Source organism: Benincasa hispida, chromosome 5, assembly GCF_027475165.1.
Source record: "Benincasa hispida cultivar pf3 chromosome 5, pf3_genome.v1.1, whole genome shotgun sequence".
Lineage (NCBI taxonomy): Eukaryota > Viridiplantae > Streptophyta > Magnoliopsida > Cucurbitales > Cucurbitaceae > Benincasa > Benincasa hispida.
The window spans coordinates 7017364-7089282 of NC_143482.1; the positions used below are offsets into that span (position 1 = coordinate 7017364).

Below are 71919 nucleotides of genomic sequence, written 5' to 3' on the forward strand. Positions count from 1 at the left end.
ATTCATGATCAAGACCGTTTAGAGATCCATTTGTTGGATCCTTAGAGAGGCTTATTCGTGACATTAGGGAATCTACAAAGGTAAGAATCGTTCTAATTTTTTCCATAATGTATGCTAATTTACATGTTTATACATTTTGTTTAGTATAATGATTTTATTTATTGTAAAAATTGAATTGTGGGATGCAAGGCGTTCTCACAAGACGCTTCCGTTGGGAGATTTAATCCCATCAATTGGTATTAGAGCCAATTTCTTACATCTTCATTTCATATTTTTCGAAACAAAATCGATTAGAGGTGGGTTTTCATATTATGCATTATGAATGTTTGCATGTTGGTTTGCAAAATTGGATGTTTTCGATTTTGGCTCTAGGTTACTTTTTAGATTGATTAAATTGTAAGAGCTCGTTGTATTTTTTAGCATTTTATTTCTTGCTTCGAGTCTGTAAGTCTGTGTCAATCGATAGAGTAATGATTGCTGAAGAGATTGGGAAGAAATGGAAGTGTTCGAGGCAAGTTCAGAGCCAAAAATATGGAGGATAGCAGCAATCTGCCGCTCAGCGTTGCAGCGCTGCTATCTCAGCAGTGCTATGTTGCAAGGCAGAGGCAAAGCACTACAGTCACAGCGTTGCAATGCTGCCCACAGCGTTACAATGCTCCAAGGATTGACGAAATGATGTGGTGCACGCAAGACGAGTTCAACTGTTGCTTTTAACCTAATTTCTTATGTAGTTTTTTTATATTTAATTAATTAAATTAATCATTGCAACATATTTCTTTAAAACTTAGAAGATTTCTCTCTGATTATCTAGAGATCAATGCATTGCCAATTGTAAATTTTGTTCCTCTAATTAAATTTGTAGAACCTGATATTGTACTGACATTGACTTCCAACATTGTCAATTTGGAAAAATATTTTTTATTTATAAGTAATGTGTACGTAGTTGCACTGTCTGCCAAATATATATCTTCTAATCTCAATTTTTAATCACCCAACATATGAAAATGATTCATGTTTCTTTATTAAAAGCAAATAATTACAATAAGAAAAACAACACTTGGAATATAAAAAAGTTAATATTTATTAAAAAAAAACATGAAGATAGATAAAAAAAAATTAATTAATTAAATTAAAAAGAAACAACAACAACATTAAGTCTAGATATTCTCAAAATCAAAAGAAACATTTGATGTTTCATCAACTATGCCAATCCTTTCTTCAAATTCAAATAAGTCTGTCACGTCCAAATTTGTCATATTGGATGGGTCAAATATGTCATTATCCTAGTATGCAAAATTTTCTTCCACAATTTTTCCATTTTCCTCTCGGGAGGTTTGATAGAGATCAACTAAGTGTTTTGACATACGACAGATATGTGACCAATGCCCAATCATTCTGTATCGGATGCATTTATTTTCAACACTTTTTGAACTCTTATCCTATGAAGTTTTTCCTTTATGATCATCATTCTATGTGGTTCTTTTGAAATTTGAATGATTAGAACGGCCACCACGAAAATAATAATTATTTCTTCCTCTGCCACAGTCACAACCTTGACCCTGACTACAACTTCGACCACAGTTATTAACATTTATAACATTCACTTTTAGGAATAGTGTTGTTCCGATTGGTCAAGATTCGTGGCATTTCATCAACAGGTTGTTATTTTGTTCGGTCACGGGAAGACATAAAATTAGTTCAGAATATTTCTTAAAACCTTTCTCTTGATATTGTTGCTGCAGAAGCATATTCGATACATGAAAATGAAGAATATGTCTTCTCTAACATATCAGCATCAGTAATTTTCTCTCCACATAACAACAATTTTGAATTGATTTTAAATAATGTGGAATTATAATCACTTACTGATTTGAAATCTTGTACTCTCAAATGCATCCACTCATAACAAGTTTTAAGAAGGATAACTATATTTTTATGATAATACCTATCTTTCAAATTTTTCTACAAAATACAAGGATCTTTTATTGTAAGATACTTCATTTTCAATCCCTCGTGGCATTTTCAATCCTTCATGGAGATGATGACGAAGGAAAATCATAATTTTTGCTTTATCCTAACTGGATGTTGCATTTCCTTCTTTAATTGTTTCCCCAAGGTTCATAGCATCCAAGTAGATTTCGACATCGAGTACCCATGACAAATAATTATTGTCATTAATGTCAAGGGCTACAAATTCTAACTTCGTAAGGTTTGTCATGGCAACACTATCATCAAACATTGTATTTATATTAGAAATTTAATATGTACTAAATATGAAAAATAATATTTAATGTATAATTATAATAAAGAGGAAAAAACCGACCTAACTTTAGGACCTACCTTCAGCAAGGAAAGCGACAGGAGCTCGTGTTGATAACGTATTGTGAAATTGAGGAGCATAACGGGAATACAGATATAGAGAAAATATAATATAATAATATACAAGTATAATAATAATAAATCAACAAAATATAATATGAGAAATATGAGAAAATTATGCAAATAGAAAATATGAGAATGGAATTTGGAGTGGTATTTCTCACTCATGTTGTGTGTTCTTAACCACCAAATGTCACTATTTATAGGCAATTTGACAAGTAGGATTTGGTTTAACGTAGATACCAAACATCAATGATTACAAAATACGTGGACAACACAAAGATTGATACATGGTTTTTTAGAACACTAAGCATTGGGCATCAATTTTTATAATATTTATAACATAAAATTATTTATGCCTCCCAACGTAAATCAAAACTTTTTAAACATAAAAATTGTATTCATAATGAAATTTTTATTTATACATAGAAGAAAATTAAAGCTAGGAAAATCGTCAAAAATAGAACTCAAATTTTTTTTCGCATTTTACAAATAGCACACCTTTTTTCCAATTGTTTTAATTGCTCATCTCGTGCAGCACACCCATATTAAGATCTAAACAAAAATTAAACTTAAACAATGAATTCAAACCAATTGTAATGACACAACTTCTCTAAATCGTTAACTAGGTCATTACACTATGCATGAATTTTTTTTTAAAAAAAAAAAAAAAAAAAACTAATTGATCATTTTGATGTAAAACAAGTAAAAGAACATTTAAATTTTAAATTTCAAAACTAAATAGTTCTCAATTGAAACATCCGAAACAAAATGAAAACATAAACTTAAGTGGAAGCATCATCTCCAGTCCCATGGTACTGTCAATCAATCTCCTCATCAAGCGCCTCTGACACGTTCTTTGTCTTGCCTGAAAACATAACATAAGAAAGGATGAGTATAATTCCCCAATAAGTAACCCTACTACTTAGGTCAGACTATGCATTCATGTCCAATAAACACAGTCGTACTAGTGGGACATGCATACATCAACTAATCATGACTGACAATATAGAGAACAATTTAACACATCTTAACACAAATCTGGTGGCTCAAAGGCTCACAGAATAATATGAAAGTGGATTCGTCGATGAAACTATAACATGATGATGAAATTGTCAGTTCACGAAGCTATAGTGAACTTTTCGATCCATGAAGCTATAATATATGGTCAACCTGTCGATTTGGAGTTGTAACATGGTAGTGAACTCGTCAGTCCATGAAGCTGTAAAATGGTAGTGAACTCATCAATCCATGAAGCTGTAACATGATAGTGAGCCAGTTGGTCCACAGAGTTGTAACATGGTAATGCTAGGAGAGTAAATCGTCACCTAGTTTACTTAACATATAACATTCAATCAATAACTCCCACAACATAAATCATTGTACATATCATATGAAGGAAATCTAAACATAGAGATCCAATTATCGGAAGCGGATCGTTCCAAATCCCATTGAGAAAGAACACAAACAATTACAATCTAAAGGGAAATGATTATGCATAAACAAAAAATGACAGCATGCTTCTTTAAAAGACTGAACAAGGGATAGAGTATGCAAACCTTTGAATAACCTTTCTTCAAGTATCCCTCGATCATTCAACAACACGAACTCAAATGCAACGATCAGAACTCGATCTTAACGAATATCCGAATGAACCTCGAACCCAATCGAATCCAACTCAATCCTCGAACGGAACTAGAACACCACCACAGTGGTTATCTTGGTATTCTTGATGTGAGAATCTAGGAGTTATGGGCTCTGTATGATTTTGGATTGAGGAAAGCAGGAGGTAGACGATCGAGTAAGTGGGAGATGAAGCCTATCGTATAGACTTTACTAATTGATCATGTAGCAACGAGTAAACAAGTAACACGTATAGTAAACTCGTAACTCGATCGTGTATGCTCTCTATGCTATCGTTCAGTAAAATCCTTTTACATGATAGCCTTTTGTGAGATTAATCTGAGTGAAAAAACAACTTACTCATTGGGAAAACAATTTTCCTTTTACCTCACAATTACCATAAAACTTCCAAAAACTTCCCACTCAATTTGATTATTAGAGTAAAAGAATAATTAACTATCATATAATTAATATGTTATAAAAAAATATAATAACCAATTTATCATATTATATTTATAACCTATAGTTTTAATATTTCATCATATGAAACATATAAACCATAGTTCTTTTTCTATTTTATGGTATTTAATATAGATTATAGTTATATTAATTCCTCCAATTAATGTATCTAATACGTCAAATAAAGTATATCACATATAACTGAATTTTCTCTTGTTAATTTGAACACTTCAAATTAACCTAAATTTTGATTCTCAACTTGAACCCATTGAGCTACCAAGGGGACCTCATGGACCTGTAACTTGAAGCTCCAACGGTACGTGAATAACTGATTAAACTCTTTAATCACGAGATCCACCATCTGTTAACTGTTGGTCATTCCACTAAAGACCAACAGCTACACTCTTCGCACTACAGATATATTTCTGTGTCCATATAACCAACCAACAGTGCGATGACCCTTCACAAATCGCTTGTAAGTACAACTGGGTCAATTCACTATTTTTCCCTGTGTAGTTACATCTAACTTCTTAAGTACCACTGATTTCTCTAATGAATAATAAGTCGTAGTCCTACTATGACTAAGTCTTCTCGGGCCAGGAGAGTGTATAGCCACTATGTTCAAGACCCGGAATCAGCCCTTAAGGGAGCAATTTATCTATTTACCCCTACTTTGGGGAAGGAGTGAATTCTGTCTTGTGTAGCTGAATTCCCAACTCCCCAATCAAACGAATCCCCAATATAGTAGGCTTGTTGAATTAGCAATCTAACCACTCTCACCCATACAAATCAAAGGACCACCTCATGAGCAGGAGTTCCCAATTCACTCAAGATTAAGATCATGTTACCTATGGTCATTCTAGTGAAATGTAAGTCTCAATTATCAACAGCGTTATATAAAGAGACTAATCATTTTGTGGTCCAGACTTATACAAAATCTTTGTATAGAATATCCCACTCGTATGTCTCCACCTGAATGGACAAGATCATACTATTTGTAGCACTTTACAACACTTGTAACATCTACAAAATGGGTCATATACATAGTGTCAACAGGATAAGGTATCCCTCCTTTATCCATCTATTGCAGACCATTTAGGTTATTACTTAGGCATGATCCACTTGTATGTCTCCACATACATGTTTAAATTACATGAAATAACCACGGATCTTAGTTTATTGGATTTGAGTAAATGCTTATAAAATAACATTTATTTTATTAATAACAATATGTTCTCAAAGTGTTTATAAACTACGAAACTATCAGGAGAATTAGGACACAAATTCCAACATTATATGGTACAGTCATGCTCATACATTCTCTTTAATCATGCGAAACTTTTAGGTAGTCTTAGAGAAGTCAACATTAACATTCTAATTTCATCGTCCAGCACAAAGGCATTCCAATAGAAAGATTTAAACATAACATGTCATATGCAAATATTATTATGCTCATGTAACTTTTGTAATTATATCAATCTTTCTATATCTATTAGGAAAACCAATCATGTCATACTATCTATGTCGCCTGACAAAAGGGTGATTCCAGTAGTAAAATTACTTACCACGAAATCTAACCCAATTAATTTAATCTCCTTCTTATCCTAACTGAAATCTTGAACCAATCTTTTAGTACAAACCATAACCAAATTCGAATTCAACCTTTAGAACATAATTCCAAACATAATCTCATTCTAAAAAGTCTTTAAAACACTTACCCAACTTTCCTTGCTTCAAAACTAACTTTAATCATCCAATAATTCCTTGAATCTAAGTCGACAATAAATTAAGAACTAGAAACCCAAATTCTAGCAACTTCTGAAAACTTAGAAAGGTTTTAGAACCTTAATACTTATCAAGAACGTGCCAAAATGCTTCGAATCTTGCCAGACGGTCTAGCAACCATAAACACCTTAAAATTATAATCTAACACCCAAATCATTGTGGGTAACATCAATTTCATACCAAAATTTGATGGGTATTCAAAAACTAACTAAGAAGCTCAAGAAAACTCACCAAATCTTGAAGAAGAAACCTTTACTCATAAAATCCAAATAATTCGGCAATGATGGTGCAAACCTCCAACGGCTAAGGGGAGTTGGCAGCGATCGACGATTTGACAACAAATGATGACCGATGTGAGTGAGGGATGGTCGGTGGTGGAGCTACAGTGCAAAACCCAGGTGTTAGAAAGAGATACTTAAGGGTTGATGCTGGAGTTACTGTGCAAAACCCAGGTGTTAGAAAGAGATACTTAAGGGTTGATGCTGGAGTTACTGTGCAATACCCAGGTGTTAGAGAGGGACTTAAGGGAGATGAACATTCATCGGTATTGCATGTTGACTACTAGTGAGGTTGGGCGGCACGGACGAAATCATGGCAGGAGACATGTTAATGATCAGGGGCGAACAACGGCCGGTATGTGCTACAGTGATGAACAAAAAAAGGGGGAAAACTTAGGTGCAGCTGGGTTGCACTCATCTTTTGTGCAGCCTAACTGTCATCCAATTGAAACGTACCATGTGGCACTTTTTCTTTTCTAAACATATATATATTGTATGGTAAAGAAAAGGAGCATGGTGGTTAGGACACTTAATCATTGCTCAAAAAAATCTTGAAGAGAGAGAAACTCCCGGAAAATTTGTACAAACGGGTCAAATTTTGAGGCCCACTCGAAATTTGACTCAACTTTAAAAAACACTCGAATTTTGGTCTTCTCATGACGTCAGCCACGTGTGAAATGTCCGTTTAGTCCCCAAAAGCCCGATGTCGTATACGCATCAAAGATTCTCATTCATTCATCTCGTTTTGGACTCATTCCTTCCTCTCGTTCTTCATTGGACATATCCAACATTTTAAATTTTAAATTTTAGTCGTTGGCTTCTTCTTCCTCTTCGTCTTCTTCTTTCTCTTTCTTTTACCTTTCTTTTTCTTCTTCTTTCTTCTTCTGGCTTTCTTTTCTTCTTTTTGAATTCAAATGAAGGAAAAAACTACAAAATTGATGAGGAAAAGTTAGAGGAAGAAATAAAAGGAAGAAGCGAGAAGAAGAATCAAGAGGAAGAATTTAAAAGAAGGAAAAAAATGATGGAGAACAACGTGAATTGGGGAACGAGATGAAGGAGCAAGAGGAACGAAATGAAGGAACGAGAGGAAAGAGCATGAAATCTGTGTTGTCTCTGACCCCGTCACGTTTTAGGGTTAAAACGACACTTTTGCACGCGACTGACGTCATCAGGAAGCCAATTTTCAGGCGTTTTTTAAAGATGGGTCAAATTTCGAGTCTCAAAATTTGACCCATCCATTCAAATTTTCCAAACTCCAACAGGATCGTGTGTGGCTAAAATTAAAATTGAAGACCCTTTTTTTTCCTTAACCCGTGTCTTCTTCTCTTCCTTTGCATATATGTAAATGTTATAAATAAATCTAGGCCTAAATATCCTTTACCATTTTTTTCTGGTCCAAATTCCAAATTTCCTATCTATTAATTAACTCGATGACGCTTTAAATCTTACCTCAATTTAAATTCAATTTAATTGTCTGCAACAAACTAATCTAAATAAATTCATTATCCTTTCAGATATCCTCAAATTTGGTTCCAAAGATTTCAAAATTAAAGGAAACAAATTCCAAATTATCTTTCCAAAATAACTTAATGTTAAATTGGCGGAAGATAAATCTCAAATGACTCAAAACATCCCATTATCTCAAATCTTTTAACAAATTAACTCCAAAATCTCTAAATCACTTATCAAATAAGTTTCAATTAATCAACTTCTCAAATTTCTTAATTTTGACTCCAAAAACTAAAATTAGAAGGAATATAAAATCCAAGGGGCGTAACGCATGTTTGGAAACTTAAGCTTAGGAGATTAGGCTGAGAAGTTTAGGTAGTCTGAGTTTAAGAAAACTATATTTGGAGTGCAGGTTTTGGAAATCGGTTAAAAAGCCTGTGTTTGAAGTGCAGGCTTAAGTAGTATGGGAATAAAGTGAAAATTTATAAATCTTTAGTTTGTAAAATATTTTCTTGTATTTAACCACTTGCCAGATTTTACATTAGTTTAAATTTGTCATCTTAATTATTTTAATATAGTTAAGTTTAAAATAAATTAAAAAATTTAGAATAATATTTTTTTAAAAAAATTGAAATAGAGATTTTGACTAATGTTGTAATTTTATTTAATCTATTGTTTTAATAATTTGATATTTTAATTTTACTAGATTTTGAAATAGAATTTCATAGACTTTTGTCACTTTAACTAATTTGAAAATAATCATTTTTTACCATTATACGCTAACTTAAAATTTAAATAAACTAGTATTTTAATATTAAATTTAATTAATGAAAAACTATATATTTTTTATCAAATTAAATTTGAGGAATAAAAAATTATAAATTTTGAGTTTTAGTTTTTATTTGGTCGCTAAGTTGTTTTAAACATTTTAAACCTTTAGATTTTAAGTCTTCGAGCTAGTTAAATTGACCGACGAAAAAAAAAATGAGAATGATATTAAATTAAATTAGGGTTTTCTACACATATAGCCCAAATAAATATACCTATATAATTGCAGTCTAATGACGTATTTGGAATGACTTAGAAAAAAAATATCTTTAAAAAATTCATTTTTATTCAAACACTTTAGATAAAAACTCCTTAAAATAATAAAAAAATACACATGTATTGAAATTCTTTCTTAAAAGTATTTTTATATACAAATTTATCTAGTTTGTTATATATTAAGAGTGTTTTTATTAATATTTTTTAAGATTAGTCAATGGTGGTCGGAGTCGACCAGTGGCAACCAAAGGTTGACCAATGACGGTCATCGAGGTGGCCGCCAAAGTTGGTCGACGGCGTTCGTCGGGAGTGGCGGCTAGAGTTGGCCGATGGCGGTCTCTGGAGATGGCTGCCAGAAGGTGGCGACTAGAGTTGGCCAGGGCGACCACTAGAGGGTGACAGTCGGAGTTGATCAAGTAAATAGCCAAAATGGTCTATAGTATACGAATAAGGTTGGGTACCTTATTCTGGTAACGCTATCGGATGCGGCCCAATTTGTTGTAAAGTGCTATAAACGAAGTGATCCTGATTCGTTTATGTATTGACATGAGGAATGGGGGCGTCCTATGCAATGAGTTTGTATAAGATCAGACCAAAAATTAAGTTAATCTTACTTTATAATGTTGTTTATTGTTTAAGACGGACTATTTTAAAGCGATGACCTAGGTAACTTGACAAGCTAACTATGAATTCATGTTTATTCGGGATTATCATTAGATTTGCATGAATCATGGTTGGCTCAACAGCGTCGGCTCAAGCCTCCCATTTCAGGGGTAAGACTGGGTAGATAACTGGGGACATAAGGTGCAAGACAGAATTCACTTCTACCCGTTTTTAGAGATGGTAGAAAGGTTATTCCAAGTGCTGACTTTGGGTCTTAAACAAGGGGTCCCACCCTCTTATTGGCCCGAGAGGGACTCGGTTTAGTGATTGGATCACAAACCAATTCTTCATTAGAGGATAAGTGGGACTTAAGAAGCTAGATGTAATCTCGGGGTAAAACAGCTTTTGACCCAGCCGTTATTACGAACAACCTGTGAAGGGTTAACTTACAAATCATGGTTATATCGAGTGACATAATATATCTACAGTGAGGGGAGTGAAACTACTGAGCTTTAGTGGAGTGACCCGGTAGTTAACGAATAGTGGTTAATTAGGTTAAAGAGTTTAGTTGGTTAACAAAATATACTTAAACTATATACTTTGTGTCAAAAATACCTTTGAACTTTTTTAAAAATTTCAAAAATACCTTTGAGCTTCAAAAATAGTTCAAAAGTACTCTTGTTCTTAGTTTTGGATGAAAACCATTAGTGATTAGTTTCAAAAACACACTTGAACTTTTAAAAAGTTTCAAAAATATCTTTACTGTCAGTACATGAACACAAACCGTTAATACTCTTTTAACATATAGTTTAAATCACTTTTACTTGTTAATAGTCGTTTCAAATATAGTTATCATTAACTTTTAAATGTTGCATTAAAACTCTTAAAGGCATGTGTGGGAGTGATGTAAAAATAGTTAAAATCACTTTTACATTTTTAGAATAGCTCTAAAACGTGTTTTTTAATCCTTTAAAACCAATATTGATGATATGAAAATTGTAAAAACGTATAAATTTTTGAATGACTAAAAGTGTAAATATGACAAAAATGATTTTTAACAATTTAAAAACCACTCATGAACATACACTTAGCCTTGCAAAAAAAAAAAAAAGTTTTAAAATGCACCCATACCTTTAGTATAATGATCAATTTGTTTGAAGTTTTCTTGAGTTCGAAAAGAATCGAGTTTAAAACAAATTATATAGATAAATACTTTTTTTTCTACTTTGATAATCTTATTTTGCTCTAATCTGTCTAATTCTTACACCAATTTTGTCACAATAAAATATAAACCATAACTTTAAATTAAAACATAAGATCCCACAAGACTCTAAAAACAAAAACAATCTTCCCTTATAGCAAAACACAAAAAGAACGTATTTGACTATTAACACACACTCAGGTACTAATATATAATCAAACGGTAAGAGCATTTTTAACTTTTATTTAGTTATTTTTATTTTTTAAGTAAAGGTACTAATGTAATTTTTGAAAGCTTATTGGTCTTCATACAACGAGGTATTAATGGTTTTTGTTCATATATAAATAGTAATGATATTTTTTAACTTTTCTTTAAGTTTAAGGGTATTTTTGAACTTTTATCTAAGTTTAAGGGTATTTTTGAACTTTTATTTAAGTTTAAGGGTATGTTTTAATTTTTTTTAAAAATTTAAAGATATTTTTTAAACTTTTTAAAGTTGAAGGATATTTTTTAAATAAAACACTAACGGTTTCCATCTAAAACTAACGGTAAGAATATTTTTTTAATTCTTTTTAAAAATTTAAGGATATTCTTTAAAAAAATTTAAAATTAAGGAGCATTTTTTTTTACCCAAAATGCAAAATTCAAATATATTTTGTATAATTTAGTCGATCCATATTCAACTCTTATTTTATTTCATCTTGAGAATTATTTCTAACTATTTTTCTAAAAGAGAGGGAGGTAATACATGGATTTGAATAGTGTTTACTATTCAAATCTAGACCCAAACAATTAAATACATTATTAAAATATTTTCAAATATTTAATCAATTTAAATCTACCTACAATTAATTATCTCTTAATGATTTTAAATTGACTCCAAAATTCGAAAATCAAACGACCAATAATTTAAGATAATTATTTAAAATTTATTTGACCTAGGGATATTATATTTATCCAGTTATTGATCATTATTTTACGTAATTTCAAATCTTACATAATCTTTCTCCCAAATCCTATGTAAATATTCGTTGAACTCTGCATTTAATTTAATTTTGAGTATTATTTCTAACAACTTTTCAAAAAGCTGAATATATATGTCACAGAATAATTGAAATCCAAAAACATTAGAGGTGGGAGAGAATTGGAAATTTATGGAGAGGATGTCGCTTTGTAAATAAGCACCACAGGATTTAGGTCAACAGGAGCAATAGAAGGGTCAACATAAATAGCATTGAGAAAAGATTCATCATTCTCAACAAAAGCCTTCAAAGAAGCAATCACAAGCCCACTGCAGCACTTCCTCATAAGTTCCCTTGGGCCCTTCCCATTCTAACAAGCAATGTTCGTGAAAAGGCCTGTAATCCCAGGCGGGTTGTCGTTCAGAATGTCCATGTGGCCGTAGTCCACCGTCACAAAGTGGGCGCATGTGGGCTTACACTTTTTGAAAAACGCAACGTGGTTGAAGCCCTTGGGGGCGCAGGGGCATGTGACCGGGCTCGCCGACATAGGACCCAGCCCGGTCCCAATGACTGTGATGGGTGCGGAAATGTTGAAGGGATCGGAGATGGGGTTCAGGATGTGGGGCTCGGGCTGGAAGCATTTGGTTCCGGCGACTGGGTCGATGCCGATCACGGCGGAGAAGGGGAGGGAAGGGCGGCCGTAGCCTAAGGCTAAGGAGAAAGCTGTTTTGCCACCTCGGCTGTGGCCTACTAGACTTAGCTTTGAAATATCTCCTTTCACGTTGGTTGGTAGTAATGGGTCAAGTCCCGACGGCAACCATCCTATCACTTCTGATGCTGACTTTATTTCTTGCATTTCACTTGTGGTTGGCATCACGTACAACTGAAATTACCATCCATTGTTGATTAACATATATTTACGTATATATTGCACCCAATAATTATGTATATGTCGCAAAAAAAAAAAAAAAAAAATTAAAACTTGAATTACTTTAATTTATCTTTAAGAATATGTGTGTTTAGTCAATTTTTTAGTTTAAAAATAGGTTTAAAACATATCTAAAGTAATTTTTTAAATTATTTTAAATAATTATATATCATTTTAAATTATAATATAACTTTTAAAAGTTGATAAAAAAAAAATTATTAATTTTCACTAAATTGCCAGAAGAAAAAACTCACTCAACTTTGCCCTTGTTTCAAAATAACAAAAAATATTACTCTAAACTTTGAAGTAAACAGTATTTAAAAATTTCTTTTTATGGAAACTAGGACTTGGAAACAAGTATTATGGCAACAAGAATGGCCTAGAAACTATGTGCTTTAATTTTTTTCTTGTTGTTGTTAAATTGTGTTGTGGTGATGTAAAATAATTTGTGGGTTTTACCTGTGGGAGAGCAATTACATAGCCATGGGAAGCTATAAGGTTGAGGAGATCAGAGTAGAAGGATCCCATGCAGCAGAAGCCATGAAGGAACAAGATGACAGGATACGAACCTGGGTTAGTGGGTGTGAAGATAAACAATGGCTTTGAAGCTGAAAATATGCCTGTTTTCACAGTAATGGAAGTTACTTCAAATTTTCCTGTTTCAAAAACTGTACTAGGATCCACTGCCATTGAAACTGTCTTCCTCTCTTTCACCTCTACTGTCGCCATTATTGCTCTATACCAATCTCTTAATTTAAGTTCTTGAATGCGCCTAAGTGAAGAGATCAGAGAGGGAGATTCATTTATATACGCAAAATATCTAGTACCATCCGACAATGGACTCTGGACTCCTTTGCCATATTATAATATTAATATCTATAACGAATAGACGATGATATTTAAAAATATTATCAATAATTTTATCATTTAAAATAATTACCTTTAAAAATATGTGACACGTGCTATTAATAAAAATAATATATCTCTAAAAGAACTCTATTCTGATACAATTTTAAATCACTGATTGACTCTAAAGCTTGAGTTAAATATTATATCGTCTAACACACTATTCAGATTATTCTAAGTTCTTTACCTTTTCGTTCATCAAAACTTCTAGCCAGCCCTCGACTTCTCATTATCGCTAGCTTCTGTACACTGTTGGTACACCATTCCTACTTGATGCTGTCGGCGTCATAGTAGGAAAAGAAAAAACTTTATATTTCTTGCCGTGATATTGGAGGATGTTGGAAATTCCACATTGGAAAAATTATGGGAATTCACATTTCTTATAAGATAGATAGACTATTCTTCTCATACCATTTGATTTTGAGATGGAATCTCATACTATCAAATAGAGACGTATGATCTTGTGAAAGCAAGTCGATTTCCGAATGTTGAACCTTCAAACCTCAAGTAAGAAAGGAAAAAGTGGCTTATTCCACATGTTTTTTTTTTTCAGATTTGAAAAGGTTCTGATTCTTTGTTTTCTTCTTTATTTTGATTGAGTAGGTTACGTTTGAACTCAAGAAATGATCAATAGAGATGAATTGTGAATAAAGAAGGGGCCAAATGGGAAACAATTTAATCTTGGCAAATCCGGCCAAATTTGAATGAAAAATTATTAGGATAAAAACAAAATTTGAAATCATAACTTATTTTAAATTCTTTGAATTTCTTTTGTATCTAATACATTTCAAATTAGAATCTTTCATCATTTTTTACATGGATAACTCTTCTTAATACTTTTTTGAAACAAATATTTTCTATTTTTTTTTATTTTCTTATGTGATTAAAGTGGAAGATGTAAAGATAATTGCATCTTGAAATGTATTCAAATATGACTAGTAATTATTAGGCTAAAAGAGTAAAATATCGGTTGTTACACCCCATATGATCCATCCTTCCATGGTCACCAACTATTAGTCTTGTCGTCATTATTATTATGTTGTTGCAATCAATTGTGACCAAACATACAACCTCCCCACCGTACTGACACAAGAAAAAAAATAAATAAATAAATTTATAAAACTAGACCCACGTGATCCCATACTTATGGTTAGCGATTTGGTATTGGTAATATTTTTTTAAGGAAATTGTGATATTCATCTCTTGAGATGTCTTATGAAATATCCCTACGAATGTTATACCTAACAAATTATATTTTCCTTGTCTAGAAAATTAATCTATGTGATCTTCACGTATTTATTTAGTTTTCTAGGGCTCTACATATTATGATGAGGGTTTGGCATTCTCCTTTCTGTTGTGCTATTTTTAAGAGGTTGTTATACTCTTTTTAGAGTTGGTTGTTTTGAAGTATTATCGAGTCATTGTCTTGTATTGGTGCCGCAAACATAAGTGTGTCCGTCCATGTGATTGTGAAGTTTTTTCTGTTGATCTTGAGTGATTTTCTAGATCTTAATGCATTCTACTGTATTTTGATAAAAGATTCTCATATTTGGGAGGAACCTAAATTTTCTAAGTGAAGTGATATCTTCTTTGGAAGGTGGAAAAATAAAAGTTTTTGGTGAAAGGGAGTCTTATGATTAGGGGAGACTATGTGATCGTTCATTAATGTTCTTTCACACACTTTGAGGGAGCTTAAGTTTCATTGATAGGAGGTCTCACACTTAGAAGGAGTCTAAGTGATCATTCATGAAATAAAGCTATTTGTGTGTTACTAAATTGTTGTTTATTTACAGATAAATACAGTGTTGTAATTGTTTGACTTTATATATTAGTGAAATTATCTTTCTTAGACATACTATCCCTAGACGTAGGTGGTATGATATCAAACCGGATGATTAAACTTTGTGTTATGTTCGTGTTTTAACGATGAATAACGAAGAATTTGATGATATTATATTGAACTCCCCTAATGATGAGTCCCCACACCCTCCTAAACATGGTCCTCCTAACACAGTTGGTAAATGGCATCTTCCTTCCCCAACAATTTTATTTGTTTTTAAAAACACATTTTGATTTGCAATTCCCTTCCCCAAATGTCAAGATAATGTTGTCAATGTCAGAAATTTTCGACCATACATTCTTCTTCCTTAATTCCCCCTGCTTTTTTTATTAATTATTATTATTTTTGGAAAATGTTGTAAACGTGAGAGAAATTTTCGACCTTACATTCGTTTTCCTTATCTACCCTGATTTTTATTTATTATTTTATTCTTTTGGGAAGACGTTGTAAACGTGAGAGAAATTTAATTTCTTTTCCAAAACTACCTTCAATTTATGATTATTAGTTGGAGATTATAAATAATAGAAGAAAATGGAATAAATATTTGATAAACAAACACGTAAATAACTAGTAGAGATGTAGAGATATCACTCTCTTAGATTCAAGTTTTATGTAGTGTGCATTATATTTATCTATAATTTTAGAAAAGAAAATTTAATTTCAATCATTTAAAATTATTTTGGATCAAAACGAAAATAAGAATTTGAAACATTTTCATCTTTTAAAATTTTGAAACTTAAATTCATTTCTAATCAAATTCATGCACCAAACCCCAGCAAATATAGCATTAATGTGGAGGATAAAATCTTATCAACATGGTTCTTATCTTTACAATATAGATTTTTTTTTAATTATATATATATAGAAAAATTATCTTTTTTGTCTACTTTCTATTTGATCCCTAGATTTTAAAAGAACTGGTTACAAAATTAGCGAATAACATTTCAAAAATTAGGCACCTATTCAAATGTTTTCAATTTTACAGAAATGGCAAAAAAAAAAAAAAAAAATCTAGCCCAGCCCAATAGTTAAACTTGAAAAATCCAAAAAGCCTTTAAAAGTTATTTGATGTATGATATATTTTGCCGATATACTGTTGATACATTTATAAGCTAATTAAAATGTGATATATTGTTAATATGTTATTCATGTTTATAAAAATTATTTAATATGTAGTGATAGACTGTTGATATTGTGACGGACGTGAAAGTTGTTTGATATCTAATGAATTGCTTATATATTATTAATATTCTTAAAAGTTGATCTATAAGTGATGTATTTATGATATATTATTAACATTCTTGAAAATTGTTTGGTGTGTATTGATATTATTAATATACTTAATTCAATCCATCCCCTGGCTAATATAATATTGATATTTTTTTAAAATTATTTGATGTATATTGTTGATTTACTTTTGATAGACTTAAAAGTTGTTTGATATCTGATATACTGTTAATATACGTATTGATATTCTTAAAAGTTGATTGATAAGTGATATACTCTGTTAATATACTATTGATATATTGTTGATATACCCATGTATTATCTTTAATTATTTATTGATTGATGCCTGATACACTTGTGCCTTATAATCTAATATACTACTATACATTTGAAATATCATGCTTATAATATAAAACACACATGCTTTACTGATATAACTCTCTTTTAAGTATATCAATTATGTGACCAATACACCTTGACACTTTGATATTTAAAATATATAAGGTTACTAATACACTTGGATATTATATATATTAGCTTATAGATAAACTTTGGTTATTATACATTTAAAAGTTCATTTTGGTTAGTTTAGTTAGAATATCAATGATGTGATTCATACATTTTGAATATTGAAAATTTTTGTTGAAGAACAAACCTTGAGGTTAATAGAAATTGGAGTACAAATCCGTTTTTAATTTTTCGGAAAATTGAATTTGATTCATACACTTTGAATATTGAAAAATTTGACACATTAACATGGCTTGAGTTGAGTTGGTAAAAATTAGCAACTCAATATTTGTCCCACCAACTTTAAATGTTGATGTGGAGTTGAGTTGATTTTTTTTTCCAACCCACTCCAACGCTCCCTCTAACTCGCCCCAACTCTATCCCTCCCCTCCAATGTTTTCAATAGCTCCCTTCATTGACTATCATCGGCGACTACTACTACCACACTCCGACGACCACCTTTGTCAACCAACTCGGATTCCAACAACCACTTCCAACGAGAGCTCTAATGGCTATCTTCGTACAAGTAACTCCGATGACATACTCTAACGATTACCTTCGCTTGACCATCTCTAATTACCAACTTCGAGCTCCGGCAACCACCTCCAACAACTAACTCCAACGACTAACTTCAGACTCTGGCAACCACCTTCGACAACAACTCCAACAAAGATCATCTTTGATGATTAGCACTTGTAAACATCACATCTCTCAACCAACACTAACATTCACCTCAGACAACCAACTCCAACGAAAACCACCTCTAATAAGACCTTTAATGACAACCCTATTTATTCCTAGCGTTTTGATCTAATTCATTCTGAACCTTTGAAGATATATTGTAGTATGTTTGATTTCAATTTTATTTGCATTTAGTTTTATCCTAATCTAATCATAGTTTGTTATCTTACTAGTAGAGTCAAACTAATCGCACAATTCCTCCAATAATTAGTTTGAGGTTCATTAATTTTACATTTAGAGCCTCCTTTTTATAGTCTAAATTTTGTTTCATTGTTGGGAAACAATTTGTGATGTATAGTATTATTCTTTGTTATGCATTTTTTTTTACATTACATGGACATTTGTAGATATTATTATTTCATTTGTAGCGACAAAATAGACTTAACCATAAAAAAAAAAAAAAAAAAAAAAAAAAAAAAACATTGTATTAGTGTAAAATGCAAAGAATCAAACGTTTGTTAAAAAAAAAATTAACTATAAAAATTGAAATTCATATTTTCACAAACGTACAAGAAACGAGATAAGAATTTGTTTTATTATGTTTTAATTAACAATCATGGTTGAGTTAAAATGAATGGAAGGTTAAATAATGCCCAATATCCTTGTTCTCTATCTAAAACCCTTTGGACAATCTATATGGACAAGGAATTTGCCTTCAAAAGGTTTGCATACCTTTTGCACCGATTGCATCTCAAAGCACATCACTGCATAAAGCTTGAGGATACAATGGCCATGAAGTATCTTATCAGGGAATCGAACTATTTGTTCAAACAGTGCTCGGAGATCAGGAGGCGACCACAATGGTGATGCTCTGTGCCCAGTGTATTGAGTAAATAAAAATATAAATTCAAGAAGGGTAAAATATGAAATGAATATATTAAAAACCAAAAATATAATTTGAATGTTTTGCTATATTTGCAATATCAAAATGTTCAAAGTCACCCTTGCAATTTCCCTATTTTATTTTGGTACCCACTGCAATTTTTCATTTTAAAATGTTAGGTAAGTTTTGAGTTCGGCTTGTCAATCCCAAGGTTTCAAAATACTACAAATTTATCCTTTAGAATTTTTTGTGTTAATTTAAATCAATTAAAAGAGTTACACTCCATAAATATCTCAAATTAATTAATAGACACTAATGCCAAAAATTGAAAATGAGTGTTTGGTGAAAAATAGAAATTAAAGGGGTAAATTTTGAAACTTAAAGACCAAATTGAAACAAAACTCAAATTTTAAAAGTATAATTGTAATATTTTAAAATCTAAGGACTAATTTTGAATCAAACTCCAAATTTAAGAACTAAAGTGTGTAACATTTTGAACCCTATGAATAAATTGAAGGAACTCTATTTACAGAGAACTTTTGAGTGGAAGTGGATCGTCCAAATTCCATTGTGATTGAACACATACATTTACAATCATACAGAACAGATTATGCATCGGAAACTAAATTATAGCATGCTTCTGAATTTTTTTTTTAAAAAAATTAGAGATTATACTTTTGAAGAACCATTCTTCAAGATAATCTCTCAAACGACGTTCACGAAAGCGTCGAACAACTCGAACACTCCTCGAACAAGCAGCAAGCAAAAACTCGATCCTCGAACCAACCCCGACACTACCACTTAGTGACCTTGGTTATTCTCAGTGTGAAAATCCAGGAATGGTGGCCTCTGACTAATTTTGGTTAGAGGGGAAGTTTAGATTTTGAAGGAGGAAGATGATTGTATAGGGAACAACACTATCGTGTAGACGAACTAGTCTATCGCATAGACTTCCTACTCGATCGTTTAGTCTCTCAAGAAGTGTGTAGCAACTCGATTGCAAATCGTGTCTCTCTTTGGAATTATGAAACAAATTTCATTTTATCTCAATTTTTGCCACAAAACTAAATAACTACCCACTAAGGGTAGTTATGGAGAAAAAGAGTTAATTATCAAATAATTAATAAATATAAATAAACATGATAACTAACTTATCATATTATATTTATAACCTAATTATCATATTATATTTATAACCTATAGCTTTAATATTGCATCATATACAATATATAAATCATGGTTCTTTTTCTCTATTTTATGACATTTAATATAAATCATATTTATATTAAATTTAATAACTATGAATCTTATTCATATAAAATATATTTGAATCATATTCAAATATTAGTTCCTCCAATTAAACAATAATGTATCAAATACATTATATCAATTATATCATATATAATTAAATTCCCTCTTATTAATTTAAACATTTCAAATTAATCCAAAAACTTATTCTCAACTTAAATCCATTGAGCTACCAAGGGGATCTTATGGAGCTGTAGCTTGAAGCACCAACGATACGTGAATAACTAATTAAAATCTTTAATCACATTATCCACCATTCGTTGACTGTCGGGCACTCTACTAAAGACCGACAACTACACTCTTCACACTACAGATATATTTCTGTGTCCATTGGATATAACCAATCAACAGTACGATGACCCTTCACAAATTGCTCGTAAGTATAGCTTCGCCAAATTACCATTTTGCCCTGTAGTTACATCTAACTCCTTAAGTATCATTGATCCCTCTAATGAACAATAAGTCATAGTCCCACTATGATTAAACCCCTCTCGGGCCAAGAGAGGGTGTGACGCCACATTGTTCAAGACCCGGAATTAGCCCTTAAAGGAGCAATTTATCTATTTACCCCTGCTTCGAGGAATGAGTAGATTTCATATTGTGTAGCTGAGTTCCTAGCTCCCCAATCAGACGAATCCCCAAAATGGTAAGCTTGTTGAGTCGACGATTTGACCATTCTCACCTATGCAAATCAAAAGACAGCATTCATAAGCAGGAGTTCACAACTCACTCAGGATTAAGGTCATGTTATCTATAGTCATCCTAGTGAAATAAAAGTCTCAATTATGAACGGTATTATATAATGAGACTAAACATTTCGTGGTCCAGTCTTATACAAACTCTTTTGTATAGAATATCCCCGCTCGCATGTCTAATACATGAATGATCAGAATCAAATCATTTGTAGCATTTTACAACAATTGTAACACCTATAAAGTGGGTCATACTCGTAGTGTCACCAAGATAAAGTACCCAACCTTATCCATATACTACAGACCATTTAGATTACCACTTTAAACACAATCCGCTTGTATGTCTCCACATACATGTTTAAGTTACAACGATAACCATAGATCTTAGTTTATTGATTTGTGGTTAATGCAACTAAAATATCATATATTTCATAGACAATGTGAAAATATCACATATTATAAATCACTGAAATGTTTGTTCATACAAATGTTTACAAACTATAGGACCCTACAAGATTTAGGGCATCAACCCCAACATAAATAAACATATAAACTGAGCATAGCTCAATTAGCTTACAAGTGTGTTAGTAACCAAGAGATTTGTGGTTTCAAATGTCATCTATCTTAGTGCATTTCAAATATATATGAGGTTATTTCAAACGTAATTATATATTTCACATTATATGCTATAAATTAGACCATAAACTAGGATAGATGGCATCATCAAATTATTTTAAAAACAAACCAAATTCGTAGAGTCCAAATTCTTAAACTAATGTTCTGAAATATGTTAGTAACTATATTCAATATATATTTAAACAACAAAGGTAGATGGTAATACAATCGCAAAAAACTTATATATATTTGAAATTAAAAATAAATGTACAAATACACCCAGATCCGTCATCCATCCATCTATAATGTCAGATTCATTTACCAGATCACTAGATATATATGGATTATCTGAAATGAACCCTGGTGTATATGGATTATTTGAAATAAACTCATATATATCCAGCGACTAGATCAAGATCCATCATGGACACTCATTTTAGATCCCTCGCCCCTCGCAAAGCTTTCTAACCTCAGATATGGCGTCGTCCACCATTTCTAGTATCGCCCAACCAAGATTCAGTGTCGATCAACCCATATCATCGTGGACGTCCATTCCTGGATCTTTGCAACCTGAGAACTGGGTTCGTCCGTTCGTTGCCGATTTCAACTAACTTTGCAAGCTCCTTTACTTGATGGTTTTAAAGGAGGGTGAGATGATTCTGTAATTTGAGGAAACCATGAATGAAGGAAGAAAAAAAAGAGTGGGGAAGAAGAAGGGAAAGAGAAAAGGAGGATATGTGAGAAACTAGGGAAATTTTGGGGGGAAATGAGAAAAATGGGATGTTCAAACAATTTTTCCTTTTTCAAATTTTTAAAAAAATGGGTACATGGATACACGAAATCCTATGCTATGTATAGATGGGGGAGATACACAAAACTCTAGAATTTTTTATTATATTTTATTTTATAAAATTAGTAGATGGGGCCTTAACGGTAAATACACCATAATATTAGTCAAAATTTATAATCCAATGGTCTATTTATGTAATGAATGAAGTATAAAATACAATAGTATAATATGAGTTTACAATTAAAGATTTTTACGTATAAAGCCAAAAAGAATGGAAAACTTATTCCTTCGGGGCTTTCTACACATGTAACCTAATTATATACGTCTAGTTACAGAATTGTCTTAAACTCGTTTTTTTTTTTCCTCATGAATAGCCAAATAGGATTAAATATTACAAAAATATTTAACTCAAACGTCTATATCACGATCTATGAATTTCAAACATTTTGAAAAATAATAATAATAAAAAATAGAAAAAGACACATATGGGGAAAAAATATCATATTCACACGTCTTAAATGATTTTTTCTATATTCATATGGAAAAAGAAATAGAATTTCGAATATTTTGAAAATAACAATAAGAAAATAGAAATAAGAAAAGACACATATGGAAAAAATGTCATATTCACACGTCGGACGATCATTAATAACTCGCATATAAAAGTCACGTAGGTTATAGTATATATGAAACTTATCTGTACATTATGTCTTCAATTTCAAATATATACAGATATATTTCAAATAATCGGAGGACGTCATCTATCTTAGTATAATTTACATGTGTATATATGGTAAAGTATGTGAAATATATATCTCAATAGAAACGAGATTAATATTAAAATATGAGGTATATATTATATCAAACCTTAAATTTGTATTTTTTCTAAATACATTTTGAATAAACTTCATACATATTTGAAATAAACATGGTATATATACATAAATACCATATAAGTGAAAGAATAAAATAAAATTCATTAAATAATAATCCAAAACGTGTGTAAGCTTGTTCGGAAGAAAGGAGTGGAGCTGGGCCTACGAGACTGCAAACTGAGGCTATGGGCCGCAGGCCCAGTTTTCATGAAAGTTTTGGTATGTCCCCAAATGTTGGATATCAAATCCATACAGCCCATGTTGAAATTTTCGAAATTAACCCTCCCCTTACAAAATGTAAAAATCTTTTTTTTTTCCTTACTGATGATTCAAGGTTAAAAACCAATACTAGTAAATTAATATCGATTTATATTCATAAACATGGATGGTCATATTAATTAGTATCAATTTATACTTATAAACTTTGGTTAGACCAATATTCTACGAATTAATTTGAGTCAATTAAATTCCTGAATTTTCATAAGTCAATCAATTTAACCATTTATAATCACCTTTAAAAATCATCCATACATTAATTTTCAAACATATGTGGGCTTCTTCAAATGTCTATTTTACATAATGTATGATTAGAGTAAATACATGGACGATTTTTAAAGAAAATTTTGTCTCATAGTTTAAATTGATTCATTTATAAAAATTTAGAAGTTTAATTGATACAACTACAAGTTCCACACAAGATTTTTCCAAACCAAACGTAATGAATGATGTATATTTATTATTTTACAAACATCGAAGCTTTAAATTAATATAATTATTAGTTTCATGGTTTAGATTGATATAATCCCTAAAATATAGGGGTATAAATTGATATTTTTCCAAAAAAAAATAATTATATTTAGTTTAAATTTTGGACTATTTTCAAATATAGGAAAATAAATCAAAATATTTACAAATAATAGCAAAATATCACAGTATGTCTGTGATAGATTGAGATAGACAACGATAGACTACTATCCGTATCTATTATGACACAGATAGACACAAATAGTAGTCTATCTGTGCCTATTGCCGTCTATCACAGATAAACTATGATATTTTGCTATTAATTCTAAATATTTTTAGCCGTTTTATCATTTAAAATAATTTTCCTTAAATTTTTATCTTTCCAAAGAAGATAGAGAATCTAATTGCCAAATATATACATAGTCGAGTAAGCATTTGCATATAGTATTTTCTTTTGAGATCAAAAGTTCAAATCTATAAACTACACCGCAACCTTTGTTATATTAAAAGATAAAATATTAAATATCGTTTGGTTTAAGGTTCTATAGATATCCAAGAATATGTTTGAGAATAGAATGTATAGAAATATTAATGTCTGAAAATCTAAGATAACTGCGTTTGGTTGTACATGAGAAATGTTATCAAAATTTTATAAACAAAAAAGATGTTAGTATTTAAGTTATGAAATTAAGTAGACCATCTTTTGTAGTTTTAATAAATAAATAAATTAAATATTAAATATCATTCAATATATTAATAAAAAAATATTTAATTAAGAATCGATATAAGTTTAATTATAAATATTTAAAAATGGAGTAATTTATAATTAAAATTAATCGATAAATATATTTGATGAATGTCATATTAATTATAATATAATGCTTAATCATTTTTATAATTAATTCATCTCAATATTAGTAGTTTTAATTTTAATTAAATAATATAAGAAAATATATTTATATAAAAAATGAAAAATAGATCAAATATGATAGGTTGATAACCATTGAAATAGTAAAAATTAAATCGAAATGAATATATAATGATTATAAATAGTAGAAGGACTAATCAGTTAGTTATTTCTTTCGTCAAATTAAAATTCATCTCACTAAATAATTGTTTGATTATAACAAAAATAATAAGTAATCATTGATTATTATTAAAAAATGAATTTTTGTATTAACTAAATTTATCTAGTTTACTACTAATTAAGTATATTTAACATATTGTTAGCTAACTAATTAATAATTTATGTAAGTAATTGCATTCTTTTAATAAATTTTTATTTCAAAAACAAGTTAAGTAAATATTTTATTAGATTATTATTCATTTATTAAAACAAATATTTATATTAATTTTATTAAATTAATAGTAATTAATTAATTAATTAATTAACCATATTCAAAACGAAAATTAAACAAAAGGGGAAAAGAGAAAATTGATGAGAAATTATGATATAAATTCTTTGAAAAAGTGTTAAAAACTTAAAAACAAATACGAGTTTCGGATGTCTGTAAAAATCTTAATTCAAAAAAACTTCCAATCAAATCACCCTAAAGTCATTAATCAGACTTCAAATTCTAGAAAGAAAAAAAAAAAAAAAAATCATTCAGGCAATTTTCTAATTTCAAATGGAGGTAAAGAAAGAAAATCATTCTCATATCCTTTATGATTTCTTAACCATTAAGGCAAAATAATGAATAATAATAATAATAATAATAAAACAAGGAAGAAAAATATATAAGAAAACACAAGAGGAAAAAAAAACTTTTAAACAAAAATATACTAGAGAAAAATACTTTATTAAATGGAATTTATCCTTTAATAGATAGAGATGTGGTTATACCGTAACTTTATCATCTGCTCTATATTTTTTATTTAATACAATAAAAGATAGGGACTATAAGAGATTTAAACCATAAATCTCACCTCGTACATTTGAGTTTTTTTAACCTCAATTTTTACTAAATACCTATTTTTCGTCTTCAGCATTAATCTATGTTAATAAATTTAAAATAATTAATATAATTATAATAAATTAAATTTTATTATTTTTGCTTCCGTTTAAAATTAAAATCACATTTTTTTTCATAATTATTTTAAATTAATTAAAAAATATTGACATAAATAATTGAAAGAGAGTATTTAATTAAAATTTAAAGTTAAAAAAGTAAAATTTTAAAATCTATAAACGAAATTAAAATAAAACTCGATATAAATTTTTAAAATGTATAGATTAAAAAGGTATTTTTCTCTGCTTAAATTTTTAAAAGAACATCTCCTAATGCTTAAAAGACATTTTTACTTTATTAGATATCTCTATTTTTCTTTTCTTTCATGTTAAGGAATAGGAACCTCGGTTTTAGAACTAAAAATAGATAAATAGAAGTTTAAGCAGGTTACTAAAATTTAATAAACAAATTGAAAGGAAAAAATATATATTTATAGAAAGGACTTTCTGGCTTAGACGCGATGAATCGAGAAGTCTCCGTCCATCGGAATCTCAACATTTTAAAAGCTCTGCAATAATCCAGCCGAAACTCGAATTTGAGATTCCATTGATCCTCTAAAAACTCTCTCGACCATTTTCTTGGCCGCCAAACACCTTTGATTCAAGCTTTGTTTCTTTGTTTTTCTTCCAACTTGTAATTGGGATGTGGAATCAGCAGCGGAAGTATGATGTGGAGGGCGGAACAACGCCGCTGTACCCGACGATGTTGGAGAGCCCACAGCTCCGATGGGCTTTTATTCGGAAGATTTACTCTATCATTACCATCCAACTGCTCGCCACCATTGCCGTCGCCGCTACTGTTGTTAATGTTCGACCAATCTCTACCTTCTTTAACTCTACAGGGGCAGGCCTGGCTTTATACATCATTCTCATTCTTACGCCCTTTATAAGTTAGGGTTTTTCCTTTACTACTGAAATTGATTTTGTTTTCTTAGGGTTTCACTGGTTTCTGATTTGGGTTTTGTTGTCTTTGTTTGGAATTCTCCACAGCGATGATTCCGCTCTCTTGTTACTATCAGAAGCACCCTGTCAATTTTGTTCTTTTGGGTATTTTCACGATATCTTTTGCGTTTGCGATTGGGTTGACTTGCGCGTTTACAAGCGGTGAGTAGAGTATTCTTCAATTTAACCCTCTTTTTTTAAGTTGATACCTTTTAGGTGACTTGAAATTAGAGTATAAGTTCTTGCCTTATTGGTTGAGTGACACTTTGTAAATTGCTTGTTCTTGGATAGCTTCACAAGTTATACTGTAGATATGGCAAGTACCCTTTCCCTCCGATCGTAGCATACGAATTAAAACAGTTCTAATTACAATTTGGTGTTTTTTTTTTGCTTCTATTGCCTTTTGCATTCTGCCTTTAGGGGTGAGAATATGGTATTAGATATAACATGGATTCTTGAATTGGATCCTAATTTTATTTTTGGACCCCCTTTGGATTTTATAGGTTATGATACCTATTAGATAACATGGATTTCATCCTAAAACTAATTGGTAATGAGAGGGATAACTTATCTATCTTACCAGGAGTGACACTTGATTTTTTCCATGTAGGATCTTCGACATATGGCTGTATATTTGGTGTAGGTTTTTGGTCAAGTTCTTGTTTCTCTGCAGTATTAAGTAGTGTCTTTGGGTATAAGATGTTTGTATTTGGTTTGCAAATGCGAAATAGTTCCTTGTGTCTGAGCTTTGAACGAATCATGAACAGGGAAAGTCATTCTTGAGGCTGCAGTTCTGACCGCGGTGGTTGTGGTGAGTCTAACTCTCTACACATTTTGGGCTGCCAAAAGAGGCCAGGATTTCAGCTTCCTTGGTCCATTTCTATTTGGTGCTCTGATTGTCCTCCTGATATTTGGTCTGATTCAGGTATGCTCATTAGCTGAACCCCTTGCTCAATGTTGACATGAATGTACTTCAAATTTAGTTCCTCGTAACATAATACGAACTTCATTCATGGGGTGCAGGCCTTCTTTCCATTGGGTCGGACTTCCATGATGGTTTATGGGTGTCTAGCGTCCATCATTTTCTGTGGATACATCGTTTACGACACAGACAATCTCATAAAAAGATACTCATACGACGAGTACATATGGGCGTCCATTGCCTTATATTTAGACATCATCAACCTTTTCCTCTCCCTACTGTCGATCTTCAGAGCAGCTGACAATTGAAGAGGGTTTTGGTTTGCTACGTAGTTAAATGTTCCCCGGATTTCCCCTTTGTGTGAAACAGGGTCATTGTTATTAATAAATGGTGTGTAAGCTTCATATCTCTCTTCCTCTACGGTTAATAGCACCATTATAGAACATCAAACTGTAAAGTTTCTGTTGCTGTTGACCGATGGATCTCTGGATTGAATCTCATACCAATTGTAAGTTGTAGTTAAATGGATAGTATTCCGAAATGCACATACTTCTTTCTTGCTTGCTACTTTTCTTTGCCCTTTTGTCCATGTCTCACACCATTTTAATCTTAACCGAATTAGATTTGTATCTTCTCGTATTGTTATGTTTTTTTTATTGGTATGGTGTTTTATGTCATTCTTAAAGCATTTACCATAGGAAGAATAGCTGTTAATAAAGCGACAGACGAAATTAAGAATGAAAAGTTATGGGAGATTGTCTTTCGTCGAATGATATTGTTTGTTGGTTTGAATTTACATCTTCTCAAGGGTGTTTTCAACGATAACAGGATTTCAATCAGTCTCTACATTTTACTTTTGTTTAAATTTTTTCATCTTAAATCTCTAGCATGTTGGATTCAAGCAATGTTCAACTTCACATATTTGATATCTGAGATCACAATTCCCAGCTCTCTTAAGAATTATACTAACCAAAACGATGGTTTTTATTGTGATTCAGATCTCCCCTGGCCCCTCCCCTCCTTTCCCTGTGTACATTCTTTCAAGAGCGGGTCAGAGTATTGGAACTAACCACCTTCAACTAAACTACGAACTATCTAAGTCACAAAAGAGATAATACATTAAAACATTCCTAATATCTGTTCTTTGAATCAGCTACCATTGAAAGAAGCCTTGAAACGCCTTGTGTCCACTGATCATATTCTCTTTGACTCCTGCACTCAAACTCTACTATGCCTCTCATTTCTGTCTTCAATCCGAAGTAACGCCGCTGTTCTCCTCCCTCGAACAAGTGTCGTCCTGGCCATGCCGGTACGTTCTTGCATACACCCAACACCACGTCTGCGGTGCCAAAAACAAACATTAACACTAAGGCTCAAGTTCAACACCCAAGTTGTTACTAAGATGGTAAAAAGACTCACTCTTCTTCTTTTTTGTGATTGTTCCGGCAACATGTCTGCTCTTCATCTTCAGCATCACCTGCCCAGTGCGGTGAATGTAAACAGATACTATTTTCCAGTGAAGATCCCCTGCATTATCAATCCAAATCCATCAAACAAATGCTGAAAATTTTCCCTTTGTTGTTTCCATATTGAGAGAATTAGCTACCTTTTCGGGTGCGCTTGAGGAGCTCGGTACCTCTAGCGAGGAAATCTTGAGTGTGAGCGAAGAGGAAATTCTCAGGTTGATGAAGGTCGGGTTCTTGGTTATGACCATCGTTGGAATGATGAATGTTGTTGCCTTTAACACCCATTGGTACTCCTTTCTCCACTGGTAATACTGATGAGATATTCCATACTTCCTTTAATGCTCTTGCCTTTAGTGTTGCTGCTCCTCGTAGAGCTATAAAAACGAAGATGATTTTTCAATTTTTTAACTTTTATAGTCACTTCCTCGGTTTTTCTATCTACTCTGGTTTTGTAGTTAAGATCTTTATTATTGATGGAAGTAGATTGTTAGTATCTTACCTGTGGCTGCTGCAGCAGTAAGAGTAGAGATATCATCATGAGATCTGACATTAACGGCAGAGCTAATAACCGAAGCAAGGTGGTCTCTTTCAGCCCCCATTGCCTCTGCTGCCTCAACACATTGAGCAGCCACCAAGGTGGCGGCTGAGGCCACCGCCATGTCGGTCTTTGCGGAATGTTCGTTCTTCTTTGATGAAGAAGAAGCAGCCTGGAATGCTGCAATAGCTGCCACTGCAGCAGCTACTGCAGCAACCGAAACAGCAGCGTGGAGTTGGGCATTGTGGGCTCTGTGTTCTTCTTTTTTCTTCTCTTTTCTGTCCTTCAGCCATCTCCCCACCGTCTTTGATCCACCGCCTGTAGTTCCGCCAACATTGCCGGCACTGGCACGGCCATTTGTGAAAAGGGACTGAATGCTGTGATTTGCTCTAAAGAACTGCAAATAAAGGTAGATCAAAGATAATTAGTGTTTACATTAACAAAACGATTATTTGTTCATGTAAATGTTCGTAAGATTAAAAATCACAAAATTTAGATAGTTTACCCGTCTATCTATTTAACTGTTTACTCAAATGCGGTAAAAGTTTGACCATAAGTTTCTCTATTTTTGCTGCTGCACAAGAGCCTCAGTAGTTAACCATGGCGAAGGTAACTTTATTTATATTTGTTTTTAAGAGAGGTAACTTTACCCTTCTAAGAATAACTTTTAAAAGATGGAATATTAACATTAATATTTCATAAATGTTTTAAAGCTTAGAAATTATCTAAATTTTAAGATGAAAATTAAGTCCTCAAATAATGTGGGGGTGATTTATTATGAAACTTTGGCTGAAGTAACTGCACATGGTCACTGTTATATTGTTCTCTGTCTTAATTTTTGTTGGAACCTGATATTTTGAGGACATTGATAGTGGAGTTTTGAAAGAGTTTTTTCCCCCTTAAAATCATTGGTAAAGTTTTAAGAATATTTTTTTGGATTTTTTTTTTCAAAAATAAAAAAATAAGGAAACTATTTGCACAAATAGCAAAATTTAATAACCTTTTCCCTTCTCCGTTTTACGTCTATCACTAATAGATATTGATAAAAGTCTATCAGTGTTTATCAAGAAACTAATAGAAATCTATCATTGATATAGTGACAATGTCTATGATACAAATTGATACAAGTCTATCATCTCTAAAAATCTATCCGTGTCTATTAGTGTATATATATATATTTTTGCTTTTTCTATAACTAGTTTATACCTTTTTCTCTATCTTTGAAATTTTTTCTATTTTTAGATATAATTTAGCCTAAAATAAATTGTACTCCTTTGTTTACAAATTTTACCTATAAAAGTACTTTTTAAACACTAGATTTACAAATCTCTATTAAAATTTCATAAGTCAAGTTTCTTCCAAAAGAAAATGTTTGAGTCAATTAAAGTTAAGAGCAAGATTAAACAAAAAGTACAAAAATTATGATCAATATTTACAAATTTCAAACCTGACCCAAAAAAGAAATTTTATTTTGAATGTTGTTGGGGTTTAATTTATAATTTTTTTTTTTTTTTTTTTTTTTTTTTTTTTGCATATGGAGATTGGAAGCTTCTATTCATTTTTTTTTTACCTTTGTTTAAAAATTTTTAAGTATAGGAGTAACATAAATTTCACACCTAATTAAAAAAAATAAAGGGATGAGCAAATATAGAAGCACAGAAATTTAATTAAAACATTAAAAGTATAATAGAAGAAAATGAAGTAAAATTATAAAGTTTATGGAAGTTCACACCTTAATTCTTTTTTTTTAAAAAAAAAAAAATACAAATTTCTAAAAAGATGCACAATTTTTAAAGTATTTTCTTTGAAAAATTAAAAATAATAAATAATAAATAATAATAATTAAAAGAAAAAGCTGCAGAAAAGCAAGTACGCAAGCGACTTGCCTTAGAACACACTGCAGAGTGCGAAACACAAGGCTGCTAGTAACAGAGGAACACAGAGAAAAAAACAGAGTGATTGTCTCCTACATTCGAAATTCTACAGAGATTTGTTTGCTACCTTAACGACGTCGTCGAATTCATCGGACGGCGACACCGGCGGGCTATCTGTTTCCGTCAAAGACCCACCGTTCAAAGGTCCGCTGCTATGTGAAAGCCTCCCGGACGTCAACGGCGACACTTCCTGTCAAAAAAACAGATCAAAACAAACCCAAAATTTCAGAAAGACCCAGAATCAATTCCAAACAGAAATTTGGTTATTATTATTGTGATTGAATTTTGTGACCTCTCTGACGGACTGTGACATAATGCGATCAAGCACGAGCTGAGAAGTAGCGGAAGAAGAGAAAGAGAAGTGATTTCCATTGCCGTGAAGAACAGGGAACTCTTCGAACTCGCCGGTGACGTCTTCGGGTATAGACGAAGTCGTACAGGAAGACCCACTAGCGGATTTTGGAGGCAAAGGCACGGGCATAGGCATTGAAGGAGGAGGGGCTAAAGCTTTTGAGACTTCAAGAGCAGAGGCACTCCATGAGCGAGAGAGGAACTCCATGGGAGCTCTTGGGCTTTCTGGTAAATGAGTTCTACAGGCTTTCAATGAGTAAGAATCATCCATTGAACTCTAAAAATAGTGAAGAAGTGAAGAGAGAAATTTGAATTGAAGAAAACAGAGTGTAGGAGGTTGTGGTTTATGCTCTGCCTTTGGGCTTTAACCTTATAAAAGGGATTTAATCTTTGTTCATGGTCAAATAGGGAATAGATGTGGGGTATACCCTAGTCAAATTTTGCATGTGCCTTCAAAGAAAAAGATATATAGAGGTAATTTTAACACTCAAAAGAAGAAGAAGAAAAAAGATAAAGTTTTTCACTCTCTTGATGTAAGTAAAGCAAAGCTAAGCTTTACTCTGTTTATGAGATTGAAAAGTATTGGGTTTATTCACTAATCTTCTTTTCTCAAGATGTAGGTTTTCCAAATATATATATATAATTTCAAATGATGCAATTAAAAGGTTTAAATATTATTTTGTTTCCATACTTTTTGTTTCAATTTAGTTAAGTTTGGTTCATCTTTGTCTCTCTATTTTTAAAATGTTCATTTTAGTTATTATACTTTCACTTTTTATTCTTTTTGGTTCTTAAACTTTCAAATATTGATATTTTGATCTTTAGACATGAAACAAAATTGAAAAGGAAGGAATAAAAATTTTCATTTTTTTAAAAGTATAATGACAAAAATTAAAAAATTAAAAGTACAATGACCAAAATTAACATCCGGAATCAAAATAAACCAATTTGAGAGTATATGGACCAAAATGAACACTTTGAAAGTATAAATACCAAAATGAACCAAGAAGTATAGGATCAAAGTAATATTTAAATTTAATTAAAACTACCTTTGAGTTAGAAACTTATCAGAAGGTTAATGTTAATTGATCTAAAAAAGAATGATTAGATCTAAAATAAAAATTTGGACTACAATGTTGTTTTAGATTTCAATTTCTTTACGATATTCTAATAAAGGTATCTTTGAAATGTTTATGAAATGTTAATGTAATATTGTAATTTTTGAAAGAATATAAATGTTAGGATTATTTTGTATATATAATTTAACTTCTTTTTTTTTTAACAAGATGATTGTGAAGTAAGATATTTGGCTTTTGATTTAAAGGAAGGTAATGCAAATTATTAAAAAAAACTGATTTAATTATTATAGTAAAGGAAGGTAATGTGAATTATTAAAGAAAAACTAATTTAATTATTGTAGTGATCTCATGTCCTACTAATAAAAAGGATGTTGGAGAAAGGGTAAGATATTAATCGTTGAGGGTTGCAGAATATTCAAGAAATAATTGAAGGATTGTGAAATAGAGCTTTAAATGAGATGATACTCATTAGCCTTCTTCCTTTAGAAAAAGAAAAAGAAAAAGAAAAAGAGAAGGAGAAAGAGAAGGAGAAAGAGAAGCTAATGGCCAAATGCACACATCCCCAAGAGTCTTTCACAAAATGAACTTTGGCCAAGTCAAAAAGTTGAGTGGCTCCCTCTATATATTATATATGTTATATATTATATATATACACTCACCTTAAATTACATCTCTATCATGTATCTTTCACCTTTAATCATATATTCCTTGCTTCTATGGTTTCATTTGATACCCTTTTGCATTTTTTTCACATTTATAATTATTATAATGATAGAAAATGACAATTTGGGATCATCTAACCCCACTTATAATTGCTTTTGTTGTTGAGAAAATGATACAAAATTAAAGATCAGGATAACACATATATCAATTTTTTTTTTTAGTGTTTTGCATTTATTTTGTCTTTATATGTATATTATAATGTAAAATTATGTATGATAACAACCACTAATAAAATTTTCAAAAATAGAAAATAAATAATGAAGATAGTCCCACTACTGGATTGTTAAAAAAAGTAGTTACTATGTCCTTTACATTCCCTCAAATTCATGCTACTTACAAAAGGAGGTTTGGACAAGGAATCCAATCAACTATACAATGAGAATCCTTTGAATGAATGACTAGATTTTTTTTTTTTTAATAAAATTTGAATATTTAATCTCTTGATTAAAGATATATATGTTCAATTTGGCATCAATTAGTCTCTTAATAACATAAATAAACTTAAAAAATGTATAAACAAACATTATATATACTCGAAAACATGAAAGTTTGTTACAATATCAAAGTTTTATAATAATTTTATAAATTTCCAAGTATTCTATTTTGAAAATATTTTATTTCAGTCCACAAACTTTAATTTAAGTGGTATCAGAGTTATGTCTCTTACACATAGTTGAGTCGTGCTTTGGTGATATAGTCATCGTAGTTCGTGGTTGAGCTAATCAAACAGGGAATGATCTTTCGCGAAGAGGAGTTGATCTGATTAAAAGTGATTACTTGAGAGTAAACACGAATGGATGACTGTTTGAGAGGAGACGTTGGTGCTCCTTCATTCAAGGAGAAGATTGTTGAAGTACGACCAAAATACTGCATTGGTTAAATAAGATGATCAATATAGGTATATATAAGTAATGACAACTATTTCTATCAATATGAAGCCTTTTAGGTAAAACAAAAAATAAAGTCTCATATCATTGGAGATTTATTGGAAAGTTTGGTTATTTTTTTTATAATAGGTTAGCGAATTCAAGTAGAATGTTTCAATGTTTAGGAATAGGAATCTAAATATGATTTTAAAATCAACACATGATTTAGAATGATATAATGTTGTGTATTTGTTAACTTTAATTTTTTTTCTTTTTTTCTTTTTCAGCCAGCAAAATGAATATAAAAATTATTGTAAATTTAATTGGTTTTTTTTCCAACATAATGTAATAAAGAGAGAGAAAAGATGAAAATGAAGATCAAACAAAATGGAAAGTATATTTTTCAAAGGGAATGAAAAAGAAAAAGAAAAAAAGGTGATACATTTAAGCAAAGTAATATTATTGAGATGAACCCAGATGAGAGATTTGCCAGTTTAGGGAGAAAGTAATCTACTTTAAGCAAAGTAATGCATCATTGTATTAGAAAAAGGTAGAACTCAATTACCCCATTATGGAACAAAAATTTTTTTTTGATCATATAGTGAAACCTTTGCTGTTTTTGTGATTTATGTCTCTTTGGATGGCAAGTAACCTCATTTATTCACACATCATGTGGGGAACAAACCCTTTCTTTTATATATATAGTACTCATTATTAATATTGTGAAACATTATTTTATGATGTTCAGCTAAAAGAAGTATAGTTTAAATGACATATAAATGTGTTAATACAAAAAAAAAATTGTGGTTCAAATCTCTTGTCGCTTACTCCTTTTGTACCAGAAAAGCGATATTTTTTTAATATAGATAATAATCAAATTTTAATTATAGAATTAGTTAATGATTTTTTGAGCCAATTTAACCGAGATTAACTCATATCGAACTAGCAACCACTTTTTTTAAAAAAAGAAAATTGTGAAATGAGCTGTAAAATAAAATGCAAGATGACTTTGAGATAGTTGTAAAATAAATGTCAAGAAGAGAAATGACTTTAATATAGGTCACAAGATGGAATTATTGCAAGTGTATACAATATAACCTATATGCTAGGTTGCAAGATAGATTGTAAGGTAAGAAATGGGATCCCAACAAAATTGGCCAAAAGATTCAAGTAGTGAATAATTTTCTTCTTTCTCGAAAAAAAAAAAAAACCAAATTATAAAAAATACTCCTAATCTTTCCAAAGTTGCAACATTAATCTTGATCTTTCATAAATGTTGCAGAATTATTTTTGGAGTAAATATCCATTTGAATTTTAGATAGATCAAGACTTTAAATGAGTGTAGTTGTGATCTAGAATGGTGGAGTTATGTTCGAGTTTCAGGTCGTTTTAAGTGACTGTCGCACTATTTTGAGACTCAATTTTTTTTTTTCTAATATTCAAACTAAAAACTAATTAACACTTGAGCTTAAATTGGGAATAGTGAAGATTAAAAGAGATGATGAATGATTTGTATGAACATTCTAAATCTAAAGACTTTATAGCCTCCTATCAATCACTATGAATCCTTTTAAAATAAAGAAAGAAAAGGAATAATGTTGATATAATGATAAAGTTGACCAAAGAAAGTGGATTTTCATTAAAATGAGTGAAATTCCATTGTTTTCTTTTTGGAAATGTCCCGGGATCCCAAATCAATCATTTATTTTCTTATCCTTCTCTCTTCCAATGTTTGAAATAAACCACCACAAACCCATTTCAAAGTTTCAAGTTCAACACAAACACATCCCATCAACTTCTGCTACAAATTTGGCCCACTTCTCAAATATGGATCCAAATTCTTTCGGTAAAAATTATTCAATAAAACTATCACAGTTTGTCTCTTTTGAAAATTACCACTCACATTGTTATGACAAAAATAAAATTGACAAGCAAAAAAAAAATATAAAGATATAAACAGTAAAGATCGACACACGTGGTTTAGTAACAGTGTCTTAACTATGTCTACGAGTAAAGGGAGAGTGACAAGAGGATTATAGAGTTTATATATAGCATCCCTCTAAATCGTAGGTCCAAAACTAAAAAAATAAAATATAATGCACATATAATCTAAATCTTGTGCTTGGTCCTCCAGAGTGATAGATTACAAATTCAATGTATTCCAACATTGTTTGTGGCAACTTTCTCGAATAATTTTCAAGCCACATTGTTTGTTGTGGTAGAAACAAAATCGACAAAGAAAGAAAACGTAGAAACGTGAATAGTAAAAACCAACTCAGACCTTTACGTGGTTCACGAACAATGTGTTAGCTACATTCACACGTAATGGGAGGGTGTCAATAGGATTAGAGAGTTTATATATAACATTCTTCCAAATCTTAAGTTTGAAATTGTAAATAATTCGTTATATGTAATTTAGACTTTTGCTTGGTTTATTACAGATTCAAGGCATTTCAACATTGCCTGCGGTGAATTCTCGAATAGTTTCCGAAGTGTGAACGTGAAGGAATTACATTTTTGGCTACATTGTCATAGGTGTTGGCAATGTCCTAAGGAGACATGTTATAAGGTTGAGACAAAATTGTGGGTGATCCCACTCTTCAGCCTTTGAATGACAAAGCTGTTGAAGATGAAGAAATGGAGAGTGACCTATGCTACAATCCGCGTGCCTGTTTGTACCATCTTCATCATCAGATCAGCCTTCTTCTCTGTGTATTTCCCCACTCACTTTTCATAATTTTTCTGCCCCTTCTTAGATCAAAGCTCAGAAGAGAGATGAGAGATGGAAAAATGAAAAAAAATGGGCAATTTTTATTTTATTTCTTTACTGAAAGTGGTTTTGTTTCTTAGTTCTTTGCTTTTGAACAAAAAGGAAACACCTTTATTCCTTTTGCCTCATTTTCTCTATGGTCATTTAGACATGTTTTACTATTCTATTGTTTTGTTGCTCTTTTATGTTATTACAAATTTTGTTATTGGCAATGGCTGTGGCTATGACAGACTCTAGACCCATGTAAATTAAAAAGAAAAAGAAGATGGATGTTCATAATAGAGTTGTGAAAATCCCCAAAAAGAATTTCTTTCTTCTCTTGTGTCATCATTCCCATCAAGACTTGATCATATTAAGTTTCTCAAACAAAACATTCTTTTTGTCTGTTTATAGGTTCTTTAAGTAGGATTTAATCATTCCTTGGTGGTGTTTTGTTTAACAGAACTTGGAATGAATAACATTGCTATTGATTTCTTGATGTTTTCCTTTCAACCCATTTTCAAAATTTTCATTTTTCCTTCTTCCTGGAAAAGAAAAGGAAAAAAAAAGACAGAAGCTTTGAAGTAGCAGATTTTGCTTGGTCATATCATATGTTAGAATGTTACAACTATTTCTGATATGTATATTCCATTTAGAGACTGTTGAAACTGCTCAGCCCACAGAACCAAATGGTTGTTTTGTGTTTAAGAAAAGAAGTTGCAACAAGAAGCCAGTGTTTTGAAATCTTTCAAACAGTAATAACTCAATCACAAAGCCATGGTTCTACTATTGGGATTGGAAGAAGGGAATTGTACTGTCTGTTCTTAGTTTCACTTTCTAAGCACTAAACTTCAAATCTAGAAATATCATGGCCCGCAATGGCATGAGATTGGGTAATGGTCAGAAATAGCCCTCAAAGTTTTTCATCTTTCACGAATAACACTTTTATTGATAACATATTCAAACCATCGATTCGAAGGGAACCAACCGTTGTTATGTACGTCTTCCCCAAATCTTACATAATCTTTCTCAAATATTCAGTATGTAATCTTTTTCAAATTCTCTATTCCTAATTCAAATCCCCCATCCGTCACACACTCTTTCCGATTTCTCTATTTAATATCTCCAAGATTAAGATTTGGAGGAAGATTACATAAGAATAACAGTCTGTATTGGCTTTATCGTCAAGATTCCACAAAGTTAAAAAAAAAAAAATCGGATTAGATGTGTCATTTAAAAAGTTAAAATTTTATTTTGGTCTCGATATCTATCCTGAGATGCACGGAGATGATCCATTAAAATAATTGGCCAAGAAAATTGCTATTTATGAAAAGTTAAAATTTTGAGTGCTATTTCCAACAGTTTCTCCGTTAGATTCTGGTTGTTGCTTAGATTCTTTGAAGAATTTTTAGTTTGAAATGAGCAGTATATTGAAGAAAAGAGCTTTGAGAGGGAATGGCTGATGACGTCTCTATGGAGTGAGAAAGAGAAGAGTCTGCAAAAAAAGCCAAAGTGAATTCTGAAACTCTGTCTATATTATCGGAATTAAGAGAGACATTCTGAGATTCCAATGTCTGAATGAAACCAGAAATAGGTGTCACAGGGCGTGGTAAAAACAGCAGCCTTTTTTAAAAATTATTACAGTGATAGGAAGATTTGTATGTTGGAGCATGAAAAACATTAAAAGAAATAATCTTCCATTACAGATGCTGTTTGAAGAAGATTATATTGGAGTAGTTAAAGAAGTAAAGAACACACAAAAAATTTTCCTGTGGTCCTCAGTTGGAAAATGAAATGGATACTGGCAAAGGCTATTTGATTTTCAAGGACAAGAATGATTAATCTAGCTTTAAGAAAGTTAATAATTCATTTTCTGACCATTATATTTAGATAAATGAGAATCAGATGTAGAGTTAACTACAAGAAGACAAATAATTCAGGCAGGAAAATGGTCCAAAATTGCTGTAATAAATTACAGCAGAAAGTGAACTGCGATAAAGTTAAGATTGCGGTTGGACATTTATCTAATTCACATGTTAGTTTAGTCTAATTCCACATTTAAGGGCGTTTAGTGATACTGATGGTTTTTTTATTCTACTGTTCTGTTTTTGAAACAGTATGCTTGTTTATCAAAATTTTCTTTTTGGTAGTCTACATCTTGAAAAAGCTTTTAAGCTCTTGTTCAAATTTTGAAAACTAGAAAGGTAGTTTTCAAAAAACCTTTCAAAAGTGATATCAAAAGGTAGAAATCAAAGAAGGGACTCGGGAAAGAAAACTTAAAGAAGATACTTATGAAGCAGGATCCAAGAAAACAAAATTTCAAAGAAGCAACTTCACAAGATTCTTTTACTTGGTTGGATTTATGGCCCTTGAATGAATTTGGTATTATAAAAATGTGTTTGTTTTTTTTTCTCTCATAATATCTGTCTTCATATTTGTGGTCTTGTGAAATCCTCCTAATAAAAAAGTAGGATAAGATAAAGAGAGTATAGGTAGATTCTTGTTCAAAATTAGTCCTTTTTGCATCAAAATCAGGCAGCACAAAATATACAAGATTCCATGACTTCAAAATTGGGATGCCTTGGGATGGATGTCTCTTGTCTTGGCTCTATAGACTTGCTTTACTTTAAATGGCTTTCTCATCGGTCATAAGGTTCGGGTGGCTCAAAATAAACTTGCTTTGTCAAAAGGTCTTGTCTTTAGAGCTGGCCCCTTGTGTTTATAGATGTCAACAAATTTCAGTCATTCTCCTATTCTTTCAACTATTTTTTCATTTCAGTTTTGACTTTATAGTGCTAGAAGCATAGGTGAGAGTTAAGAAAGTTGAGACTTTATAGAACCACATTAACTTGAATATGTTACAATTTCTCAGATAGAGATAAACATAAAATACATCCTTATGTATAGAATTAAGTTTGAAAGATCTTCTGATGCCAGTATTGTTCTCTTTCATTATAATTGAAAAGGTTAACTAATCTTCTTATTAATAGCAATAACAAAAAATATATAGAGTATCAATGATATAGAAGATGGATGTGGCCAACCGGAAGCAAATCCCATGTCAGAATAGCTTCCTCTAATTTAGATGGTAGTTGAAATGTACAAGATATTCTGAAAGCTACAGAAAAAGGTAGATCCTCTACTGTATGAAAAGAGAAGTAAATACGTGAGTATGAAACTCGGTTCAAAGGAATGTCTAGACTTACTGTTTTTAGTTATGTAATCTATGTTGGTTACCTACCAATGAAGTTGAATAGCCCCATTCACCTATTGTTGGACTTGGAGACATTGTAGCATGCATGCATCCACAGAATGCAGTTTTCTTGTTCTTATTCTTGCTTCTAATGCTACCGTAAAGATAATCCTGCAGGCGAATTTTAGGTCGGTCGATCATCTTGGTCTTAGTCTTGTTTTCTTTTTCTTCATCTTGTTTCAGCAGTAAAAACTGTAACCTCTGTACTTCAAGTTGCAGCTGCCCAATTTTTTTGGACCCTCTTCTTGCTTGTGCTGATATTATTCGTTTGCGGACATTTCCACCTTCATCGGATACAATTGTGGACGCTCCATCAGAAGACAGGGTGCCATCTTGTACATTCTTCATCAATTTGCAATTGGCATTAAACAGTTTCATAACAGTAGCCTCAACTTCTTCAAGTTGCTCTTTCATGGTGTCATATTCTGCCGCACTATTCCTTCTACTCTGCTTTGTAAGCACAATCCGCATTAAATCTTGAACGGTTATTTGAAGGTTTGTCAATTTCTGCATGTCAGAATCGAGTCTTTCAAGAATCTTCCTCTCTTTTCGTTTGTGGAGAGGAACTGACAATCTACTTGAGGTCTCTAATATGTCCACTCCCACCTCTTTCTCAACCAATGAGTCGGTAGAGCGACGTTTATTCTGTTCCTTAACTACTTCAAATCTGTTATAGTTAGTTGAGGAAGTGGCCATGTTCTGAGATTTGCAAACCATGAGATCAATGCTACCATCCTCATCAGTTGCCTCCCATAATTCCAGCATCTGATTGTAAGCATCTAAATTCTCTTCTCTCTTGTCCGCCCCGTTAGAGCATTTGGCCATTTGATCAAGAATGATGTCCTTTGTCAATATTTCACCACTAACTTCAAAGACTTTTGTCTTTGATCTCTGCAATTCATTTCCAGATTCAATCTCTCTTCTTGGAGTAGTAGGCCTTGTCTGGTCATTTTCTCTGACCAAGCTATTTCCACAAGCCACTTCCTCGACCCTTCTCATTACCATCTCTTGTTTGCCAGTGGAGTTCAAGTTTTCTAGAGTCTCAAGTTTCACTTTTTCTATCACAGCCATTTCCACAGCCTGAATCCTTCTATGCAAATCCTTCAATTCAAAAGATCCATTGTGCAGTGTTGCAATCAGATCGTGATATCTTTGCTGATAGCCCTCAGAACGCTGATGATTTACTGAATCAGTATCCTGAAAATAGAGAGTATAAGTTGCACACCAAAAAATAAAACAATATAGTGCATGAAAGTATATGAGATCATAGCGAGTGATATGACAAAGTAGAGTAAGGTTGCTATTCCAGTTGACTAGTTATTGGAATTAAGGAGTACAAACTTTAAATCCAAACTAAAAACCAGTTAAATATTATTTTAAGATCATACTGAACTTGATTACACCAAGCTGTAAAGAAAGTTTATACTTTTCAAATACATAAAAAGCACCTGATTTTCTCAAGCAATTAACAAGTTCTCCCAGCAAAATGAGGGGGGGCATAGCCATCCAATATTTATAAGCAGATAAACGATTGATTACCTTTACTTCTTGCTTATCATGTTTGTGTGCTTTTCTGCACAGAAGAGTATGATTCTCCAGATAGGATACAGAATCGTTCAAAGATGTGACCGCTGATGTATATTTGGCCAAATGAATTCCTAGTTCTCCATTTAGATCGGTTATGTTATTAATTCTCTCTCTCAGAGTTTCAGTCTTCACATCTTTGTAATTACTTCTGTTTTCGAGGCTCACATATGCTTCATCGAGCTCAAGAAGCTTTCCCTTGAATACTATTTCATGAACATTAGAGATCTGGAGCTCACCAAACAGTTCATCAGCCTGAGTCTCACAAATCTCAACCTCCATTCTCTTCTTCACTAGCTCACACCTCAATCTTTTCTCCCTATGTTTATGACGCTTAATATCTTCTTGTATTCTTCCAAGTTCCACTTCCAATGTACAGTTTAGTTCCCGCTGGGATGCTATCTCTCTGGCTAGATGTTTGCTATCACCAGATAGCTTGACAATTACGCTCTCTTTCTCTTCTACGATCGCTTTAGCCTCTTCACACATAATGGTAAGTTCCTTCACCCTCTTATGCAACTCTGATTTCTCATTCTGCATCATGATCAGAATCTGTTCTGCTTCCAAAAGCTCCTGCTCTGACCTCTCTAAAGACTTCCTGAGATGCAAGTTTTTCAACTGTACATCTTCAAGACTGCCCTCCAATAATCTTACTTTCTCTTCAAGATCATTGTTCAAGCAGTGAAGCTTTTCCACATTTTCAGCAAGTTGTTTCCTTTCAAGGTTTGCATCAGAAAGTGAACTCTCTAGAAGGGTGTTTTTCTCTGACTGTCTCTCTAAGTTTTCAGTTGCCATCTGCAACTGAGAAGACAGGAAGGCCCTCTCAGTCACAAGAGTGGATTTCTCTCCTGAGAGAAGTTGACAGCATTCTTCCAATACCTTTACCTTCGTCTGTTGGCTTTCTAGTTCAATATGTAAATTTGAGATAGCAGTCTCAAGAAGAGTATTTTTCTCACAGTGTTCTTCCATGTCTTTCAATTTCTCCAAAAGAGCTGATTTTTCTCTCTTCTCCACCTCAATTGTCTCTATCATCTTCGAGTTCTCATCACGTAATTCTTTCACAGATGATCCGAAGTTCTCGGGAGCAAAGCCAACAGACTCAATCTGCTCCAACATAATCAAATTCTTCTGTTTTAGATCGCCAAGTTCTTCTTTCAGACATAAAATTTCTCTCTCAAGAGCATTCTTTTGGTTGAGCTGAAACTCAAGACTTGCTTCAAGTTTTTCCAAATTTGTAGTCATGTTTGACATCTCATCCCGCAAACAATTTATCGACATCTTTGAAGACAAGTTAAGATCCTTCAAGCTCCTTTTCTCCTCCTCAATCTTCTGAACTTCATCCTCTAGTACTTGATTTCGAGTTTCCATATCCTTCAAAGTCTGAACCTGAATCTGGCTATCTTCAGCCATTGATCTGATTTCTTCCTGAGATTTTGAATGCAGTTCTTGCAATTTTCTGAAAGCAGTTTCGTTCTCTACATATCTCAAACGCTCATCCTGAATTGAAGCCCAAAGCCTTCCTAACTCCTTTTGCTTCTCAATTAATTCTACACTTTGTGAGCCTATCTTCTGTACCATAGACTCCAACTCAGATTGAAGAATTTGATTTGATCTCTGTAAATGAAGGCACCTTTCTTCAGCACCCTTCAACTTTGCAACCCCATTAGCCTTTTCATCCTGTAGCCTTTCTAGCTCCTCCTGTGCATTAGAGATTTGATGTTCCAGACCAGCAATCTTCTCTGTACATAAATGATGCCTGAGACCAGCAGCTTTTGTTTCTTCAACTAATTGTGTAAGCGCTTCTCTAATAGCTAAAACTTCGATCTGAGCTTCATCGGATTGCACTTTGTACCTTCTAGCATCCTCTTCTGCATGAACTACTCTTTCCTCTAAGTTTAAAATTATATCAGAAGATTCCCTGTATTGGACAAGGGCAGCTTCTCTTTGAGACTCAACTCTTGAAATTTCCCATTTTAGTCTTTCAACTTCAGTTTCAGCTTTACTTGCTCTCTCAGTATTTTCAACATTCTTTTGAACACACAAGATGCTGTCTTGTAAAGTAGATAACTTATCCAAACATTGCTGGTATCTTAAAAGACTGGTTTCTCTTTCAGTCTCTAGTTTGGCAAGAGACTCTTTCAAAATCAGAACCTCAGTCTCTGCCTTACCAGCTCTTTCGTTTAAACTCCTTGAGTCTTCTTGCGTTCGAGAGACTTCAGACTCTAATTTAGACAACCGCTGTAGACTGTTGTTATACTGAACCAAACCTACTTCCTTTTCAGCTTCTAATTTAGCAAGGGAATTCTTTAAGGATAAAATTTCAGTCTCAGCTTTGTCCACCCTTTCAGACTCAACATATACTTGATTTTTAATATCAAGGCTCCCATTATTTTGTATATTCTCTTCTTTGGGATCGAGATCATGAAAATTGAGACCTTTTCTCGCCGTCCCATCTTCAAATTTCAAAAGGTTCTTGGCTGCTCCTGAGTTAAACAACTCATTAAGATCCTTCAACCACTTCTCCCTTGTCATCAAATTGGAGCCTTTGCTGGAAGCTTTATTTTTTTCCCCAGTGCAAGCCGGAAATGAAGGTAAGTTGAAAGCATCTGATTCCATGGTGTCGAAATCAAACGAGGTGCATATATGGGATGATTTCTCAGGTGTACGAAAATTAGCATCAGAAGTAGACGCAACAGAACTATCATCAGGGTGACCAATGGATATATGATTAGGAAAAGCTTCAGCCATTGTTCGATGAGCCTGGTGAATCACTACGGTTGCGTGATCGTATCTTTCAGCCAACGCTCGGTATGCCCGGTAAAACTCTTCAACTAGTTTCATAAGCTCCGGACGCTTTTTATAATACATCTCAGCCCTCTTTGCAAAGGAATCTGCATCTTCTTCAATAACCTTGATCATCTGCTTGATTTTTTCATCCATGTCTGTCAAGAACATAGAAGAATTGGAATGAGTACTCATTGATAGAGCCAGAACTGCCAAAAAACAAAGGCCATAGGACACAAAAAACGACAAAAGGAGCAAAAGTTTTTGATGCTCAGATTACAAAATTGCACTTCCAGAGACAAAAAGAAAAGGGTACCTGAAAGATTTTCTTGAAGCCATTTAGAAGTCTTTGGGCTAATGTGGCTATCCCACCACCAAGAATACGAGCGCTTTGAATCTGAAGCCGAGGGGGTTTCCATGGATTCCCCACCCCACGCCTTGCACCACTCTTGTGACTCAACCCAGATGGAAATTTTGACTCAGAGTCTGGAAAATGTGAACCACAACCATTCGAGCCCAATAATAGGAATCCTGGACTGGATCAAGCCATTCTCACTGGCTGCCTTGTTATCTGAAGCAAGTTTTCAAAAAGAAATGAAACCCAGAAGTTAGCTTCTTCCATACTCAATTTAGCAGAAAAAAAGTTGCAGGTGAGGAGAAATCTTGAAGAAGAAAGAGAACCGAGACTGCCCAAAGGTCAAAAAGAGAGTGATAAGTACCTGAGGAACATAATGGGTTATGTTCATTAATCTTCTTCTTCAACTCAGTGGTTTGTGTAATAAACCTGATTGATTAACACCAGAAATTTCACACATTATGGAGGAAAAAGAAAACAAGAAACACTTTAATGATTGTCAACCGTTAAGAGCTACAGAGAAATATGAAAGGATCAAAGAACTTACCAAAGAGATTCTTTTTCTTTATTTTCTCCCAGAAAAGAGAAGAGGGGTTGTTTTTTATTCTGGAATAGTTACTGTTGCTTTTGCTTTCGCTTCAATTCCACCATGTTTATTGAATAACTCAGTGCCTGTCTTCAGTGTTCTTCTTTTCTTCTCTCTGTCTCTCTTTCTTCTGGTTTTTTCTTGCTTTTTAGGCAGTCTACTCTATATTGCTAATATTTCAGCTTTTGCAAACTGTTTATGTCCGAAGATCAAAGCAAAACACCACCGTTAAGGAAAAAAAAATTACATGGGAGAGAGAGACAGAAGCAACCTGTCCACTTTTATTACTTTAAAGAAAGTAAAGAATCGGGTTTTTCTTTTTTGTTGTCATATTTGCAAATCTAGATCAATTCCTTTATATTTACTCAATTTTATTTGTTAAAGAAAAAAAAAAAAGGAAGATTTTGGGAATAGTTTGACATTGAATGTGGTCTGCGACGGAAATAATACGTTTGTTTGTGTGGGATGAAACTGGAAAGAGAAGAAGAATAATTACTCTGTTTTAAACTTCAAAAATGTTTTCTTTTTCTTTCTTTCATCTCATTTTATTTTTTCTTTCGTTAAATATTGTTTTAGTTTCCATATTTGTTTTTATTCATTTCTGTCTACATATTTTTAGAATATTAATTTTAGTGGTGCTTTTTTTCATTTTGATTTCTATATTTATTTTAGTCAGTATTTTTTTTAAAGTATCTATTCTTTTTATTCTTTTTCATTTTTAAGAGATCAAAATAATCACTTGAAAAATCTATGAATCAAAGTTGAAAATATAATTATCAAAATAAATATTTTAAAAATACATAAATCAAAATAAATTAAAGTCAAAATTACAATGAGAAAATAATATTTAATTTTTTTTTTTCCATATGTGAAACAGAGAGAGGGTTATGGAATTAAGATTTTACTAAATTTTGGCCGTTTAACCAATTGGCCAAGAAAAAAAAAATATTTCATTGAGTTATAAAGAGTTTGACTTTATTAGTAATCTTCATGATTTTAATCTCCATGATTTCAGCGAGAATAATAATTATAAAAAAGGGATATATTAAAGTTGCCTTATTTTTTTCCAATATTTTAGATCCATTAATTGACGAATTAGTAAGGAAATTAAATTGGAGACTAATCAAAGCCAAATATTTGTATTTCACCATATTAGTATTTAAATAATTTTATATATTTGTTTAAGTTCAATTCAAAATGTAGTTTGCATTGTTCTTTGGTTCTTTCATCTAAAAAAATAAAAATAAAAATAATTCAAAATGTAGTGTATGATTCAAAACTCTAATTTGTTTAGTGGATTTTTCTTTTTCTTTTGGTGAGTGGATTTCATTTGAAATAAAAATTTACATACTCGTATATTCTTTTTCTTTCATTCTTCCTCTTTAATAATTTATACTTAAAAGTTGAAGACGAGTTGTTTTTTAAGTAAAATTTTAATCCGTACTTCAAAATCTATTTTTAAAAAATCGTAAAAATGAGATTTTTTTCAAGCAAAATGTTTGATATTTGTGTGTATTGTGATTAAATAATTCATAAGATAATATTAAATAGAGAAGTGTTATTTAACTAGTTAAAAGAAAAAAATTCTTAAATTCAAACTTAAAAGGATTAAAGAACATATTATCGATGAAAATGTTAAAAATTTGATTTTTTTTTTTTTTTTTTATAATTTTGATATATTGTTCCATCCTTAAAAAATGGCCAAGTATTAGAATAATGATTTGAGCATTAATAGTATATTGAAATATACACATGCCATATCATGGTATTTATATCACAAAATCTTCTCTCAATCTACTATTTAATAAATAAATCATCTTTAATGGCATGCCATGAGTGTGTGGAATCATTTAAAAGTTTGTTGAAAAGGAAAAAGGAAGGGTTATTATAAATATTATAGAAGATAGATGCTCGCTCATGCTTAGTGTTTATTGGTTATGTGTCATGTTTCAATTTTCCATGTGTCTTATTAATACTCATTATTAGTGTTCATGTAATCTATCTCCTATTTGTCAAAATTGTCTATAAATAGTAACATTTGGTGAACTTTGAAAGACACACATTGAGCAAATTTCAAAAAGTTTAGAGAAAATTAAGAAATCAATATTTTATTTACTTTTTTTGTTTATTTTATTATATATATTTATATGTATTATGTTTAACTTATTTTAATATTTATTTATTCCATATAATATATTATATTTATTTATTTTAATATTATATTTTATTGACATTCGTGTTTCAGTTGTGCTCCTCAAATTCACAACACGTTATCAACGTGAGCTCTTGTCGTTTTTTCCGCTAAAGATAGGTCATAAAGTGTTGCCATGACAAATCTTACAAAATTAGATTTTGGCACTCCTGATATTAACGACAATAATTATTTGTCATGGGTGTTTGATGCCGAAATCCACCTGGATGCTATGAATCTTTGAGAGACTATTAAAGAAGAAAATACAACATTCAATCAAGACAAATCAAAAACTATGATTTTCCTTCGCCATCATCTCCATGAGGGATTGAAAGTTGAGTATCTTACAATAAAATATCCCCGTATCTTGTGGAAAATTTTGAAAGAGAGGTATGATCATAAAAAAAAAAAAAAAAACAGTTATTCTTCCTAAAGCTTGTTATGAGTGGATGCACTTGACGCTACAAGATTTCAAATCAGTAAGTGATTACAAGTCCTCATTATTTAAAATCAGCTTGAAATTGTTATTATGCGTAGAGAAAATATTGATACAGATATGTTAGAGAAAAAATTTTCTACATTTCATATCTCGAATATGCTCCAGTAGCAGTAGTATTGAGAGAAATATTTTAAACAGTATTCTAAATTAATTTCGTGTCTTATCGTGGCCGAACAAAATAACGAGTTATTAATGAAAAATCATGAATCTCGACCAATCGGAACGACACCATTCCCTGAAGTGAATGTTGTGGATTTTAATAATAATCGAGGTCAAGGTCATGACAGTGATAGAGGAAGAAATAATTATTATTTTCGTGGTGGTCATTCTAATCATTCAAATTTCAAAAAAACCACACAAAATGATGATCACAAAAGAATGGCCCCACAAGATAAGAGTTCAAAAAGTGTTGAAAATAAATGCTTCCGATGCGAAATGACTAGGCATTGGTCACGTACCTGTCGTACGTCAAAACACTTAGTTGATCTCTGTCAAGTCTTCTTAAAGGAAAAAGAGAAAAATGTGGAAACAAATTTTGCATTACAGGATAGTGACATATTTGACCCATCCCATATGACAAATTTGGATGTGGCAAACTTCTTGAATCTTCTGAAGAGAAAATTAGTAGAACTGATGGAACATCAAATGTTTTATTTGACTTTGAAAATATATAGATTTAATGTTTTTTTTTCAACTTCATGTTTTTTTTCTTCTCTTAATAGATGTTAACTTTTATATTTTCCAAATATTGTTTTTCTTATTGTAATTGTTTTTTTTTTTTTAATGAAGAAACCTAGATCATTTTCATATGTTGAATGATTAAAAAATGAGTAAAGAATATCTATACCTGGTAGACAGTGTAACTATACATACAATACTTACAAGTAAAAAATATTTTTCCAAACTGTTGGAAGCAAAAGTCAATACAATGCCAGGTTCTACAACCTAATTGAAGGGTTTGGAAAATCAAATATTCTTTTGCCTAGAGGAACAAAATTTACAATTGACAATCCATTGTTCTCTAGTCAATCAAAGAGAAATCTACTTAATTTTAAAGATATACGTTGCAATGGTTATCATATTGAGACTGATAGTAAGAATAATGTGGAATATCTATATATCATATCTACTGTCTCAAATGAAAAACGTATATTGAAAGAGTTGTATATTTTATCTTCTAGATTATATTATACTCATATACGAGTAATTGAAACATATGCAACAATGAGCCTGAAGTTCATGAATCCAGACATATTTACAATGTGGCATGACCGATTAGGTCATCTAGGATCTATAATGATGAGGAGAATTATTGAGAATTCAAATGGACATCCATTGAAAAGCCAAAAGATTCTTCAATCTAATGATTTATCATGTGATGTTTGCTTTTAAGGAAAATTGATAATTAGACCATCACCAACTAAAGTAGGGATTGAATTCGTCTTGATAATGTTGGTGAATTTACATCTCAAGCTTTTGATAATTATTCTATATCAATTGGGATAAGTGTTAAACATTCTATAGCTCATGTTCTTACACAAGATGGTTTAGCAGAATCATTTATAAAACGTTTGCAGTTAATTGTTAGACCATTGATTATGAGAGTTAAGCTTTCTACATTTGTATGGGGACATGATATTTTGCATGCAGAGTCACTTATACACATTAGGTTAGTAGTTTTTTTTATAAGTACTCCTATTACAATTAGTTTATAGTCATAAGCCAAATATTTTCCATCTTAAAATTTTTGGATGTGCAGTACATGTTCCAATTGCTCCACCACAACATACTAAAATGGGTTCTCAAAGGAGGTTATGAATATATATTGGATATAATTCCCCATCAATTATCAAATAGCTTGAACCCTTAGGGGTGATGTATTTACTGTACAATTTGTTTATTATCATTTTAATGACAAATTTTTCAATATTAGGGAGAAGAATTAAGAAGTTGAAAAAAGAAATTACAAGAAATGCATCGCTATTGTCTCATTTAGATCCCCTATGAACTTGAAGTTCAGAAGATAATTCATTTGCAAAATATAGCAAATCAGTTACTATATGCATTTATAAATGCAAAGAAAGTAACTAAATCACATATACCAACTATAAATGTTCCATCAAAAATTGATATCCTAACACAACAAGTTATCATTAATGAGTCTGGAACACAAAGTAAAGATGTCCAATTTCTCTATGGGGATGGGGCCCGTGGGGATTCTCCGATTAGGTGGGGAATGGGGAGGGAGTGGGAAAAAAAATTTCCATGAGCTAAACGGGAACGCCTACCCCCAACCTCGGCCCCACCCCGTCCCCGCTATCTAATGTTATGTTATTACATTTAAATTTCATATTTGATTATTTATTGGGAAAGATAATGAATATATTTAAATTTAGATTATATATGTGAATAATTTGATTTATATTTATTCCTTTCTACTAAAAAAAATTAATTAGTTTTTTTTGGCCAAAATTTGAGTAATTTATCTTTAAATTCAAATTGTCATATAAAACTAACCATAATAAACAATTTAGTGATAAATTTGATTATTTAATTAAAATTTGGCCACATTAGTGATTTAAATTGATTGGCTTTTTTTTAAAAAAGTAACTCGGAAAAATTCCCGCGAGAAACCCAATCCCCGTGGGGAATTTCACGGAGATGGGGAATGAAATGGGGAGCGGGGACGGGATGGAGAATGGCATCCCTGGCCTCGCCCCGCCCCATGGACATCTCTAACCAGAAGCGTGGTAGATCAATGGGTTCTAAAGATAAAAATCCTCAAAAAGAAAAATTATTAATAGTCAAGAAGACTTGGTTGAGGATGTAAATACCCATAAAAATATCCTTACATAATTAGTGAGAAAGGTGAAATACTTAAAGATAATAATGAGATTTCAATAAACTATGTCATTACAGGAATTACAGGAAAAAGATGGAACTAAAATCATGTAGTTATTGACAACATTTTTGCGTATAATGTTGCTTTTGATATTATATCTGAAAATGAGGATTCTGAACCAAAGTTTGTTGAATAATGTCGACATAGAAAAGATTGGCTTTAGTGGAAAGAAGCAATCGAGGCAGAATTAAACTCACTTTCAAAACGTTAGGTTTTTGGACCAGTAGTTTAAACACTAGAAAATGTCAAATCCGTGGGATACAAATGGGTATTTGTGAGAAAAAAAAATGAAAATAATGTGTTCACAAGATATAAAACAAGACTAGTTGTACAAGGTTTTTTTACAAAGACCTAATATTGATTATGAGGAGATGTATTCTCCATTAGTGAATGCAATTACATTAAGATGTTTAATTAGCCTGACTGTGTATGAAATTCTAGGCATGCATCTTATGGATGTCACGGTATGTTTATGTAGATCTCTTGATTATGATATTTATATGAGAATCCCAGAAGGATTTAAGGTACCTGAAACATATAATCAAATTTCTGAGAATTGTATTTACAGAGATTGCTATATGGATTGAAACAATCAGGACGGTTGTAGTACAATCGCCTGAGTGGATATTTATTGAAAGACAGATATCAAAACGATCCAATATGTCAATGTGTTTTTATAAAGAAATCACAGTTAGGATTTGCTATTATAACTGTATATATTGACGACTTAAATATAATTGGAACTCCTGAAGAGTTTTCAAAGGTAATAGAATATCTTAAGAAAGAATTTGAGATGAAAGATCTCGAAAAAAAATAAAATTTTGTCTTGGCTTGCAAATTGAGCATTTAACTGATAAGATATTTGTTCATCAATCAACTTATACAGGAAAAGTTTTGAAAAAAATTTATATAGACAAAGCACATCCATTGAACATTTCAATGGAAGTTCGTTTATTAGATGTGAGGAAAGATATATTTTGACCTCGAGATGATATGAAGAACTTCTTGATCCTGAGTACCATATCTTAGTGCAACTTGTTCACTTATGTATCTTGCTAATAATACAAAACCAGATATTGCATTTTCAATAAATTTATTAGCAAGATATAGTTTTTCTCCAAGTAAAAGACATTGGAATGAAATTAAGCATATACTCCGTTATCTTCGAGGAACGATTGATATGAGTTTGTTTTATTCAAATCGGATTTTGATCTGGTCGATAATATAGATTCTGGATATTTATGTGATCCACACAAAGCTAGATCTCAAACAGGTTATCTATTCGCATGTGGAGGAACTATTATATCATGGCGATCGATGAAACAAACCATAACAGTTACTTCCTGAAATCATGCTGAAATTCTTGCAATTCACGAGACTAGTTGAGAATATGTATGGTTAAGATCAATGACTCAACACATTCGTGGAACATGTGGTTTGTCTTCTAGTAAAAATCTTCCAACAATATTATGTGAAGACGACACAATATGCATATCTCAAATCAAATGAGAATATATTAAAGGAGATAGAACAAAACATATTTTACCAAAATTTTTCTACACTCATCTTAAAGAAAATAAATTTGTTCAAAGGATAACATGCGAACTTATTTATAAAGTTATTACCTACAACAACCTTTAAAAAATTGGTGCAAAACATTGGAATGCGATGATTCGGAGATCTCAAGTGATGTTTTCACGAGGAGGAGTAAATATACTGTATTCTTTTTAGAATATTAAATTATATGAAATATATACTCTTTTTTCTTCATTAGGATTTTTTTTCCCAATAGGTTTTTTCCTAGTAGGATTTTAATGAGGCATATTTTATCCATATATATAATGTGCATCTAAGGGAGAATATTTAAATATTATAGAAAATAGATGTCCATTAGATGTTCATGCTTAATGTCCATTGACCATGTGTCATGTCCCCATTTTTCCAAAGTGTTGTCCATGTGTCTTGTAAATACTCATTATTAGTGTCCATGTAATCCACCCCTATTGCGAAATTGCCTATAAATAGTGACATTTAGTAGGTTTTGAATGATACACATTGGATAAATTCCAAAAAAATTGGAGAAAGTGGAGAAATCCATAATTTGTCATTTTATTTACTTTTGTTATTTATTTTATTTTATATATTTATACATATTATGTTTAATATTTATTTATTTTAATATTATATTTTATTGCAACCATGTTCCCATTGTGCTCCTCAAATTCACAACAAGTATTATATTATAACATCTATTTTTAGTACAAAAGCTATTATGACAACTACACACATAAATAACAATTTTTATAAGTCTCCTCATCGTTCTTATTATATTAGAACTAAAAATTAAGGGGAAAAAAAACAATGTTTAACTTATGCAGTGAATATTTAGGAAGTGTTTGAGGCTCCAACTTGAAGTGGGCCGAGTAGACTATAATAATTCACCTACCTTTGAGGTATGTGTTAAAATAATGTAGAGTAAGGGTTATCTTAAACCCCGTTTCTCTATTGTAAAACTATTTACAACTTAGGGGATATTTGGGGCAATAAGTTGGTTATTATATTCCTAGGTTATTATTGTTGGTTTACAATAGTTTGTGTTTGGGGTATAGATTATTTTAGTTGAGTTATAATAATATGTGTTTGAGGTGTAAACTATTTTAGTTTGAGAAGGAAATAATAAATACTGTAGTAAAGAATAAAAAAAATGGTGAAGATAAAATAGTAAATAATGAATATTGTAGCAAATGGAGGTTTTGAAATAGTATCGACTGTAGTTAATATGAATATTGTAGCAAATGGAGGTTTTGAAATAGTATCGACTATAGCTAATTGGAGAATACAAAATAGTATTTACTGTAGCAAAAAGTGGTTACTATAGTCTTAGAATAATTCTTACCCCAAACACACCCTTAGTGGTTAAAACAACCAATTTCCCTCCAACATATTTTCAATAACTGTATCCACTAGTGACCACTTCTAATGACCAACTCCAGCAAAGTCCACCTCATACTCCCAATTTCGGCGACAAACACTTACAACGACTAGCTCCGACGGCTCCTTTTGGTGCCCAACTTCGACAATCACCTCTAGTTACCACCTATGCGATCACTTTGATGACCAACTCAATGGTCACCAATTCTAGCAATTACCTCAAGCAATCACTTTGGCGGCCAACTTCAACAAATAACATCTTTAGCATCCAATTTTGCATGATGTCACCTTTGGTGACTATATTTGATGATCACCTTTGGCAACCACCTATGTGACTAATACCAATAATCACTTTGGTGGCCAACTTCAGTAAAGACTACCTTCGATCCCCAATTTCAGCAATAACCACTTTCGGCAACTATCTACGACGACTCTCTTCAGCGGCCAACTTCGACAATCATCTTCGAAAAAACAAAATCACACTTTGAATACAACAAATCAAATAAACTCGTATATAAAATACACTTTTAAGACCAACTTATGCAACATTTTAAAACATAGAAATCAAATGAAAACTTATGCAACATTCCCTTTCATTTTCATACTATTTTTCCTTTTTTCAATTTAGTTCTTAAAAATAAAATTAATGAAATTAAATAAATCCTCAAACTTATATACTATAATGGTTAAAAGTGGACGTCAAAACTAGTGTATAAAGATAGGAAATAACAATAAAAAAAAAATTGTAGGCAAAGGATTATTTATTAGATTTTTTTTAGTTATATGAAAAAGAAAATAAATTCTAATACAAACAAAAGTTTTAATAACAATAAAAAAACTCATTTTAACAATTATGTAACTAAATAAAAGTATAAGGACCAAAACTCTATACATTTACAAGTTATGGTTCCAATTTTAATTATTGTAAAATATTGAGTATCCTAAAATTTCGTATCTTTTGATTACAAATATGATTTAATCAATTGAATCGTACATAAATTAAAAATTAAGTTAAATTAATTTATGTGGTTGACAAAATATGATATTTAACGTACGATTATTTGTATAATAAAAAAATAATTAAAAAAAATCTCAAAACCTAAACTAAAATAACATGCACCCCAAACATGGATTATTATAATTCATACTAAATATCCAGCACTTCCAACACAAACTATTATATAATCTATAGGCTATAATAATCAACTCAAAACTCCAAACAACCCCTCAATTTATAAAAATGAAAAAAAATTAAATAGTTGTTTATTTGAAAAAAAAAAAAAAAAAAAAAAACTACATATAGTTTTTCTTTATTACATTCTAACGAATGCATGCTATAATCTTGTTAGGATAGTTCCTAACTAGAATCAAGATCTGGAATATATTGAAATATAAAGGTGGCAAGATAATCCAAGTATAAAGGCATTTAGAACCTCCTGTCCACTCATTTACCGTCCTTCTATTTATAATAAAATTCACTAACTTCTCATCTAATTACCCTTCTATTCCTTATTAATATCATACTAATATTCTTATTATGGACCTCACATATTTCAAAACAAATAAAGTTTCTATTGCTTCCAAGACCATGAATTTATAAACCATCACATTAGCTTTTACAAAATTATTTGATCCTAACCATCACAAAATAATTTTGAAAACCAAAATAGGGGAAAATATAGTTTCCAACCACAAACCAAAAGCTTCCTTTAATTAAAATTTGTGTAGGTTGGGAATATGAAATGGGAATTTTTAAAAATAGAAAAATAAAGAAAATTACATAAAACAGTAAAATTTAATCTTTTTTATAGAGGCTGATGGACGTTGATAGTAGAGATTATAGAAGTCTATCAACGTCTATCAGTATTTATCAATAATATCTATCAATGATAAAAATTGATAAAAATATGGCATTGATACTATGTAAAGAAGCTGATAGAAGTCTGTCGATATCTATTGATATTTTTTTTCGTTATTTTTATAAATAATATATATATATATATATATATATATATATATAGCATGTTTGTTTTATAGTGTAATAAAATAGTGAGAAAAAAAAAACACAGACAAAAACAAAGGTGGGGAATGGAATTTGGAAATTCCAAGAAATAGAAGAATATGTGAGAGAGAGAGTGAGTGGAGGTTTTTCACAACAGACAACACATAATCATTTGACCCAAACATGTTGCTCACATCTTAACAACTCTACCCAAAAAAAACACACCACCCATTCTCATTATTCATTCTACATCCCAACATTCACACACTCAATTTCATCATGTTCAAATGCAATTACTATTAATTATATTGTTTCCACTTTTCCTTTTCCTTTTTTTTATTTTGATAAATTATAACTACCCTCTTTTTTATTTTCATCTTTGTTTAGTTAACAATTTGTGAACAAAAATTTAAATGTTTGATATTTTGATTAAAGATATAGTAATTGTTTTAAATTACTGAAAATATTTTTAAATATAACAAAATATCTATGTCTATTGATAGACATCTACTAATATCATTGATAGACACTAATAGATCACTGACAGAAAATGATATTTTACTATATTTATAAATAAGTTTACATAATTTTTTAAGTTTCAAAATAATCCTTATGTATGATTTATTTACATTTTTTTAAAAAAATAATTAAAAATTCTTTAATATTTAGAAAAAAATATCAATTTATACTTCTAAATTTTAGGGCTATATGAATTAAAACCGTAGACGAATAATTGTATTAATTTAAACTATAAACTTTCGTAAAGTGAATCAATTTAGAGAATTTATTCATAGTTTGTACATATTTTTTACTTAATTCTATTTAAAATTATCTCAAAATTACATAAATATAATTATTATTTTCTAAAATCGGACAAAGTAGCAAGAAAAATTATCGTATATGATGACAGAGCCTATGAAAACTAAAGCTTGGTTTTGCACTTTTAAACATCATTTTCAAACCGTCGTATTTGAATTTTAATGATAAAAAACATATTTGAAAATAATTGTAAATAGTATAAGGTTGAATTTAACTAATTTAAAATCACTTTAATAAACTCAAGGCGGGTACGTGTTATGAAGTTAAATAATAGGTAAAATTACTTTTTTAGTTCCTAAATTTTGAAAAATATGTATGCTTGGTCCCTGAGTTTTAAAAATGTAACTTTTTAGTTCCTAATTCCCATATTTATAAGAATAGACTCATTTGGTCTATGAGTTTTCAAAATGTATCTTTTTAGTCCCAAATTTTTAAAAATAGATTTAAAAAGTCTCCCAGATAACTTTATATTATTATTTTAAATAATTATATGAAAATTTTAAATTAGAAAAATAATTTTTAAAAATCACATCCTCTCTAAGACTATTTTTTTCTAATTTTAAATATCATATAATTACTTATAAAAAATCAAACAAAAAAATAGACCTTCTAAACCTATTTTTAGTTGTATATTTTAAAAATTATAGGACCAAATGGGTCTATTCTTATAAATATAAGGATTAAAAAGATACATTTTAAAATTTAGGGACTAAACACACATATTCTCAAAAACTTAGAAATTAAAAAGATAATTTTCCATAAATAATATATGCTTATATATACTTAGAGTATGTATAGCTAATTATCATGATTTTTTTTAAATGCAGTACACTAAATAATAATAACCCAACATTTTGTCCAAATAATAATAATAATAATAACTCAACAGTAAGTTTATCCTTGAATAATCATATATATATATTATAAAGAAAAGAAAAAAGTGATAATGAAAGCATTGCTTAGAAAGACATCAAAAGTGAGAAATAAATAAAGGGCAAGAACGAAAAAATGGATCAGAAATTCAATTCATATATAGATTATTAATTAACATTTTGAAAAAATGAAGAATTTGTGGAGACGAGGACATGTAATTTTTTGTGTGCCATAAGATTGTTGACCATCAATACTCAAGCACGTGGCTTGATTTGATCTATACAAAAGTATCAACTTTTTGACCATATAATAATATGGTTAAATTTTATATATGAAACTTGGTCGCTTTAATCTATGGTGCTACTCATGTGCTCATCTTAGGACCATGTATACTATCAAGCATTAAATGTTTAGTCAAGGTATTAATGTATATCATAAATAGCTCACCCACTATATCCTCATCAATCTTTAATGAATTGCCAAATTATTGATAAAATTGCCTAATTTAACATGTTCAACCCACACACATAAACAACAGACTACATATACTATTTTTTTTTTATTCCATTAATGATCTCTATACCTCTAGATCTATTAAAGGCTTCCTTTTGATCAAACGCAATATCATGCTTAAAGAATAACTGAATTAAAATCCTAATCTCCTTTGAATTAATATTCTGTGAGGTGAATGTTGGAATATTTTTATTTGAAAAGGTGAGGGGTCGCCGCCGCTTCGTCTAGGATTCGCCTAGGGTTCGCCGCTGCTGATACGTTCACTACAAGTAGGGAGCGGCCATTTTGTCTTCGCCAGTCGTGTTTCATTTCACGATTGACAGAAGTTGGTGGTGTCGTTTCACGTTCTATTGGTTGGCAAACGGTGATCTTATTGAGGTGTGGGTTTAACACGGTGAGAGTTGGTGATGATGGTACGTAAGCGATCGCCTCTAAGACTGAAGGAGAAGAATGGAGGGCGAGTTGCTCATCAACCTTTTCGCCTGCTTAGACCGGAGATCGATGTGGGAGTGGGTGCTCGTTCTATGGAGGTAAAGGATTTTGGGTTGTTTGACGGTCGCTCTGAGGAAGGTGAAGGGTCTGGTATGAGGAGTGTTGGGTTGAAGAAGGAATTTGGAGTTGTGAGGGTTGAACCGGGTGGACTGGGTATTGAGTTAGTTGATGGGCAGGAAGTGAAAGGGGTGTCTGGGAGCCTTGAGGATGTTGGGGGCCTGGATGAAAATCGGGTTGCGAGGGGTGTTGAGGTGGTCCTTAAGGGAGCTGGATTGAGTGTGCCTGGATGGGAGTGGGTTGAGGCTGAGTGAAGGGAGTGGTATGGTGTAGGGGGAGCTGGGGAAAGGGTCGATAGGCGTGGGGGCTTTGGTGGGTGGGCCGCGTGGTGCTGGGCCGGAGTTGGGAGGCTCGAGGGGCAGAAGTTAGACAGTGAGGAGGTTTCGCAGGCTGGGCTTTGTGGAAGTGAGGGGTGATCAGTGGACACTCAGGTTCTTTGTGAGTGGGAGGAGCCAGTTCCTAAAACCGGCTTAGCTAGGGAGTTTGGTCCAAAGGTGGTTCGGTTGGAGAAGGGGTATGGTTTTGGTGGTTCTGGATCTAGCGTGAAAGGGGGAAATTCGTGGGCATGTCTTTTTGGGTCTAAGTTGAGGGGTAATTTAGAGTTCATTCCTCCATTGGTTGAAAATGATAAAGTTATTGTTAAACCTTGTGAGGAGATTATTGATGAGGGTGTCTGTATGTGGGAGAAATCTTTGGTTGGTCAGTTTGTGGATGTCAAACTCCCGTATTCTGTTATTTGTCGTCTTATTCAGAGAATTTGGGGACGTATAGAGATGCCAACTATTACCTTGTTGGATAACAGTTTATCATCTTTAAATTTCAGAGGGTAGAGTCAAGGGATTGGGTGTTGGAGAATGGTCTGTGGCACTTGGGTGGCAAGCCCATCTTATTACGATAGTGGTCTCCAGGGTATTATTCCTGAAACCTTTGTTTTTCATTCTGTTCCTATCTGGATTAAACTAGAGCATGTTTCCCTAGAGTTGTGGATGGATAGGAGTTTAGCAATGTTAGCTAGTGTCGTGGGTAAACCTGTCTCTTTTAATGTTGCAACAAGAGAGCGGCGACAGTTATCGTATACGGGGGTTTGTGTTCAAGTGGATGGTGATTCGTTAATGCCTTCTTCAGCCACTATTAGAATGCGGGGTCAGGAGTTTATTATTCCAGTTGTGTATGAGTGGAAACTACATAGGTGTTATTGCTGTAGTTTGTTTAGGCATACTGGGGCGGTGTGTGAGCAACAGGGTGTGAAGAAGGGTCAGGAGTTATGTAGTGTGGCAGTCAATGAGGGGTGTTTGGAAAAGAATGAGGGAATTGAGAATGTGAGAAAGGGGCAGGACTTGGGTATGGGTGCGAGGGGAGCTGGCCTAGTGGATGAGATTAAGGGCGCTAAGAGGGTTGAAGAGTTTACTATGGTTAGTCGGTGTAGGCGTGATAGAGGAGGTGTAGGGCATAGAGGTGGTAGTGGGTCACCGGGTACGGCGCCCTTAAAAAGCATAGTAGTTTATGGGTCCCCTGGAATAATGGAGTTTGTAAAACATGTTGATGATCGTAATCAGTTTGATGTTTTGTGTGATAAGGGGGGAGACTCGTTGGCATTGGCTCTAGTGCAGGCAGATCCAGATCCGTTGTGTGTGTTATGATGGGATGTGCGAGAGTTTGAGCAAAGGCCTAGTGGGAAATGGTAGGTGTGATCTCTTGCAAGATTCATGATTTGGTGTTCCTAGAATGTTAGGAGGTTGAATGACCCTGTCAAGTGTAGGGTGGGGGCAGACTTTCTAGCTTCCTCATCTGTTACTTTATGTTGTTTTCTTGAGACGAGAGTTCGTCATGAGAATTTTGGTATGGTGATGGGTAGGTTTGATGATGTTTGGAGTTGTGTGTGTAGCTATAGTGTGCAAAGAGTTGGGAGGATCTGGGTGATGTGGTGGAAGAGTGTCTATGATTTTTCCATTGATGTCAGTGGGGATCAATTCATTTCTGGAACCTTAGTGCATATTGTATCTAGTGCAAGGGTACATATTGGTATTGTATATACCTCTAATCGAGTGAGTGAGAAGAGGAACTTGTGGTCTCAATTGATTGATGTGTGCCTCATGGCAACTTTCAGGAGTTGTTTTGGGAGATTTTAATGCTATTCGTAGTAGCTTGGAGGATTTTGGTGGTTGCCTTAGCTTGAGGGAGATGGAGGAGTTTAATGAAGTGTTATTGGAGGCAGATTTGATTGAGTTGGATGTGACAGGTAATTGGTTTACCTGGACTAGTAAACTTAAGGGGAATGGTATTTTGCGCCGTTTGGATCGATGCTTGTCCAATGAGGCGTGGAAGGTCGCTTTTCTATATTCGGAGGTTAGAGTTGGTCAGTGGGGGATTTATGATCATAGCCCTCTTTTGGTTTCTACAGGGGAGATGAGGAGTAGGCCACCTCCTGCGTTTCATTATTTTTCTCATTGGGCGGAGGCAGAGGGTTTTCTTGATACTATAAGGTCCATGTGGAGGAGGTTTGAGGATGTGTCTCCTATGGTTAGTTTTGTGCGAAATTTGAAGTTAGTGAAGTGGGTTTTTCGTGCTTCGTTTGGTAGGTGTATCTCTGTGTTAGTTGATGAGGTACGGGCGGCTAGGCAGGTTATGGAGGCTGCTCAGGCTGTGATAGAAAGGAATCCTGATTTAGAGTCAGTGTGTGCGGAGGTGGCTCGGGCCACTGAGGTGTTTTGATTAGTGGCGAGATTGGAGGAGGCATCGCTCTGGCAGAAGGCTAGAGTCAGGTGGCTGGAGTTAGGTGATTCGAACACAGCTTTTTTTCCATCGTTGTGTCCGTTCTCGTCGCAGTTGTAGTGGCTTGTTTACAGTCGTGGGTGCTGGGGGGACTCGCCAAACGGTGCATGACAGGGTGGCAGGGGTAGCGGTAAAATTCTTTCAGGGCTGCTTAGGGGCTCAGCATGTGAGGTATAGGGATCTTACTGCCCGAATTGAGGATATTGTACAGTTTAGCTGGCCCGAGGAGAGGGTGGAGGCACTTAGCCGGCCAGTGAGTCGGGAGGAGATTCAGAAGGCTTTGTTCTCGATGAAGTCTGGGAAGGCTCCTGGGCCTGATGGGTTTTCGGTGGAATTTTATAGAGCTGCTTACAGTGTGGTTGGAGATGATTTCTATGATGTTGTGCTGAATTTTTTTGAGACATGTTACCTGCCTGGTGGAGTTAATTCTACTGTTATTACTCTCATCCCTAAGAAGTGGGGAGCTGAATGTATGGAGGAGTTTCGTTCTATTTCATGTTGCAATGTTATGTATAAGTGTATCTTGAGGATCTTAGCTGAGAGATTGCGGTTATGGTTGCCTGATTTCATCAATGGTAATTAGTCTACGTTTGTTCCGGGTAGGTCGGATTTTGATAACATTTTATTGTGTCAGAAGCTCGTGCGTAGCTACAAGGAAGGCAGAGGGAAGTCGCGTTGTGTGCTAAAGGTAGACCTTCAGAAGGCTTATGATTAGGTGAATTGGGATTTTCTATTTGGTGTGTTGTTGGCTATAGGTACACCCCTTTAGTTTGTTAGTTGGGTGAGGGCTTGTGTTACTTCACCTAAGTTCTCTGTGATGATTAATGGTTCCCTTGAAGGATTTTTTCCTGGTAGGAAGGGGTTGAGGTAGAGGGATCCGCTGTCTCCTTTTTTGTTTGTGATGGTGATGGAGTTCTTGTCTAGGTTGTTGAATAAACCTCCTGTGTGGTTTAGGTTCCGTGATCAGTGTGAGTGTTTGGCCCTAACTCATTTGGTTTTTGCAGATGATTTGATGATTTTCTGTGTAGCTGAGAGAGATTCTTTGGAGTTTATGAAGCAGATATTGACAGAGTTTGCAGAGCTGTCTGGGTTAGTTGCAAATGTTGAGAAGAGTTCCATGTTTGTTGCGTGTGTGGAGTCGGAGGAGGCGGAGGAACTAGCTGCATATATGGGTGTTTCTCTTGGTTCGTTGCCTATTAGGTATCTGGGTTTACCTTTATTGGCAGGTCGATTGAGGGTTGTGGATTGTGCGCTTTTGATACAAAGGATTACAGCTCATATTAGAAGCTGGGCAGCGAAGTCCCTCTCCTTTGCTGGGAAGTTGTAGCTTGTTAGGTCTGTTTTACAGCCCTTTTAGGTTTTTTGGTGTAGCATCTTCGTGTTGCCTGCGTGTGTAACTCGTGAGATTGATCGTCTGTTACATAGTTATTTATGGAAGGATAGTGTGGTGAGTCGGGGTGGTGCACGAGTGGTGTGAGATGAGGTGTGCTTGCTGTTGGGGGGGAAGGTTGGGTGTGAAGCATGTGGCCTCTTGGAACTAGATTGCTATTATGAAGCTGCTCTGGCTTATCTTAATTAAGCCGAGGTCACTTTGGGTGGCGTGGGTGGAGGCGTATATTTTGCGTGGGCGGTCATTCTGGGCTGTTCAGAGTGAGGTTGGGAGGTCTTGGTGCTTGAGAGCTATCTTGCGAAGTAGAGATAGATTCAAGCATTTGGTTCGTTTGATGATAGTCTTGTTTTGTTTGGTGGGATCCTTTGCTGCCGGGGGGCGCGATTTTGGACTCATACAGGTTTATGGTGGTTCATGATGCAAGGGGTAGTTTGGAAGCGCGGTTGTCAGAGTTCATAGATGGTGAGGGAGGTTGGAGGTGGCCTATAGTGGCTTGGGAGCTGCTTGAGATCTGGGATTTTATCCAGGAAGTGGGGCCTAGGGTGAGGGGAGAGGATTATTAGGTTTGGGTGCCGGATGCTAGTGGTCGGTTTAGGTGTCTTAGGTTAGTATTTTGTGGACGATGGGTGGTATTCCGCGTCACTTCTTCTGTGCATGGTTAGCAGTGAGGGACAGGTTGGGTACGCAGGATTGGTTGAAAAGTTGGGGTATGTTGTCAGAGGGGGGGTGTCTTCTGTGTGGGGGAGGTATGGAGTCGCGAGATCATTTATTTTTTGAGTGTGGATTTGGGAGAGAGGTGTGGTTTAGTGTAGTACGCCAGTTGGGTTCGATGCATCGAGTGGCTGGTTGGAATGTAAAGTTGAGTTGGTTATGCCGAGTGGGGTCGGGTAAAGGGGTGCATAGTAAGTTGTTCCGTGTTTTATGGTGTGCTTCCATATACTACATCTGGCAGGAGCGTAATCGGTGGTTGTATGGAGGTCGACCAAGATCAGTGTCTGCTCTGGTTCACCTTATGGTCTCTACGGTTCGTACTCGTACTAATTCCTGGCGGGTTGACCTTCTTGGTTTTATCTAGTGTATGTATGGATGCTTTTTCTTTTTGAACTTCACATTGTTCTCTGTTTTGTTGTAGCCCCTAGTTTATGGGGTTTTGGGTTCTAAAGTCTTGTATCTTGGTGGTTTGTGAGTTTGCGTTTATGTGTTGGTTTTGTTTTGGTCTTATCCTATTGGCTTTGTTTTGGTTTTGTTGCCCTGTCTTTGTCTGTGCTTTTTTGCTTTGATGCCTTGATCCCGGGCTGTGGGATCCCCTTTGTTGTTGTATAATAATATTACCTATTCTAAAAATAAAATATCATGCTTAAAGATTTCATTTTTTGGCGATCTGGCTCGAAGATCACTTTTCATGGCAGATTCTGCTTTGCTTCATGATTTATTGATTTCTTAAGTTCCTTTATTGTTTGTCTCTATATTTGTACTAAAGAAAGAAAGGGGGAAAAAAAAAAAAAAAACAACCATGCCTTTTAATATGGATAACGGGATAATCTATACTATCAATACCTACATTAACTTTTAGCCCCTAATTTTTGGATAGTTATCGAAGATCACTTTTTTTTTTACAAATGACCTAATTTTTGGATAGTTAATGACGTTTGATCCAATTTTTTTAAAATAATGGACTACACTTTACCATTAACGTGAGGATGCACTCATAGCCTTTTGGGCATAGACTCTTATGACTTTGCTTTTAGTTTCACCCTAAAAGGTCTCATACTAGTAATGGAGATAGTTGTCTTCACTTATGTACCAATTGATCATGCTTTTATCTAGCCAATGTGGGATTTTAATCGCATTTTGATGACGGGCAGAAATGTACATTATTATAGGCCTTTTATTTAGAATTATGAGGGATGATAAGAAGAATATGCGTTGATTATTCTAAGAATTCATGAGAAAATGAGCTTGCGTTGATCAACAATGAAAATCTCGGCTAACCCACTATTATGCGTTATTTTGCGTCCAATTGTTTATTTTTGTAGCTAATGCAGGAATCGATCGCATGCGGTGATTCCCACCATCACAAAAGGCGATCACATACATTCGTCGCATGGATGTTGCGGCCATTAACCGCATGCATCCATCGCATAAAAGTTGTAGCTACAGAGTAATAACCATAATAGAGGGATGAACGCAAGGGTGGTGGAATGCGATGGTACTTCGGAAACAAAGCATGAATGCCTACCTTGGGAGTATCAAAATATGATGTTGACATTTCACCTACCACACCATTAGTAGCAGAGATTCAGAGCAGGTCTATCACGCCATTAGCAACAAAAATTCAGAGAAGGACCATTAATGCTGTCGGCGATCGAGCTCTATAAATAGAAGCCTCAGAGCCCAACTTCAATTCATCTGAGCTTCTGCCTTAGGGCAGATCCTCGTGATTTAGACGAAAGAGTGAGAAGATATTCTTGAGAGTTCTTCATTCCTACCATTCCGAGTGACGATCGGAGCTTTGCCGGAGATAGATCTCGAGACTACTCCACCGCCCATCCATGGCACCACCGGCAGCCTTGACACACATCTGATGGAAGCAAGACATTACCCATCTGGCCCTCCATATCTCTTCTATCTCTGTGTTGTATTACATTGTGGCTTAAGAGATTAATACATATTGTGATCAATGCATTTCTCTATTTCCTTCGATTCCATTTTCATTTACTTCTTCTTATTATCCTTTACTTTCATTGCAACGACTGAGTAATATTACTAGAGTATCACATACTTAATCATGCGACATAGACATATGAAGCATGTAGCAAACCACCGGGAGGTGTGCATTGCGCGGGTATTGTGAGAAAATTCTATTTGCTTAGTGTGAAGCTGTAGCAATGCTTGTCTATGAGCTGATCATTGGCGACTAACTGCCTGAAAGGGCAAGTAGTGGAACGCATTAAACAAAGTAAGCAGTGTTCTTAGAGATAGGAATAATCTTATGTCAACCATGCTTTATGTGATTACCTTGTCTTACGAGCGCATCATTAATCATTTGGACATACTTGGGAGAGTAGTCTAAAAACCAAATCTAGGCTTGAAAGAGTCAAATTGGAACGCATAAGCAAGAATAGAAGCTTAAGAATAAGTTCTGTTTGCTATTACACAGCGTATGCACCCTATAGATAGGATATGAAAGTATGCGGTCACATCGCATGCGTCCAGAAGTAGGATACGGTGGTATGCGGTCACCTTGTTTATGTGTGGGAGCACGTGAGCAAGAATAGAGACTTAGACATAAGTCCTATCGACACTATCACATATGTATTGCATGCGTCTTAGTCAATTGTATATAGCATAATCGCATGACTTCCTAGGCTGGGGTTACCCTTGCGATCAAGCTTATTGATACGATGAAGTCATCCCCGCCATTTTATCTGTTTTTTCCATGCATCTTATTACGCGTTAACAGTTGTCGTGTTTTTAACTCTCGTAGTCTTACTTACATTGCTTAATCTATTTGGTTAGGAGTAGGAGTAGCGCATACCCCTTAAACTTCAATATTCTTTTATTCTTCGCCGCAACACATTACTTCACAACATTTAGCCACAAGTCCCTGAGTTCGACCTCGGATCACCCGAGAAACTTGCGATTTCGTTATACTTTGCGAGAGAGCAAGAAAACTTGTGGCAGGAACGCATGGTCATCACATCGATTCTTAAACGCATATTGCATATCCCTTAGTCCAACACATGACCAGCGACGCATGGAGAACGAACAATGAACGCATATTTATTTACTCCATTTTCCACGCATCACATTCCCAACAACAGTTTTAGTGAACGAAAAATTAAGGTCATATGAATAGTGATTGCTCTCACATGCTAGGTCTCTTCCTCTCTTGTGCTTATACTTAGAGGTGTACATAAGTTGGGTTGAAAGTGTTTTTTGGACCAATCCGAAATTTTGAGTTGGTTAAGTTGACAACCCAAAGAACCCAAATAAAATCTCTATCCCAACCCAACCAAATAAACTCTCTATCCTAACCCAACTCAACCCTTAAAATTCGAGTTAGGTTAGGTTGGGTTGTCGGGTTATAACTTATTTCTTTTTATTTTTAATTAAAAAGATGTAAATTTATATACAACACATGACCAATAACTAAATTCTCATAAAATTCAAATCCTAGATACCAAATATCTATGATACTTATTGCAAACTTTAAATACAAACTAATATCATAACAATTTTAAAAGAAAAATATTAAAAATTTACAAATTAATCAATACAAAATAATCAAATTTTAAACAAAGAGAAATGTATAAAATATATTTTATTAATATATAGAAAATTCGGGTTGTGAGTAAACCCATTTTTTTCTAGCCAACTCACGACTTAACCCACCTAACAAAAATAGAAAAAGTTTAACCCAACCTAACCCAAGAACAAAACTAATCCAACCCAACCCTTACATTTTGGGTTGGGTAATCCGAGTTGCACGTTGTCGGATTATTTGAACATCACTATTTACACTCACGTTCCTCCCTCCCTTGCACTCATGCTCATGTTCGACTAAGCCAATATATACAATAGTACTTTCACAATCTAGGATTCTTCCTTCCTCACTCCCTCACGCTTGCACTTGCGCTCTTATAGTACTTTCTCGTTGTCGCACTCCTCATACCCTCTCATTCACACTCACCTTCATGACTCTCACACTCTCACTAGCACTTGTAGCTCTTAACGTTCATTAATGGTGCACGAGAGACAATATGAATAATTCACAGAGTCTTAATGTATTTTGTTGTTGTGGAATCGACAAAGAAAAATAAATAAAACATAAAATAGTAAAGAATCGACATACAGATTTACTTGGCTCACTAACAGTGTGTTAGTTACATCTATAGGGACAAAAAGAACAATTTTATTAAAGAGAATGTTACATAATACAAAATAGTAGCACCTATAAAATTAGAGAGTCTACATAGTATACCTTTTTAAGTAATAAAATCATAATCGTAAATCATTAAATATACCAAATATGAATTCTATCCTCAACCATTATTTTTAAAAATTAAGACAAATGGCATTAACTATCCGATATATTCTTCTTTTATTTATTTTTATTTTATGTATTTATTTATTTATTATTATTATTTGGTTTGTCATCCACCAGCCACCGTTCCCATGTTTTGGGGGAACTTTTTTCACCTCTGTCCTATATACAAAAAAACAAAATAATGAATGATAGAGTTGTCTTCCCCAAATATTGGGGCTTGTAACTTTGGAAGTATAGACTGTTTATTTGTTTATTTATTTTCTTTTTGTGTGTGTGCAATTTTGTTTTAATTTTTGTAGAACTGTTAATTTATTTTCTTATAGTAAATAAGAGGTTCAATTAATGGTTACTGTTATGTAATTATTCTTTCTTTTGGGACTGACAAGTTAATATGCTTGTAAACAATAATTTCAAGAGCTTAATATTTTATATCTCTTTAAACATAATAACATAATTCTCCGAGGTTAACTAACCACAAAATATATATCTTAAAAACTATTTGGGGCTTTTTAGGTGCTGAGATGATATAAGATGTGGGAAATTCTGATGTCTGGAGAGTTTTGATGTCTGGATAGTTCTATTCGAATATGAACGATCGAGTATGTTCAAGGACTGAGATAGTATAGATATATGAAAGGAAAATGACGGTGAGATACAAAACACGTTTCAAAAATGGACCCACAAACAATTAAAATTGGTGAGATAGGATAATGGGCCTCCAAACAATAAGATGATATAGGATGTGGGAATATACCATCTCATGTTGGCCCCCAAACAACCCCTTTACGAGATTCCACCTTCATAACAACCAACTTTATTCTTATTTAATTATTTCAAAGTCTCTCTTCAACCAAATTAATTTTTGGAATAATTGTAAATATAGAAATTAGTCTAAAATATTAACAGATATAGCATAACGTAAAAAATTATAAATATGACAAAATTTAAATAGTCTATTAGTGATATACCATATTGTTAATAGAAGTTTATCCATGATAGACTATATTATCGGTAAGATTTCTATATTTGCATTTTTTTAAAAATGTTGTTATATACTTGTCTCTAAAAATGCTATTCCACTTAACAGTTAGCGAAGGTATATAATATTTAGTTCAAAAATATTTTCTTTCTCTTGCTATTGTAAATAGTGCAAATTAGTTTTCTTAGTAGACAAAAGAGAAAATGCTAAATTACAAAAAGTACTCCTGCCTTTGTTTTTTTTTTTTTTTTTTGAAAAAGTACCCACATATTTTTCTACAAATTTAAAATATTACCTTCCATTTTTATAAAAATTTTAAAAATATTTTGAGAGTAGAAAATCATCCAAATATATGACGAAAATTTGAGGCGTGTAACATGCATTGCATTGACATAGAATAACAATTAAGATTCAGAAAAAATCATCATATTGTTTCATGTCACGGTCAAATTCATTCATTTTAGATCATAACTTCTACTTGAAGAAAAAATTGAAGAATAATTTTGAAAAGAATTACAAAACACAAGGTTTTTTTTTTTTTTTTTTTCTTTGTTATTTAGCCAAAAGAAAGAAAAAAAAAATCCTATATATTGCAATGATGCTGTTAGGACTTGGGAATAGAATAAAGTATAAAAGTATGAGGTGGCCCCCTCAGACATTGACTTCTTTTGTCAGATGTCTCTTCTGTACCCTCCCTTGCGTTGTCTCCTGTCAATCGTAGCCCTTTCTTAATCTTCTCAATGGGCCTATCCATGAATTTCAATTGGGCCCTCATGAATCTACAGAAAAAGTCCCAATAAAAGCCCAATGGGCCAGAAATTTAACTCAGCCAGAATCAGAAAACTACACATTAGGTTTCCGATGAACCAACGGCAACGCCTCTCCCTCTACCACACCCATATCAAGCTTCTTGGTTTCGACATTAATTCCCTCAACCAAAAATCCTCTTCTTCCTCTTCTTCTGATGCAGTTTCTTTCTCTCGCAATGGCTATGCTGTTTCCTGTTCAGAGATCGTCGGCGTTGTGGTCTCTCGTGACCTGAAACCTAACAGGTTTCTTAAATTTTCCGTCGACGATGGTACCGCCTGTGTCGGTTGCATCCTGTGGCTAAATCATCTCACATCGCCTTATTTTGCTTCCCGCCATCAGCCAGATGTTCGAATAATGGGAAACGTGGCGACCCATTTCGCAGCCCAAATTAGGGTTGGGATTGTTGCTAGGGTTCGGGGGAAATTGAGCAGCTATAGAGGAGTGGTGCAGATTACAGTGTCAGATGTTGTGGTTGAGGAAGACCCAAATGCTGAAATTCTGCATTGGTTGGATTCTATGAGGTTGGCTCTAAAGTGTTATGACCTCTCCCCTACACCCACTTAGCTGTAGATTCCAATGGTTTTTAAATGCTATCTCTAATCTTGTGATTTTCTTTCTGAATGCAGAAAAGATTCCGCTTTTTGTTGTTTTCTTTTTCCTTCTTTCAAGTTGAAGTTTACTGTACAAAATTTTTCACAATAGATTGGCCTTTGAAATGATTATATAATAATATTGAAACTAACTTGCTAGGAATGCCTGTCTTTACTGTTTAGTTTGATGAGAATTGGTGTAATATTCAACGAGGAATTTATTGACAAATAACCAATTAGCAATTTTCTTTTCCATCGGATACGATCAAATGGATGGTGGGATTGTGAGAACTGAGTACTAACTTTTTTATTTATAAATTAAACCATTTAAAGCTGCAAATATTAATAAATATATGTATATAACAACCCATACCATAGGTGGGACAAATTTTACCCATCCATTACATCAAGTAGCAATGTAGATGTTTGTTGAACATGATTGATAGATGTATGGGCCTTTACCTAAAGTTCTAGGTTTGTTTTTTCTAGCCTTTTTCTTTGGGGGGTGTTCTGTGGGAGTTGATTCTTTTTGAGTGAAAGATCATTTTGAGAGAAAGATATGGGTATTGGGGATTTTCTAGTTCCAAGCAGAATGGGTACAGGATGAACAATGAAAAGTCAGAATTAGAAACAAACAAGTCAATATTGGTTGGAAAGAATGGCTTATGAACACTGATTAAAGGTTAGTTCAAACTGCAAAGTTAAATTCTGTGTTACTACATAGCCCAAAATCACTCCCCTTATGACCTCAGTCACTTCAAAATTCTATGTCACTGAAATTTCACTATAGCTTTCTTTGATGCTGTCTCATTTCTAAGCTATTCAATATTCGTTCAACTAATTTTCTGAACAAAGAGCATTTTCTTATTGGTGTTGTGAAAGGTTACTGTTTGATATGTTTTGTCCATAAAGCACAAAATAGTGGAAGTTTCCATATAGTCAACTGCTATATCTACTTTTCCTTTCTTCTTTTCTTCAACCGATTCCTTTGCTTTTAGAATAGGGATGCCAAAGAAATTCAACCACCCTGAAAATTTGATCAGTTTTACTCGAACTATTTTGGTTTGATTGATTCAAGTTTGAAGGACTTGAATTCATATGGATTAACATACTACAAGAATTGTAAACATTAC

The 71919-nt window shown here is 32.8% G+C and overlaps 6 protein-coding genes and 2 long non-coding RNA genes across 9 annotated transcripts in view; 4 read left to right on the forward strand and 4 right to left on the reverse strand.

Moving 5' to 3' along the window:
- Positions 1–2963: 2963 nt before the first annotated feature.
- On the reverse strand, positions 2964–6871 carry LOC120077654 (uncharacterized). The gene is made up of 4 exons (XR_016529526.1): positions 6716–6871; positions 6478–6626; positions 3939–4137; positions 2964–3247 (listed from the first exon to the last, which is right to left on the reverse strand). It is a non-coding gene; the product is annotated as an uncharacterized LOC120077654 (long non-coding RNA).
- On the forward strand, positions 6564–6867 carry LOC150035877 (uncharacterized). The gene is made up of 2 exons (XR_016529527.1): positions 6564–6698; positions 6753–6867. It is a non-coding gene; the product is annotated as an uncharacterized LOC150035877 (long non-coding RNA).
- A 4993-nt stretch (positions 6872–11864) lies between the features above and the next one.
- Positions 11865–13549, reverse strand: LOC120077598 (chlorophyllase-1). The gene is made up of 2 exons (XM_039031534.2): positions 13171–13549; positions 11865–12666 (listed from the first exon to the last, which is right to left on the reverse strand). The coding sequence occupies exons 1-2, from the start codon at positions 13438–13440 to the stop codon at positions 12154–12156; spliced, it is 783 nt and encodes a 260-aa protein (XP_038887462.2). The 5' UTR covers positions 13441–13549; the 3' UTR covers positions 11865–12153.
- A 12524-nt stretch (positions 13550–26073) lies between these two features.
- LOC120078195 (protein LIFEGUARD 2-like) lies at positions 26074–28218 on the forward strand. The gene is made up of 4 exons (XM_039032418.2): positions 26074–26677; positions 26778–26891; positions 27497–27654; positions 27753–28218. The coding sequence occupies exons 1-4, from the start codon at positions 26431–26433 to the stop codon at positions 27957–27959; spliced, it is 726 nt and encodes a 241-aa protein (XP_038888346.1). The 5' UTR covers positions 26074–26430; the 3' UTR covers positions 27960–28218.
- Positions 28219–28481: 263 nt separating this feature from the next.
- Positions 28482–32302, reverse strand: LOC120078193 (VAN3-binding protein-like). Its single transcript, XM_039032417.2, has 6 exons — positions 31879–32302; positions 31654–31776; positions 29617–30049; positions 29258–29491; positions 29071–29178; positions 28482–28990 (listed from the first exon to the last, which is right to left on the reverse strand). Exons 1-6 carry the CDS (start codon positions 32206–32208, stop codon positions 28782–28784), a joined length of 1437 nt encoding a protein of 478 aa, XP_038888345.1. The 5' UTR covers positions 32209–32302; the 3' UTR covers positions 28482–28781.
- An 8088-nt stretch (positions 32303–40390) lies between these two features.
- Positions 40391–46186, reverse strand: LOC120077962 (protein NETWORKED 1D). The gene is made up of 5 exons (XM_039032100.2): positions 45878–46186; positions 45695–45759; positions 45292–45546; positions 42147–45133; positions 40391–41804 (listed from the first exon to the last, which is right to left on the reverse strand). Exons 3-5 carry the CDS (start codon positions 45392–45394, stop codon positions 40566–40568), a joined length of 4329 nt encoding a protein of 1442 aa, XP_038888028.1. The 5' UTR covers positions 45395–45546; positions 45695–45759; positions 45878–46186; the 3' UTR covers positions 40391–40565.
- A 13863-nt stretch (positions 46187–60049) lies between these two features.
- Positions 60050–64543, forward strand: LOC150035878 (uncharacterized). The gene is made up of 10 exons (XM_090313493.1): positions 60050–60822; positions 60928–61217; positions 61303–61864; positions 62022–62542; positions 62972–63167; positions 63339–63414; positions 63548–63636; positions 63758–63899; positions 64310–64381; positions 64490–64543. Exons 1-10 carry the CDS (start codon positions 60050–60052, stop codon positions 64541–64543), a joined length of 2775 nt encoding a protein of 924 aa, XP_090169619.1.
- Positions 64544–70178: 5635 nt separating this feature from the next.
- Positions 70179–71919, forward strand: part of STN1 (Nucleic acid-binding, OB-fold-like protein) — a 2409-nt gene continuing 668 nt past the window's right edge. For both annotated transcript variants that reach the window (XM_039031338.2, XM_039031337.2), the window contains exon 1: positions 70179–70717. In XM_039031338.2, the coding sequence (XP_038887266.2) occupies positions 70194–70717 (524 nt within the window). In that variant the 5' untranslated portion in view covers positions 70179–70193. The remainder of the gene's footprint in view (positions 70718–71919) is intronic.

Bases quoted from the DNA above. Each gene is read 5' to 3' on its own strand.
- LOC120077962 (XM_039032100.2), bottom strand. From the start codon at position 45,394: ATGGAAACCCCCTCGGCTTCAGATTCAAAGCGCTCGTATTCTTGGTGG. The intron at 45,134-45,291 runs GTACCCTTTTCT...TGTTCTTGACAG, and splicing joins GCTTCAAGAAAATCTTTCAG to ACATGGATGAAAAAATCAAG. The intron at 41,805-42,146 runs GTAATCAATCGT...CTCTATTTTCAG, and splicing joins ATGATAAGCAAGAAGTAAAG to GATACTGATTCAGTAAATCA.
- LOC150035878 (XM_090313493.1), top strand. From the start codon at position 60,050: ATGGTCTGTGGCACTTGGGTGGCAAGCCCATCTTATTACGATAGTGGT. The intron at 60,823-60,927 runs GTGTGTGTTATG...CTAGAATGTTAG, and splicing joins CAGGCAGATCCAGATCCGTT to GAGGTTGAATGACCCTGTCA. The intron at 61,218-61,302 runs GTATTGTATATA...GGCAACTTTCAG, and splicing joins TAGTGCAAGGGTACATATTG to GAGTTGTTTTGGGAGATTTT.
- LOC120078195 (XM_039032418.2), top strand. From the start codon at position 26,431: ATGTGGAATCAGCAGCGGAAGTATGATGTGGAGGGCGGAACAACGCCG. The intron at 26,892-27,496 runs GTGAGTAGAGTA...AATCATGAACAG, and splicing joins GACTTGCGCGTTTACAAGCG to GGAAAGTCATTCTTGAGGCT. The intron at 27,655-27,752 runs GTATGCTCATTA...CATGGGGTGCAG, and splicing joins TGATATTTGGTCTGATTCAG to GCCTTCTTTCCATTGGGTCG.
- LOC120078193 (XM_039032417.2), bottom strand. From the start codon at position 32,208: ATGGATGATTCTTACTCATTGAAAGCCTGTAGAACTCATTTACCAGAA. The intron at 30,050-31,653 runs GTAGCAAACAAA...CTTTATTTGCAG, and splicing joins AATTCGACGACGTCGTTAAG to TTCTTTAGAGCAAATCACAG. The intron at 29,179-29,257 runs GTAGCTAATTCT...TTGATAATGCAG, and splicing joins CCTCAAGCGCACCCGAAAAG to GGGATCTTCACTGGAAAATA.
- LOC120077598 (XM_039031534.2), bottom strand. From the start codon at position 13,440: ATGGCGACAGTAGAGGTGAAAGAGAGGAAGACAGTTTCAATGGCAGTG. The intron at 12,667-13,170 runs GTAAAACCCACA...TGGTAATTTCAG, and splicing joins ATGTAATTGCTCTCCCACAG to TTGTACGTGATGCCAACCAC.